Source organism: Capsicum annuum, chromosome 8, assembly GCF_002878395.1.
Source record: "Capsicum annuum cultivar UCD-10X-F1 chromosome 8, UCD10Xv1.1, whole genome shotgun sequence".
In the NCBI taxonomy this organism is placed as follows: domain Eukaryota; kingdom Viridiplantae; phylum Streptophyta; class Magnoliopsida; order Solanales; family Solanaceae; genus Capsicum; species Capsicum annuum.
Genome location: NC_061118.1, coordinates 102,523,381 through 102,595,469, shown reverse-complemented (window position 1 = coordinate 102,595,469; position 72,089 = coordinate 102,523,381).

The window sequence follows — 72,089 nt, the reverse complement described above, 5'->3', positions numbered from 1 at the left end:
GGCACATGAATAGAAACTTTCCAGTGGCTAAGGTTGCTTCTGGGGCAAAAAAAGTTCCCATTGCCTCTTCTTCAGCTCCAGTGCAAAAGGGTGCGCCATCTGGCTTTAGCACTGGTTGGAATTGACTCTACGATCTCACTACTTGTCAGGAGTCAGAGGCATCACCTGATGTCGTTACTATTATATCAAAACTCTTTTATCATGATGTATACTATACTATTTACTTGATTTGAGGTCCACTCTTTATTATGTGACCTATTTGTGGCCGTACATTTTAGCTTTGGTCCTGAGTGTATTTTGGACCTTTTTTTAGTTTCTACCCTGGTAGGTGACTCTGTAGTTGCAAAGAGAGTCTATTGCGGTTGTGTGGTATCTGTGGGTGGTTAAGAGAATTTGGTGGATCTATTTGAGTTAGACATGGTTGATTTTGATGTCATATTGAGAATGGATTGGTTGCACTCATGCTATGGTTCTCTAGACTGTCAGATCGTAAGGTCATCTTTAAATTTCTAAAAGAGTCAGTTATTAAATGGGAAGGTGGTTCACTATCTCCTAAGGGAAAGTTCATATCAAATCTTAGAGCTCAGAAATTAAATTCTAAGGGTTGTATCTATCATCTAGTATAGGTTAACGATTCTAACTCGGAGAGTCATTCTTTACATTTATCCTAGTGGTGAATGAAATTCCTGAGGTCTTCCTTGATAACCTTTTTGGTGTTCCTCCCTATAGGGAGATTGATTTTGTGATTGATATTTTTTTGGACACTTATCCTATTTCTATTCTCTCATATATAATGTCTCCAGCGGAGTTGAAGGAGCTTAAAGAGAAACTAAAACATCTTTTAGACAAGGGTTTCATCCATCCTAATATGTCTCCATAGGGTGGACCAATTTTATTCGTGTGTAAGAAGGATGTTTCCTTATTATATGTATTGATTATCGACAAATAAATAAGGTGACGATAAAAAATAAGTACATTCTTCTAAGGATAGATTATTTGTTTGATCAACTTCAGTGTTCTAAGTTCTTCTTCAAGATTAATCTTCTATCTGGGTATAATCAGCTAAAGATTAGGGAGGCAGATATCCCTAAGACTTCCTTCCATACCTGGTATGGGCATTTTGAGTTTCTGGTTATGTTCTTTGGGTTGACCAATGCCATATGACATTCATGGATTTGATGAATAGAGTCTTCCATTAGTTTTTAGATTTGTTCATTATTGTGTTCATAGATGATATTTTGGCATACTCTAAGAGTGAGATATTGCGAATCACCTATGCATTATGTCATAGACCCTGAAAGATCAGCAGTTGTATGCTAAATTTTTGAAATATGAATTCTAGTTGAATGTTGTCACTTACCTGGGCCATGTCATTTCTAATGAAGGGATCATGGTGGATCAACAAAAATTTGCAGTGGTTAAGAAGTGGCCTAGACCCACGACTTTAATTGATATTCTAAACTTTTTGGGTTTAGCTAGTTACTATAGGAGATTTGTGGAAAGTTCTTTGACTATAGATGCCTTGTTGACCATGTTAACTCAGAAGAAGATAAATTTCTCATGGTCTAATGCATATGAGGGTATCTTTAAGAAGCTAAAGGATAATCTGACTTCGGCATCGGTCTTGACTTTATGTGAAGGCACGGATGGGTTTGTGGTCTATTGTGATGCATCCCAGGTGGGGATTATTTGCATTTTAATGCAACATGGTAAGGTAATACCCTATGCATCAAGAGAATTGAAGGTGCTTGAGAAGAATTATTCGAATAATGACTTGGAATTACTGGTTGTGTTATTCACATTGAAAATCTGGCATCACTGTCCTTATGGAGGGCATGTGGATATCTTTCTGATAATTAGAGCCTGCAATATGTGTTTACTCAGAAAGAGCTGAATCTTATGTAAAGGAGATGGCTTGAGCTGCTCATAGATTATGACATGAGTCTTCACTACCATCCATGTAAAGCTAACTAGTTGCTGAAGCTTTTAGCAGGTTATCCATGGAGAGTATAACTCATGTAGATAAGGGAAAGAGGAAATTGGTGAATAATGTTCACCCTTTGTCTATCCTTAGAGTTTGCCTCTTTGAATTGAGGATGGTGTTTTGTTTAGGAGGTGGTAAAGTCATCCCTGGTGGCTGAGGTTAAATAGATCCATGTGTTGGATCCTATCTTGATAAGTATCAAGGGTGATGTAGATGGGCAGCAAGTAATGGATTTTGAGATTAGTGGTAATGGTACCTTACGGTACCAAGGGAGACTATGTATTCTAGATATGGATGGATTGAGAGAGAGGATCTTTGCTGAGGCGCATGCATCGCGCTATACTATTCATCCTGGATCGACGAAAATGTATCATGAACTTAAGGAAATGTATTGGTGGAAGAATATTAAGTGTGATGTGGCTATTTTTTGGCTAAGTACATGGTGTGCTAGAAAGTAAAAGTTTAGCATATAAAGCCCGATCAGTAGTATTAAGAAATTGAATTGCCTATGTGGAAGTGGGAAGCGATAAACATGGATTTCATTAACGGACTTTCTGAATATAGGAATCAGTTTGATTCTGTTTGGGTCATCATGGATAGGAAGACAAAGTCTTCTCACTTTTTGCCAATGAGGATAAATTTTTTGATAAAGGATTATGCGAGGTTCTACCTTCATGATATTGTGAAGTTGGATGGGGTCCCTGTTTCTATCATCTCTAATCATGGTACACAATTTTCATCGCATTTTTAGTAGTTTTTTCAGAAAGGTTTGCAGACTAAAGTGTGTCTTGGTACAAATTTCCACATGCAGTTGGATGGGCATGTAGAAAGGATTATTCAGACTTTGGAAGATATGCTTCGTGCTTGCGGGATTGACTATGGCCGTAGTTGGGTTGAGCATTTGCCTCTTATAGAGTTTGCATATATTAACAGCTACCACTCTAGCATTGGGAAGGCAAAACCATACAAGTCATATGGCCAGGTCACGTGTAGCATTAAAGAGTCGTATAGTGGACCATGTGTGGGTGTCCAACTCACTGCCTTGGTGACTACACAATGGTATGAGTCATATGTTGTGGTCATGAGTCAAGGAGTTGACTCGTAACAACCTGCGGTCTTTATATATTATAAGTTGGGGGCACTTTATAATTTCTAACTTAAAACCCTTAGACCCCACATCCTTATAACATATTTTGGTTATTTATCCCACATTTTACAAGATTAAACATCCTCTTTACTCTCTCAAAATCCTCTACAATAAAATTGGATGGGGTTTCTCCAAAGTGATCATTTAAGGGCCTAAGGATCAATTTCTCTTCGTGAATCATTATAATTTAGGCAAGTGACTCTTCTCTCATTGTTAGTTTACTAAAAGCATAATTTTAAAGCATTGTACATGAATCATAAAAGGTGGTTATGAAACCAGAGGTTGAGGGGTTTGAATGCATATCATTGAATATTGTTTCCTATAATTTAATTTGTGACTATGCATGTTTTAATTATGGTTTTGTGCTTGTGGGTTCGTGGGAATGGTGATATAGTTGAGAGGTCATGTTTGAACCCTAATTTCTATGATTTTGGCTTGGATAATGTCATGGCCTCAACCTGTATGTGAAATTGCCAATAAGAATGATTTTGACGTATAGTTTGATTATTCTTGGTTTCTTACATTGCATAAATAGTAAATTCAACATGAATTTATTTTGGTTGGTTTCATATGGTTTTGGAAAGGCCTTGGTGGCCATGGTTTGATTATAAATGGTTTTGGTTTAATTGGAAATGGTAAAGTCTAATTTAGTATAATTATTTATATGTGTAATACCCCTGAACTTTTCCTTATGCTTAATTTCGTCTCTAGAAGGCTAAAAAATGACTTCCTAAGCGTGTAATGTTTAAACCGTATAGAATTTCCCTAGTTTTAACTTTTTATCATGTGAGAAATTTAATTATCTTTCCAACGAAATAAGATCCACCAAAACCTGATAACCGAGCAAGAAGTTATGGCTAATTTAAGTCCTAGTCGTAAAACACCTTCACTTTAGTTCTTGGCGAATCGCGGAGGGGGTCTATTTAGCAATTATCAAATTCCAGTAGCCTAGCGCGATTATGGCGCATTGTGCTGAAGTTCCAGGTCCCAACCAATGAGAAAATGCAATGGTTCTGCATTGCGGTGACCCCAAGAATCCCATTTGTCAATTTCTAGTGAGCCACCACGATAGTGGCGTGTTGCGGTGGCCCATAAAATTGGGTTTTCTAGTTCAATTTTTTCAGATTCATTCAGGAGTTCAAAAGGGAACCTTGAACTTTTTCCAAGCCTCTTAAATTGTATAAACACCAAATTGAAGTCATTTACAAGCATTCTATTAGGTTTTCCTCAAGTTTTCTCTCAACATAAACCCTAAGTACCCGAAACCTCTTCCAATAATCTCAAGAATCCACCACAGTTTTCACAAATTGAGTTAGGATTCAAGGTTCCCAAGTCAAGGGCTTTAAGAACCCTCATCCAAAAGTGTGATAAAGAGTCTCAAGCAAGCTTATTCATAACAGTTAATAATTCGAGGTATGTGGGGTTTGAACAAGAACACTTCTTCCATTCTTGTGCCCAAAGTTTTGATTTTTCTTAAAAGATTTTAATGTTTCAAGATGAATTATGCCTAAATTGCTATATTTCAAGTATATGAGATTATGGATTTGTTCAAGTCTTGAATTATTTGATACTACACCTATTTTATTATTTGAATTGAGAATTAATGTTATGAATTACATATTCCTTCCATGATTGATGTTTGGAATGCTTTTAAGGTTGAAGTCATGATTTACCCTCTATTTTGAATTGAGATTTCTTGAATATGTATACATGTTTTAAGGTCCAAGTATGAATTTTGACATATTCTATAGTATTTAAAGAATGGTATTGATATCTCCATATCTTTGAAGTTTCAAAGCTTGCTAAAGATAGTCTACCAAAGTTTAAAGAAAAGAGTTGATTTTGATCCTAAGTTAAGAAAGGAATCTACATCTTGTGATTTAAGTTAAAGGGAAGCATATTGGCTCCCATTTCATAATGTTGAATTGTATATGGTGGACTTTTCCTAAAAGTTCTGAGCCTAGTATGGGAGTAGTACTTCACACCGAGTTGGGCTTGATTCTGAGTTCTCATGCCCCAGAACTATGAGCCACCATAGGATTTGATTTACCCGAAGTGGGTTAAGCTAGTGATCACTAAAATTTAAGGTTCTACTTTGATGGTAAGGATAGAACAGCTCTCCCCAATGTGGGAAAGACGTTGGAGTCCATGTGGCTCACATAGTTTATGTCGGTTATAAATATCTCGCCAAGTAGTCCCTACTATACTTAAACTAAAAGTACATGTATTTCGAAAGCTGATTCTAATATTTCGAAGGTTCTCAAGTTCTATAATCTTTAAGTATCAAAGAAGCTCCTTGTTTTCCATAAGATTAAACTGTATGGTCTGAAGGTTGTCGTTTTAAGACTTTATCTAGTTCGCAATATTGAGTATAAAGAAAAAGTATAGATTTAGAATAAAGTTAAATGACTCACAGGATTTATATAGTATGTTTTCTATTCATGTCTTATGAGGAACTTATTCAAGCTACGTGAGTCACTTATGATAGCATGCATGTTTTCTATAAAGATTGATGATATGGATTATTTAATTGCGTACAACCCCATATACTCAGTACATTCCCAAGTGCTGATCTACATATAAGTTTGTGTGCTACATTGTCTCATAATGTAGGTTCAGGTGCTCAGTCCCAGCAACGTCAGGGATCCCGAGTACCTTTATCTATATCTCCACTGTGGTGAGTCCTCATGGTTTGAGGGACTATCTCCAGACACTTCAGTATTTTTAGTAGTTTTTCTACTATTTTCAATTCAGTTCAAGTCAGTTGGGGATCTATCCCAATGGTTCTCTAGTTTGTTGAGTAGTAGAGGCTTTGTCAGACTAGATGGTCAGTATGTTTAGATTTGCAGTATTTTATTACTTTTATAGTACTCATTTGGATTTTTTTTAGACATGATATGACATGATTCCTTATTTTGCTCTCATTATCTTAAAGTAAGATTTATACTAAGTAGCAGGCTCAAAGGGTTAGCTTGGGGCTACTTGTAACCTTAACCACCATGTGATGCTCCGGGATAAGAGTTTAGGGCGTTACAAACTTGGTATCATAGCCTAAGGTTTAAGGAGTCTTAGGGAGTCTGACAAGCTACGTTAAGTAGAGTCTTGATTATTGGTGTGTAGCACGCTACATCTATTAGCAAGACGCTACAACATATTTTAGGAAAAAATTATTTCTTTCTTTCAGATTCTATCATGCCTATAGTTGTCTCTCCCATCTGTTGATTCATGCTCTGTTATTTCAGAAAATGCCTCCCTGAAAAGTTAATGCCTACAGAAACAATAATAAGAAACCCCAGCCTTTTGATCCCTTGAATGAGATTGTGTCTCATGCTGAGTTTCAGGTGGAATTTAAGGTGTTAGGCTAAGCAGTTAGCACAAATGTTCAGGTGAATAACCACGCCACATTTTTTCCTCAGCAAGGAGGTAATTTGGCTGCTGTTAGGATTCATGATGTCTTGAGGATAAACCCTCCAGAGTCCTATGGGTTAAAGACAGGTGAGGACCCATAGTTATATCTTAAGGAGATAAGGAAGATCACCTAAGTGATGCATGTCTCAGAGGAAGAAAGTGTTGAGTTGGCATCTTACAGGTTGAAGGACATTGCTTATGACTGGGTTGTTGCATAGAAAAAGAATAAAGGGGAAGATGCAGCTCCTACTACTTGGCAAGTATTCCAAGATGTATTATTGGACCAGTTCTTGCCGCTTGAGATAAGGGAATCAAAGATAGAGAAATTCATAAACCTAAGGTAAGGCTCCATGACTGTTAAGGAGTATTGCCTTAAGTTCAACCAGTTGGCCAAATATGCTCCTGATTTTATTTCTGACACCCAAGCTAGTACAAGTAAGTTCATGACTGGAGTATCTAGACTGGTGTTGAAAGAGTGTAGGACTGCTATGCTCGACAGAGACATGAATCTCGCTAGGCTGACGATTCATGCCCAGTAAATAGAGGCAGATAAGATACAAGAAACAAATAGAGTGAGGGGAACAAGAGGGCTAGATTCGAGCAGCATGAGTATGGTCAGGCTAGGTCCCGTGGAGGGAACTGTCCACAATTTCAAAGTCGTTCGTCTATTCGAGCACCTTCATCAGCTAGTGCTCCCGCACCCAGAAATAGGCAAGATCAAGATAACAGGCCTTCTATGTCAAGTCCCAAAATAGAGTAAGTAACAGGCCTAATTATCCTCCCTATGCTAAGTATGGTAGGAACCATCCTGGCGAGTGTTTGGACAAACAGAGGGGTTGCTTTGGATTTGGCAAGTTGGGCCACAGACTTAGAAAGTGTTCGCATGCTAGGTAGGGGAACAAAAATGTGTGACCTTAGACTTGGGCTAATAGTGCCCCAGCTCCTTTAGCCCGTCCAGCTCTTCCTCAGGGTGCTTCTTCCAGTACTGCTGGCGGTCAGTGCCAGAACAGATTCTATGCCCTACCTTCTCTCCAAGAGTAGGAGGATTCTCCCGACGTTGTTAGTAGTATGCTCTTCATCTTTAACTTTGATGTTCATGTGTTGTTTGACCCCAGGTTAAGTTTCTTTTATGTGAATCCACTTGTAGCTGTGAGTTTTGAAATGAGTCCCAAAAATATTATTGAGCCTTTCCTAGTTTCTACTTCGGTAGGGGAGTCAATTTTTGTTTAACAAGTGTCTAAAAATATCCCATTACTGTTCTTCATAGAGTCATACTTGCTGATGTGATAGACTTAGGCATGGTGAATTTTGACCTTATTCTGGGTATGGATTGGCTTTCATTCCTACTACGCATCTATAGACTGTCGTACCCATGTGGTTAAGTTTCAATTTCTGGATGGACAAGTCTTCGAGTGGTCCGGGAGTTCAGTATCTCCTAATAGTCATTTTATATCCTATCTTAAAGCTAGAAAGCTACTATCCAAAGGTTGTATTTATCATCTAGTTTGAGTTAAGGACACTAGGCCTGAGGCTCCAACCATTTAGTCAGCCAACATTGTTAATGAGTTTCCTCATATTTTTCTAGAAGATCTCCCATGGGTACCTCCCGATAGATAGATAGAATTTGGGATTGACCTTCTTCCCGGTACTCAGCCTATTTCTATTCCTCCCTACCGTATGGCACCTGCAGAGCTTAAGGAGTTGAAAGAGAAACTCAAAGATCTTCTAGATAAAGGTTTTATATGGCTTATTGTGTCACCTTAGGGCACATCTATTCTATTCGTGTGAAAGAAAGATGGTTCTTTGCGTATGTGCATTAACTATCGTCATCTTAATAAGGTCACTGTCAAGAATAATTATCCTATTCCAAGAATTGATGACTTGTTTGATCAGTTGCAAGGTGAGAGTTATTTCTCAAAGATAGACCTTAGATCCGAATATCATCAACGTAAGGTAAGGGAGTGTGATGTCCCAAAGACATCCTTCCGAACCCATTATGGTCACTTTGAGTTTCTAGTTATGTCTTTCAGGCTAATCAATGCTCCAGTGGCTTTCACGGACCTCATGAATCGAGTATTTAAATAGTGTCTTAATATATTTGTCATTGTTTTCATAGATGATATTCTGGTGTATTCCCGTAGCGAGGAAGACCATGCATATCATCTTAGATTTTTCATGCAAACTCTTAGAGATCATCAGTTGTTTCCAAATTCAGCAAGTGTAAATTTTGTCTAAGGTTAGTAGCTTTTCTGGGTCATATTATTTCAGCCAAAGTTATTAGAGTTGATCCCCAAAAGATAGAAGTGGTAAGAAATTGGCCTAAACCTATCACTCCATCTGACACTAGGAGTTTCTTAGGTCTAGCTGGCTATTGCCACTATTTTCTTGATGGTTTCTCTTCTATTGTGTCTCCTATGACCCGATTGATCCAAAAAAAAGTTAAGTTCCTTTAGTCAGATTCCTATGAGAAGAGTTTTCAGTAGTTGAAGACTCGACTCACCTCAGCCCCTATGTTGACTTTGCCTGATGGTACGGATGGTTTTGTGGTGTATTGTGATGCCTCTAGAGTTGGTTTGGGTCTTGTGTTGATACAGACAGGTAAGGTTATAGCCTATACTTCTAGACAATTGAAGCCACATGAAAAGAACTACCTAACCCATGATCTTGAATTAGCTACTGTGGTTTTTCTTTTGAAAATTTGGAGACACTTTCTGTATAGGGTTCATGTTAATGTGTTTACGGATCACAAAATCCTACAATACATGTTTTTTCTGAGGGAGTTAAATCTTGGGTAGAGAAGATGGTTACAACTACTAAAAAATTATGATATGAATGTGTTGTATCACCCAGGCAAGGCTAATGTAGTGGAATATGCCCTTAACAGGTTATCTATGGGCACTGTTGCTTATGTAAAGAAGGGTAAGAAAGAGCTAGCTCATGATGTGCAATGTTTGGCTAGATTGGGTGTTAGGTTGCTTGATGCTGCTAGGGGATCATTTTGGTGCGAAGTAGTTTCGAATCCTCTTTAGTTTCAGAAATAAAGGAGAAGCAAGACTTAGATGCTAGTTTGGTCCGACTAAAATAGTCGGTTAAGGACCAAAAGGTAAAGGTTTTCTCCTAAGAGGGAGATGGGGTGTTGAGGTTGCAGGGTAGATTGTGTGTTCCTTTTGTTGATGATCTGAAGCATAGAATTATGGTTGAAGCGCATGGTGGGCGATATTCTATTCATCCTAGTGCTACCAAGATGTACCGCAATTCATAAGAAATTTATTGGTGGAGTGGCATGAAGAAGGATATAGCAAAGTTTGTGGTGAAGTGTATGACGTACCAATAAGTTAAGGTAGAGCACCAGAGACCTGGTGGTGTAATGCAAGAATGTGGTATACCCACTTAGAAGTGGGAAGAGGTGAATATGGATTTCGTGACTGGTTTACCTCTTTCGTGTTGTCATCATGATTCTATTTGGGTTGTTGTAGACAGGCTGACTAAGTCAATGCATTTCTTGCCCGGACATACATCCTATACAGCTGAGGATTATGCTATATTGTATATTCGGGAGTTGGTCAGGTTGGATGGAGTTCCTTTGTATATCTTCTCAAATAGGGGTACTTAGTTTACTTCTCAATTTTGGAGGGAGTTCCAGAAGGGTCTTGGTACCCAAGTTTATTTGAGTTCCACTTTTCATCCGCAGATAGATAGTTAGGCTGAGAGGACCATCCAAACTTTGGAGGATTTGTTGAGATAATTTCCTATTGACTTTAAAGGTATTTGGGATGAGTATTTACCATTGATTGAGTTTTCGTATAAAAATAGTTACCATGCTAGAACAAGATGGCACCATATGGTAGAAGATATAGATTACCCATAGGTTGGTTTGAAATAGGTGAGGCTACTTTGATTAGACCTAATGCAGTATTTGAGGCTATGGAGAAGGTGAAGTTGATTAGAGAAAGGTTGAAGACAACCTAGAGTCATCAAAAGTCATATGCAGATGTGAGAAGAAGAGACCTTGAGTTTGAAGTTAATGACTTGGTGTATCTGAAAATCTCACCCATGAAAGGGGTGAAGGTTCGGCAAGAAGGGGAAGCTTAGTCCCTAGTATGTTGGCCCCTATAGAATCCTAAGTCGGGTGGGGAGAGTAGCCTATGAGCTTAAGTTTCCCACAGAGTTGTCAGCTGTGCATCCTATCTTTTATTCTCCTTGCTTAAGAAGCAAATTGGTGATTCCGCTGTTGTGGATCCTTCAGAGAGCCCAGATATCCCAACTATCCTTTCGTTTGAAGAGATTATAGCTGAGATTCTAGACAACCAACCCGTAGACTGATGAACAAAAAGGTTTCCTTGGTCAAAGGTTTATGGTAACACCAGTCAGTCAAGGGTGCTACTTGGGAAGTCGAGTTAGATATGAGATCCAAGTACCCGCACCTATTCTCCACAAGTTCAGATCAAGCCAAAGGTATCATTCTTCCTTAATTCTGCCCCTTTATAATCAAAGTTACAGTTATATAGTTATTCTTAATATAAGTTCATGCATTCTCCAAAGAATTCAAGAGTTTAGAATAATAGAGATTCTGTTTACCAAGTTGCTTTAGCTATGCATACTCAGTTTCCTGCATACACTTAGCTTGATAAGCGTCATTCGATGATGAATGTTCCCAAGGGGGAGATATTGTAATACCCCCAAAGTTTTCCTTAAGCTTAATTTCATCTCTAGAAGGCTAAGGAATGACTTCCTAAGTGTGAAACATTTAAACCATATAGAATTTCCCTAATTTCAACATTTTATCATATGAAAAATTTAATTAGCTTTCCAATGATATGAGATCCGCCCAAATTTGATAATCTAGCAAGAAGTTATGGCTAGTTTAAGTCCTAGAAATAAAACACCACCACTTAAGTGCTTGGCGTGTCGTGGAGGGGGTCTATTTAGCAATTGTCAAATTCCAGTAGCATAGCGTTATTATGGCGCGTCGCACTGAAGTTCTAGGTCCCAACCAGTGGGACAATGTGATGGTTCCGCATCACGGTGACCCCACGAATCCCATTTGTCAATTTCCAGTGAGCCACAACGATAGTGGCGCATCGCGGTGGCCCATAAAATCGGGTTTTCTAGTTCAATTTTTCTAGCTTCATTCAAGAGTTAAAAAGGGCACTTTGGACTTTTCCAAGCCTCTTAAACAGTACAAACACCAAATTGAATTCATTTACAAGCATTCTATTAGTTTTTTCTCAAGTTTTCACTCAACAAAAACCCTAAGTACCTAGAACCTCTACCAAAAATATTAAGAATCCACTGTAGTTTTCACAAATTGAGTTGGGATTGAACGTTTCCAAGTGAAGCGCTTCAAGAACCCTCATCCAAAAGTATGAGAAAGAGTCTCAAGCAAGCTTATTCATCAAAGTTTATAATTCGAGGTATGTGGGGTTTGAACAAGAGCACTTCTTCAATTCTTGTGCCCAAAGTTTTGGTTTTTCTTAAAAGATTTTAATGTTTCAAGATGAATTATGCCTAAATTGCTATATTTCAAGTATATGATATTATGGATTTGTTCAAGTCTTGAATTATATGATACTACACCTATTTTATGATTTGAATTGAGAATTAATGTTATTAATTGCATATTCCTTCCATGATTGATGTTTGGAATACTTTTAAGGTTGAAGTCATGACTTACCCTCTATTTTGAATTGAGATTTCTTAAATATGTATACATGTTTTTAGGTCCAAGAATGAATTTTGATAAATTCTATAGTATTTCAAGAATAGTATTGATATCTCCATATCATTGAAGTTTGAAAGCTTATTAAAGATAGTCTACCAAAGTTTAAAGAAGAGAGTTGATTTTGATCCTAAGTTAAGAAAGGAATCCACATCTTGTGATTTAAGTTAAAGGGAAGCATATTGGCTCCCATTTCATAATGTTGAATTGTATAAGGTGGACTTGAGATATCTCTTTATGAGACATTGTATGGTAGGCGTTGTCACTCTCAAGTTTATTGGTTTTAGGTTCTCAGATTACACCTTGAGGAGCGGACTTACTTTATGAGTTGTTGGATAGAGTTCAAGATATTCATGAGAGACTTTAAGCAACTAAGAATTGGCAGAAGTGCTATGTGGATCGTAGACTTTGTTCCTTGAGATTTAGTGTTGCTGATCGAGTATTACTTAATTTGTCGCCCATGAAGGGCGTGATGAACTTTAGGAAGAGGGGCAAGCTTAACCCCAGGTATATAGGACCTTTTGAGATTTTTGGGACTATTAGAGATGTGGCTTATGATCTAGAATTACCCCTTAATTTTTAAGTTGTTCATCTAGTTTTTCATGTTTCTATGCTTTGGGATTACATTTCAGATGAGTCTCATATAATTTGTTGGGATCCAGTCTGGATAAGCGGTTGTCTTTTGCTGAGGATCCCATCTCTATTCTAGCCAGAGATATTAGACAGTAACATTCTAAAGATATCCTAGTCGTTAAAGTCAAGTAAAGACATTGAACTAAAGATGAGGATACTTAGGACGTTGAGTCTAATATACATGGTAGTTATCCACATCTTTTTGCCAACTCAACTATTTCTCTCTTCTTTAGTTCGAGGACAAACTAAATTCTTTATGGCGAATGATGTAATGACCTAATTTTGGTGATTTTGGTGAATTATTCATTTTTGTGTGATTTTATTATTTTAGCCCTCCACATGATTTCTTTGTTTATATATGGGGTGTGGGGATGATTTCCACAGTTCTTAATAAATTTTAAAGTAATTTGCGCGAGTTTGTGATTTTTGGTGGTTAAAAATGCTTATTAGTTGACTTTGGTCAACATTTGTTGATCTATCCATTAAATGGAAAAACAGACTTCTCCAGCATATTCAAAAGGTCAATTTTAGGTTGGTAACATATATAATAAGGTTTTATGACTTTTATATCTCATTTCAACCCTCTATTTGTAAAGTTGTGAAATTGGGTTTTGGGGGTAAACTTTGTGAAAATGACTTGTTTTAAAAAATTTAATATTTCCATTGAGTTTGGAACATCTAATTTAGTCTAGTATCATAGCTCTTTTACTTTCTCTAGATTTTGAATGAATCCCGAGGGGTCCGTGGATACTTGGAATTCTCCAAACCTCTAGCTGATGCACCACTCGGCTAGTGCACCTACTTAGGATACCTTTTAGTTGATGAATTAACCTAGAAGCTAGCTGGGGGTATTGCTCAAGTGACTTCTCAATCGCTTAGGTTACTATCTCTTAAGCGACATCTAAATCACTTCGGCAAGATGATTATCACATAAGCAAAACCTAGTTGCTTAAGTGACACGATGATTGCTTAAAGCGATGCCTAGGTGGGTTATATCCCATTATTCATGATTTTTACCATTTTTGAGGCTTGAATCTTGGAATTTTGAGCTTTTGGGAAATTCTTCAATTTTTAAGCATTGGTAAGCTTCAAATCCCTATTTTAATTATTCTTTTTTCAGTTCATATAAAATAAACGTTGTTAAAACACAAATTTAAAAGTGGAAATTGGAGATTATGGCCCTGAAGGCCTAAGTTATTAATTTCTCAATTTAAATCTAGATTTTAACTCAGTTTCACTTGGATTTTCTTGTACGAGTTCTTTAATCATGGGAAATATATTTTTGGACTAAAATTCTTGTCCTACCATTCTTTTTCAGAAAACTATTTTGAGTGTCCATTTTAACCCCGATTGATATATGGGCAATATAGATATCATTAACTTCCTTTTATTACATAGATTTAATATTTCTGTATTTGAGTTGATACCAGGCTGTTCATAAGGAGAAAGTTCATTGGTAAAGGTTGTTTTGACTAGTTTTTTGCATTTCAGGTAGGTTATGGCTTAACTTCCTTCAAAATGTGTTGGGTAGTTAATTTTGTAGTAAAATCAAGTTATGGGTGTGGGAACTAATCTTGGAAATGGATTTATTAGTGTGTTGTGCCCGTGTGGGGGGCTATGTTATTGCTATTTTGTGGTTTTTAGAAATTACTTGTTATGTATGACCGTGTGGGGTCTTATATGATGATGTTCTCCTTGTATATTTATATATTAACTGTATCTTGTTGACGAAAAATCCTAAAATTGAATTTATGTGGTGTTAATGGCATATTGTGTTTATTTTACACTTTTAGCATATGTATAATATTGGATAAAGTGAATTTTGGCTCATGTGAATTGGTCTATTAGTGGGATTATGGAAGTTCTTATTCTGGTTGGTTGTGAGAATTACATCCTTATATCATACACAATTTTGAACTATTAGTAGCACCATGGAAATACTTGAAGCATTAGATTTTTCTGAGAGAAATATGGCATCTTTAATATCCCTCTATCGGTTTATATGCTAGAGAGGAGTTATGGACATTGGTATTGGATATTTTATTATATATGGACTGACGAACCCCCATGGGTCCTACCTCGGTAGCATAACTCAATAAGTTTATTGGAAGTTGTACGACAACCTTGTGCATTATATCATCATCATCATCATCGTAATTGCATTTTTACACTTTGTATACATTTTGTGTTGTATTTACATTTTTATGTGATATCTATCTATTTGCACCACTTTGATGTGTTTGATTTGATGACTATTCATTATTTTCCTTTCTCATACTTGTATTTCGTATATGTGTATATTGTAGAACTGTTAGTAGAGACAGTGTTTGCAACTATTTGGGATAATTTTTAATTGCAGGTAACATGCCCATAGTGTGTAATTTATATGCTTTATTTTCTACTTTGCCCAGTCATTCTATGATAACTACTGTGTACAAGTTGACCATACTCACCCCAATTGTACTCTTTTGGTAGAGATCTAGGTACAAGTGCACCACACGGTAGCTAATTCAGGCGGTATCTTAAGTATATTTATGATTGCAATAGATATATGCTTACAAAGTTGACCTATAGTGGTTGATTTATGATTTCGAAGTTGTCCTACTACCTCTTCTTATCTAGTTCATGTCTCATTTTGTATTTAAATAAAAATTATGATCCTTTTGGACTATTAGATATGTATCTTTGACATCCAAGATGTATATATTAGTTCTTACACTGTGACACTATGATATGGAGAGATTTATGGTATTATCGTTATTTAATTTCTTCCTTAATTATTAATATGTTGTTTGACTTCATTCTAAAAGTCTTGCTTTGGGTTTTGGTATTGATTTCACATTTCATATCAGTCTGGGTGTCCTTTATTTTTGGGTCATGACAAATTAGTATTAGAGCAATAAGGTTCATTGGTCTCATTAGTGTACGAATAAGGTGTCTAGTAGTGTCTCATGGTTTAGTATATAGACGTCCATATCTATCTTTTCGGGGCTATAAGATATCTTTAGGAAACATCCCTTTTTTGTTCTATATTATGAGAATTCTTTTCTACCTTATGTTCTAAATCAAATTTCACTCTTTTCTATGCAGATTATGAGGAATAGATCCTGTGATGTTAGAGATATAGAGCTATCATCCCAGGAGAGAGCTCAGTCTAAAGGGTGGGTTTTAGTAGATGAGCTCAAGGTAGTGGATGGGCATGAGTATCTTCCCCATCCATAGGTAGTACTAGTGGGCTCTCCCATAAGCCTAGAGTTGAGCATACTAGAGATGTAGGGCCTACTCCAGTTTGATAGAGTTCTTGTACCCCGATCTTGGATGGGTTATTGATTCGCTTGTTGAATCATTTTAAAGGTTCTTCTTTTAGTGTACCTTGTGTTCTTATGGCTCTAAGTATTGGGCTTCTTTATGTGCTGTTATCTGAGTATGCTCTTCCGAGATCAAAAGTTCAACCTTTATTTGTGTTACCTTCCTAGGTAGGATCTCAGCCAACCGAATTCACTATGACTCCTATTGTTTTGAGTATATATATGTCTTTTGAGGATTAGAAGATGTTTGAGAGATTCTCTCATTTTGGTCCTCCTAGGTTTATTGGTGTTGTAGGTGAGGATGTATGCGAGTTTTTGATTGATTAATGTGATAAGGTGCATAACTATGGATTGCTTGAGTCGTATGGGATTACTTACACTACATAATAGTTGAGAGATGCATCTAGGTATTAGTGGAGGTCAATTGTCAGTTGTAGACCTCTTGGTTTGCCAGATATGACTTATAATTTGTTTCCTAAGGCCTTTTCTGATAAGATTGTGTCTTACAGTTTTTGAAATAAGATGACAAATGAGTTTTATCACATATAGAAAGACTCCATGACTGTTCCATATTCTGAGTCATGATTCCATGTCGTGTCTAGATATTCTTATGCTAGTATTGCCATCGAGCCTAAGAAGATTTATAAGTTGTTGAAGGGGTTAGATGTTTCACTTCAACTTTCCACTTTCGATATGGTTGTGTCAAGGGCATCATTTCAATGTATAGTGGGATCATGCTAAGATAATTGAGTCTATTCTTTACACGTCTTAGGGAGCCTCAAAGAGGTTGCTCTGTCAGTGTGAGTTCAGAGGTCATACTATTCTCAGTTGGCCTATGATACCTAATGTATACAAGTGGACTGTACTCACCTATATACACTTTTGGTAAATATCTGGGTATGAGTGCGCCACACCATAGTTGATTCAAGCGGTATCTGGAATATATTTGATATAGTGATTGATCTATGGTTTTAGAGTTTACCTACTACCTCTCCATATCTAGTTCATGACTTGTTTTATATTCATAGACAAATTATGATCCTTTTGGACTATCAATTGTGTATTTTGAACATTTGAGATATGTTTAGTAGTTAGTACATAATGACATGAGTTTTTGGGAAGATTGATGGTATTATTGTTATTTACTTTCCACATTTATTACTAATATGTGGTTCAACTTTGTTCTTGAAGCCTTGCCTTGAGTTTTGGTTTTTTTTTTTTCACTTCATATCACTTTGGTTATAGGCTTACTTTTAAAGGCTTACTGCAATAAGGACCATCATGACTCTTTATTTTTGGATCGTGACAGGAAGACATATGGGTAAAAACCTTTTCTATTCGATTATAGATAAGTTAAATGAATTTTCAGTAACCCAAGGTGATCCAGTCCCTTCAATGATTTTTTTGTTGTTCAAAACCTAGTAATTTAAAAGGTGGTCTTGATATTTAATTCTAAAGGATGGTTCTAGTGATAACCTATTCAAAAGAACCAGGCTCCATACAAGTTCTTTTCTACAGAATATTCAAGGTCTGTTAGATTTCTTGCTTATACAAGACTTCGAAGGCTAAGCCTCATTTATAATTGAGGCAATGATAGAACTGATCTTTTAAGAAACATAAAAGGCTTCTTTTATTCATATATAATTCTTACTAGATATAATTAAAAGAAAAAAGTTTCTCTCTCCAACAAAGAAAACCTCACTCCCTAATAGATGCGATAACAGTAAAAAAGACCATGAAGATGCATATTTAAGGATCTAATGATCAATATGAAACACCAATCTGTCTTTCCATCTCATATTTTTAATGATTTTGATTATAAACTATAAATTACTTCTTCCACACTAAACTATCATTGATTTCATCATTATATTAGTGTCTTGATAACAAAATTGTTGTTAATCTAAAGTTAAGAAATCATACAAAATTTATTTTTTAGAAAATGATTTGTTTCTTACTTGATTGTTAAACTAATTTAGAATTAGAATTATCATTTTAACATTAGAGGCTCGGGATTGACTTTAGAATTGACTTTATGGGATCAAGAGCTCCATATTATAATATGGATGTTTAGAGACTCGCTTAGGAATATATATATATATATATCCTATATTAGATCAAATTAGGTATCCAACTTTTCAAGCTATATTTTAAGTCGTATATGATTAAGATAGTGCATTTTGTTTCAGATTAGGGGTAATAGGCAATGGGGGTCTAAAATAATTGAGACAGAGAGCCTATATGTGAGTACAAATGTTATTGTTTTATATGAGTATTGGCCTACTTAAGATTATTTCATTTTGTTAGAGTATGATTTATATAACTTTTGACTTGTTTGAATTTTGTATCATCTAGTCAATAGATATCACTCCCCCTAATGTATTTGAAGTTAGATTATGATAATAGTTGTACGTTGGATTGATATCCCATTTTAGATAAATTAGGAGATTTAAAGCAAATATGAAATGCTTTTGGAATTGATAAGATACTTGTCTTTAAATGTGTATTTGTTGTTTCATATTAGTGTTGCACACCTAAACAATATGTAAAACTTTCTTAAATATTGTAGTGACATTCCGCTATAATTAGCATGCCTTTATAATATTTTATATCGATCAAATTGCTAATTATATATGGATCTGAGTGCACACCTATCTAATATTTTATATTGTTTGAAGTGGCATATTCACTCGGTATAGAGGCCTCACGAGTCTCCCTATTTGTGACTTTTATTCGACAATGATAGTAGGTGTATACATAACATTTGAATTGTATTGATTTTTTTTCATTATCATGTATTTTGTTGCTCATGAATGTGCTGAAAATTGGCTTGGTGATCTAACTTAGTCTGAGTTTATTGTTGTGTTAATTGTATGGTTGTTGACTTTATCAACTTGTTTGTGTCTTATAGAAATAAGTTTATATAGGTGGCTGAAAGAGTAAGGTAGTCTCAGCCATAACTATTAACATTAAGGCCATTCAATGATAGTGCTGAGTTACACATGTTTTCATGCTCACCCTCACATTTTCTGCACCATATTGTGCAAGTATTAAGTTGGATGTACTTAGTAGTATATCATTGTGATTAGTGGTGATTTTTCCACCTATATGTATCTCGTTTCTTATGATTTTTTTGTTGCTAATTCATAATATTAGGCTAATTACCCTTTGAATGCTTATAATCTCAGATACTTTGGGTGAGTTTTAAAAAATAAGGCTCAACAATAAAAAAGAGGGGCTTGTAATGATGCATGAATAAAAAATTGGTCACCTACCATGTAGATGAGGCAACAGATGGACAAAAACATGAGATAAAAGCCTACCTACGCCCTAACGTATAGTAGAATATGCCTACCTACGTTGCCATCTACGCCAGTATGTGACTAGTGAGGTGGCATTTTTGTAATTACCTTAAATGCAATTTTTTGATCTAAAAAAGAGATTTTTCTAATCTAAAAGCTCATTGGTGTATTTTTCAGCATTGGAGGCTAGAATTCTTGACTCAATACCTTTGGAATGATGATTTGGAACATTTGTAGTGAATATTTCTTAATTTGTCTTTATTTCATTGCCTTGTATTCAATATTGTGATGTGGATAGATTAATTCTTGAATATTGTTGTAGGACATAATTTAATGTTTATGTTTTGCATATGTGTTTTGATTTAATTTCATGCTTTGATACGATTGATTACTCTTGAGTTATAAATAGGCATGCCTTTCAGATTTCTACTATAATTGAGCATCAAAAAGGAGATTCGATTGTGCATTGCCTATTTACTTCCATTAGTGATTGAAAGAACTAACTGAAATAGGGAAATATTAATTTAGTGTTATTTGGGACGTATGGTCTGTCGAATGTAATATGTTGCTAGACATAGTCAAATCCTAGTGTAGCCATGGGTTGAACATAGTTGAGTTGACACTTGTCTATTATTGAAGGAATTTTGCCAAAAAATATTTGTCAATATGTCGAAAGATGTGACAGATGATTAAGGTTCCAAGTCTAACTTGTTAGTCCATGAATTGATCATAAACACTTGATTTAATCACTTTAGATCATTGCTAGAATTAATTCTCCGTTAACATTTCCCTTATTTGATCTTGTTTGTTAAAGCCATTGATCAACTTATTCATATATTAATTGGTTCTATCTGCATTTCATTTTTATAAGTCAAAATTCCAAAATGCTTGTATCTTTGTTTCAATTTTTGCGAGTTACTTTGACTCCTTATTTCTCGATCTCTAGTCACATTGTTCCTCATGAATTCGTCCCAACACTAATTTTGGTAATTATATTAACAGTGTCCGCATATACTTTGAAGGTATAATTTGAGCTTTATCACCTTGTTGCTAATTGTTAATTTGAGATTTGGAGGTAGTTGCACGTCAAATCTACAAATTTTTTTATCTCTTCTACCTTTGTATTTTATCAATATCTTTTGCTCATTATCAGGCACTGTAGTAGTTATTATCTTAATTTTAGATTTCTTAGAGGCTTGTACCTATGATTATATGTTTGGAATTTTTATTTGTGTTTCCAAATTTCATCCTAATTTTTCTAAAAGAAGTTATTTAACAGTTACATTTAGTTTGAGTATTTGGATCCCGTAAACATAGATCACTCTTTTTCTTAAAATTTTCTATCTTTTCCTCCTTTTGGGCCATTTTGACTTAAACATACATAACAACATTCTAACACTAAAACATATAAAAATGAAAGTAAGATTATGGGAATTTTATAGTTAAAGACATCGAATAGCGAACATATTTACAATGAATAAATAAGACAAACAGACCATGGAGAAGATAAAATACTTAATACTCACAGAAAAATGATATGCCACACATGTAGATACCATAGCCTTATATGTATTGTCAATTGTAATTATCATTGGAATGCTCTGTTGAGATCATAAACTGACTACTAATAATGTAATGTAGGGTTTGGATGGGAAATATATGTATTCTTAGGAAATCGTGACTATGTTTTCTTTTAATACCAGATTTCTATGTACTTCTACCCATATTCTTTTCATCGATTTTTTCTTTCCATTAACTCGGGTAAAGTTTATTTTTTTCATATTTTCTCGTCTTTGTTTTTTAGATTTGTTTTGCTTTTTTTTTGTTTTTCCCACAGAAGGTCAAGGTCTAAATATAAATGCTTCCACAACTCAAAGCTAGACATAAAACCTACATTTTCACTATTTTCTCTCTTCACCACATACATCGGCTTTTAAGGACTCTTATTACTTTCAACTTCAAGGAAAAATAGGTTAAAAAGCAAAACTAATTCTATACCAATGATATGAGTTGTTGGTTATGACTAGCTACAATGGTTTAACAACTTAAAATGGGACTCTATTAACAATATTATCATTTGGAAGGATTATTTATGCTAAATTTATTTTTGGTCCTAATTGAAGATCTAAGTTAAGCACTAAACTAAGATTTGAATATCTTGTATGACTAATAAGAAATTTCTCGATTGCGTGCATTAACTAATAAAATACCAAAAATTCTCTCACATGATGGCACTGGACTACATCAAGCTTTTTATTCTAACTCCAAATTATTAATTTAAGCATTTAGTAAAAAAAATTCAAAATCGTAAAAAGAGATGTACATCTCAGTAGTTGATGTGTTTTTATGGGTGGATTTTATTTTTTAGTTAAAATAAGCAGGTCATATAAACTTTGTATTAGTCTATTTTTGACTGTCAAGGGTTGGGTTACCTATAAATAGAATTGAGATAGGTGCCATCATAGTCCTGATTTTAGGATTGTAAAACCTTAATATCAATGTATGGTTCATTGGTCTCATACGTGCAAAACAAGTCTAGTAGCATCTTATGGGTGTCTGCAAAGACTTTTATTATTAATCTTTGAGAGGCCATAGTACTTTAAAATATTTTTGTTTTTCTCTCTTATCCTGTGTACTATAATACATTGGTTACTAAGACCCTTTGTTTTATTCTCTCACGAATAGGGAAGACATATGCTACTATTTATATTTATTAGGAACCTGTTCTACTACCTGCACCTGTTGCTTGAGTTGTGGCCCATGGGTAAGAAAGAGGCTATGGTAGAGATAGAGGTTAGGGTGTAGCATAATCTAGCTGGGGAGAATAGGTAGATAGCAGGGACTTAGATATATAAGTACCTGAGATTGAGTATGTTATAGATAGTAAATAGGTTTTGGGATAGTATGTATGTTGAGATCAAGAACCACACTATTATGGGCCTACTCAAGTGCATCAATACATCCTAGTTCATCTGCTTGTTTTGTTAAAGTATATTAATTAGATTGATGTCTAACTTGGTACTCTAGACGATTCTCAAACTAAGACAGGTGGACAAATTTCTTATCGACATTTGGTTAGTTTTCAAGGACAAAAGTGTTAGCCAACTTTAGTATTAACAACTATAAGTTTTACAGGTATGTCCTTTTAGGTGTGGGAGTGATCTTAGTTATAAAACTTGTTACATATATAAAGAGTAAAAGATTTTGGAAGAAGGAGCCACATCAATTCAAGGGTGGACATGAGAGGATGCATATGAGTTTCTTTAGTTTTCATGAGTGGTTGTTAAATGTGAGATTAGTTGAGTCCCACAAAGTTGATTACATACTACTTAAGATGAAGGGTCTAGCAAAGTAATGGTGGTGATCATATTTTTATTCTACACAAACATGGTCTTTTCTTTTAATAGAGAGCAATTTACTTATGATTTAAATGGGATGCAGTTTATGTCGGAGAAAATGGACAAAATAATCTTCAATTGTCCAATGACATTAGTATATTCATTGGGAGGCTATACATATCAATGGAAAAAAATTAAATTGCAAGAGATTAATATCGTGAAGAAGTTGATCAATTAAGACAACTCCCTCAAACAAGGATCTGGATCCTCACAGAGTGAGGTCACTTTGACTGTTGAAACTTTCTACTCGAATCTTGCCAAAAACATTTAAAGATTCTACAACTCAATATTTGAGAAAGTTATTAACATTATAAAATATTTCTCATCATATTATTGATCTTTTCCATTTTTCGTGACTCTAAAATCTATTTTTTTAAGGAAATATTTGTCCTTTTTATACTAATTTATTTTTCCATGTAATAAGGAATGTTTGAGCCCCTGTAACTATGTGCTCTCCATGTTATCTGTTTTTGTAAATGTCATGATCCGATTCACAAGATGTGATGGCACCTACTAAGACCCTTCAGTAGGTAAGCCAACACTGTAGCCCGGAGCTAAGGCAGTGGGTTACTATTGTAGAAATTCCTGACAAGGGCCACAACAAATGAACACAATTATAAAAAACAATGTTCCATAAAAGACAATTAACTAAGGATAACAATTCTCACGGCCTAGTAATATTAGTACAAGAGCATCTATGTACAACAATAGAAAATACAACTCAAGTCTAAATAGTATTATACATTCATCTTGAATACAAAAGTCTGAATAAATATAGGAGGGAAATGGGTGACTCAAAACTTCAAGAGCTCACCTTGTCTCTGAATGATCAACACTGCATGATCTCAACTCAGTAGCGGTAACTAGTACTCGGGTCTGCACCAAAAAGATATATAAGTGTCATGTGAGTACCAATACAATGGGTACTCAGTAGGCATCATCAGCCGGTTGAGCTAAATTATGATATAAAGAAGATATACAGAAAGACAATATCAATAAGTCATGGTACAGAATCGAACCTAAATAGTCTTCATCATTATTGCACAAAATAACTAAAAAACTAGAACAATAATACATCTCATATCAATACTTACCAAAATTTTCATATAAAATGAGTAATTCATCCAAAAGTGTAAAGTGACATATATACAATTACAGCCATAAAAAAACCAAGTTCAATGCTCATACATCTATTAGATCAGAAAGTAAAAGAACCTAATACGACATCTCATACCACTAAGGTGTACACCCAAAAGAACATAAATTAAAGTACCCATCATGGTGTCCCATACCACTAGAGAGTAGATGAAAGGATCAAATTATCAAAGTGTATCGTCATATAACCAACTTCTCAATTTCCACGGTTTTAAGAATTCCCATCAAAGTTCATTTACAAGGAATCATAATACTCATCAATTACCGCAATTGAAACAACATATACCAAGATAATCATAGCCACAATCATATATCAATTTAGATATCTATGATATCAATACACTGTATTTAATCATCATTAACTAACCAACACTTATCATTATTAGGCTACTAATCCACTAGTCTTTATAGGATCTCCTGTTATGTCCTAATCAATTCTTGAAATAAACCTCAGCCATGAGTTAGAACTAACTATTATTTACTAGATAAACGATATCCACACATAGTCAAGATGTAATACTAATCCATAGACTCCATTATACCAAAGCTTATTTTCTAGTTATCATAGGCACACTAGTCATCATATATGAAAAGGCTACATATGATCAATTGCACATACAAATCTATCAACAAAAAACTCATACTATCTAGACTATAAATCCACATCTACCCTCATTTAGCAACCCATCTACTTTATACTTTAGTCAATAATACCATTAATCATCGCCAATACTAACCTATTGTGACCATTGACCACATAATAACTACAATTGCTAATTATCATATTCCAACTATCGAGGCCCATTATCTAGCATTCTCGACCTTTATTCATCAACTAAAATAGTCATATAGTAGTCAACTAATTACCGCACAATAAATTTGACTAGGAAATATTCCTTAGTTAATGCCTTTATTCCAGCTAAACATACCCACTAGGTGAATTCTTATTTTAACAGAAGATTCCACTTGCCAATTAGCCTTAACTCTTTATTCAGAGTATTCTATTTCTACTTACCACTTAACACTAGTGAGAACTACACCACTAAATAAGTGATTAGGATTTAATAATTATACCTGACATCCTATGGATAACGTCTTATCTTCATAGCACACAAAGATGTAATCATATAAAGGCATAATCAAACATAAACACATATACACATGTTTACTATACATAACATCAACATATCCTCCAGATGTACTAGGCATCATAATATCATCGATATATTTTTCAAACATACTAGACATCATCATAACATCAATATATCCTCTTGATATACCGGGCATCATAATATCATCAAAGTATTCTCTGGGCTTATCGAGCATCATCATAACATCTATATATCCTCTAGATATATTGGGCATCATAATATCATCAATATATCCTCTAGACTTACCGGGCATCATCATAACTTCAATATATTCTTTGGATTTACCAGACATCATAATATTATTAATATATTCTTCGGACTTATCAAGCATCAGCATATCATCAATATATCCTCTGGACTTGTCGGATATCATAATATCATTAATATATCCTCCAGACCTGTTGGGCATCATAAAAAAACATTTACCATAGCATCAATATTCATCATAACATCACTATAGATATGTATGCGTGTGTGTATTCAAATCATTGACAAATACGAGCCCACAAACAATAGACTGTAAGGGAAGTAATAAAGCACATATCATAGTATCTCACCATTTATTATGAATACATTATAATAGTAGGTGCATTAACAAAATAAGTCTAAATTAAAAATTTGTGTAAAATAACCTTTGTTGACATCTAGCTCAGTGATAATGTGATGTATTAAAGCTCTTAGGGAAGTTAGTCACTATTCAATCCAAAATAGCACCTACATGATTCTTATCCTACATTACAAACCATTAAAGTCCTACTTCATCTTACGCCTTATAATAATTATATTAGTGGAGTATTACACTAAGGGAAAACTTATTCGTCATCCGATATACATATGAATTCTTTGAGAGACTGAGCAAAAATTTTATCCTTACCTAGAAATTATGTAATAAACTGCAAATAGTGAGTAATGTGGGGGTATCTTTTATTTTGAGTGGTGCATGTTTAATGACTTATGGATAATTTATGTGATTTCTTGATTGGGGAATTAGCATGAGTTTGTTAATTTTGGAGAGACTATTCTTTTTGGTAGGAGGTTTCGAGTGGATATTCATAGTTCTACTCGACATGCTGAAAAACAAGACTTGTTGATCATATGTGTTTTGTGATCATAACATAAGTGTATTTTCATAATTAGTGGTAATGGAGCATCGAGTGGTGATCATAAAGTTGGAATTTGTTTGAGGACGAATAAAGCTTTAAGTGTGGGATGGTGATCATGAGTGTATTTATACACCTATGTACTAGGTTTTACCTATATTTGAGCTATGTTTTGAAAGCGAGGTATTGTAAAATATATGTTTTATCTTACCCTTGATGTAAATGAGCTAACCAGTATGATTAGTACTATTTAGGGGAAAATATGGCATATGGTCACATAGGAAGAACATGGAGTGAAAAGGATGTAAGATAGAAGCAAAATGGAATAACTAAAGGCTACAATAAGGTGCCCCGTGCTGCGGCCCATAGGTTCTGTAGTAGGCCCCTCACTGCGACCCCCAAGGTACGTACTAGGCTCTGAGCTGCGACCCCTGGGGCATGCATTGGGTTGTACAATATGATCCTGTTCTCTGACAAAATATGTTATTTTTAAAGTTAGTCTAGGGCTTGGGGTAATTTCACTGTTCAATTATAAACACCCAATCCCAATTTTTCTGGGTTTGTTACACATTATTTGGAGTAAAGAAGAGAAGCTAAGCTTATTCCATTAGGGTTCATCTTTACAAAATCTAACGCTATTTAATCTTGGGCATGAATACTTTGATTTCATGGCTAAATCCTTGGTGTAATCTAAATTTTATGCAATGAGTTGTAAAATTGAGAGTGTGCCTTGAAACATAACATTCTTTAACAAAGAAGATGTTGTTAGGAAAAGAGAATAGTGAAAAAAAATTAGAGTTCTTTACCCCTAATTTATAAATTGATGTCGTAACAGGATTTATCTCTTTAAAATAAGTAGAATTATCATTTGATCAGTTTAAGTTTGAAAAAAATTAAAGTTTATCTATCCTTGAAGGTTGAAAAACAATTGGATGAAAATTTTATCTATAATCACAAATATAAGTATGAACTTACATAACCTCAAGTGAGAAAGAATTGAAATACAAAGGTGAACATAACCCTAGCTTACTATTTCTCTGTTGTTCACATGTTTATTGAAGATATTAGTTTTTAGTAAACTGCTATTACACAATTAATATTTCAACCAAACCCCCTACTTTGTGTAACTTTTGATTAAAATTCTATTAATATGTATATAACTTAATTAGCACCTTATTCACAGTGTGATTCGACCACAACCTTTGTTGGGTTATATATTTGGCAATGGCCACTTACACTTTTTTTGGGGAGTTTTTGTTTATGTGTATCAGTATCGAAGGCACAATTAACTCAACACCATACAAATAGTCAAGACAAATAAATGAAACAACCATAGTTACCAAACTCATAATCAATTATAATAACACATTTATAACACTTCACTTTACATGGAACACAAACTCATATTTATGTATGTTTACACTTAGGCAATTTCAGCAACAAGTTGCATCACAATATATGATTATAACTAAACATTCAATGCACATGAATGAACGTACTAAGCAAGATGTTCACAACATCTCCTTGTTTTCTCAATTTCATCAATATCATCAACATCATGAACATCATGATTGTATTGTCATCATCATCATCATCAATATCAACAGCAACATCATGAACATCATGATTTAAATATCATCATAATCAATATGCATGAATAATAAAATATAGTCAATAATCACAAGTAGTACTTAAAAGTAGTCACAAATACTTAATTCCCATATAACCATAGAATAAAGCAAGTCTAATTGCTACAATAGATCATAACCTACCTCAATTCCTTGCTCAAAATCACTTCTAGGACATGAGCTTCCCTCTTCTTTCTCATTCACCTTGCTTTTATTCCATAATAACAAGGTTACTCATCCAATTCAATCATTTAATATATTTTTAACTACTAGGGATAAATAATTAATAATTTTAACAATGAAATTTCCCTCGTTCATCATCTTAGGATTTTTAACCTGTTAAACCTAAAAAATGCTACTTTATTTAGCCTGAAAACTATGCTTCTACTCTACTTTGTGTCTTCTTGCATCCTAGAACGATTATCTAGTGATTTTATACTCATTCCCAACAATTTGTAATGAGTTCATGAATAAGGTAAAAACCTTAATTTTCATCATAAACAAGTTTGTAATGATTTTCTATGACTGTAAGAAGTAATTGTAGTATAGAATATAAGGAACTTAACTCCAAAGGTGAAAATTTTCTAAAACATTATAGAAAATTGACTTCCCTTGAGGCTTGGTTCATTTCTTTAGAAATTGGGAAATGAAAATGTCTTTTTAGTTTAAAAATTTTAAAAACACTGCATATTACCATTTTAGCAGTTAAGTTACCACAACAATAGTTTGCGACAATTGCATTCTACTGCTACAATGGTACTTTTTTTGCTACATGATACCATTGCATTGGTTTCTTTTTTACTATAGTGATCCCTGGACAAAATCTTGGGGTCTCTTCCTAGTTATGTATATTTTACAACACATTCCTTAAAATATGGCATCGCAAACCAACCCATTAACGATAAACTCCATAATCATAGTTCTATAACCCTATTATGTGGGTCAAAAGTTGCTAAGAATTCATAAACTCGTCATCTATCTAAAAATAAAGTAAAAAAACACCGCCTATTCTAAAATTAATACCATATTTTCTAAGGATAGTACACCCTTAAAAATTATTCAACACTAGGATGGCCCTGAATTTGTTACAAATTGTCTAATGAAAGGCCTGACAAAAATTTTACCTTTTTTTTAAATGTAACAATTATCTAGGTCTTTATACACCCAATTTATAAATGAGGGGGACATTAAAAAAAGGATCTACCTCAAAAGGATGCAAAAAAGAAGGGGTGAGTATAATCTACTCATACTCAGTAAGAATCATAGACCGACTGAGATTAAGCAAAAAACTATATCAAATAAAGAATACTAAGGTAATTATCTAAGGACAAAAGTCCTAAATGTTCCATATCAAACAATATCATAGATATCTCAAAAGCAACTTCAATTTAGTATAATATGCAATGCAATGTAATAATAAAGAATGAAATTGCAATATTTGATGCCTAGTATACAAGCTCTAAGAATTTATCCCTTCTGGGATAAAACCATAGGGGAGTCACGAGGTCCATGTAAAAATCAACTCTCATTAATTGAAATATACATAAGAAATTGAAAAAAAAAGTAAATCAATCTCTTCTTTAAAATCAATGCATTTATTGCTTCCATTAACCATGAGATGTATGAATATGCAAGAACACCAAAATAAAGTGTAATTTGATCTAATAAATTATTACAACATCTTAGAATCATATTTTACAAATTCAGTACTCAAAATCAACATGTTTTTCCAACAGATACCCTATTTTACAAGCAAAGTCTGAAGAAAGTTAAGTGATAACTTATTTCGAAGATGTACCACAAGTCCCTAAAAATATACAAACTATCCTTCTATTTTTGAAGGGACGTTAGAACGATCCTAATTAATAAAAAAAGGGTCTACACATAAACATGTGTCTAAAGATACCAATATTTCTATGGTCCCAAACTAGGTCTAAAAAGTCAACCTCAAGACTTCAAAGGAAAAACTGAAATTTTATTGGATATTAGTTTATACATAACATAAGAAAATAAAATGTGAATTCATTTACAAGGGAGTTAAAATCGAGCTTGAAATAATAAAAATATCAATTCTTAATGTTATCAGGAAAACTCCAAAGTTCAAGTTGAAAAATAAAGTTTCAAAGGTGAAATAACAGAAAAAATAAAAAAAGAAATGATGATATATAGGATTAGGAACTTACCTAAGTTGAAATTTAGGAAATCTCCTTTTTATTCTCTCCCTAAAATAAGTTTTAAAGCTTCAAAAATTGATTTATAGGTTTTATGGAAGAAAGAGCTATTTGTATATTATATTGGAATAAAACTTTATTGCAATCATAGGACTACCATTGCGATGATGAATTGAATCTGCATAAAACCTTCATAATCTTCAAAGTTCATTATAAAATACAAAGACAAAATAAGTCGTGATTAGACCTTGCTCAAATACCTTTCGTGATCATATACCCTCCATTGTAATCATTATGTCTAGGCTTCCCAACCCTTAGCAATCGTGGGAGAGATTTTATGAATGCAAAATAGGAAATGAGTATACCAAAAAAATTGCTGACAGAAAAAATAAATGCTCAAAACATCTTGATCAAACACTGAATATTAATTTGAGACCTCACAAAAATAAACCAACTATGCTACTAGACTGAATTTAATATTGTAGACCTAATTGAACCATTGGAATTACCAATAGTAGTGATTAAAAATATAATGTTGACTAAAGAATATATATTAAACTCTCTAACCTCTCTTCTAAATGCATAAATATCATGAAAAGACTTGGGACCTAAATTATTTGCGCTACTATCCTAAAACAGATGTTTTTAGAGCTGATGGAAATGATGAAATTCTTATATGACGCTTAAAGCATGAAATGTTTTCTAAAGTCAACTCTACTAACTAAAAGGATAATCCATCAAGAATAAATTGTATAAAACCTAACCAAATTCCTGTAGAACTGAGCACCAACTTCCACAATTCATAAATGTCATAAACCTACTATAGAAAGGGTAAAATAGTCTAAATGCACAAATTTTTAAAGTTACTATGTAGGTTGTTACATCATCCACCAATAAAACATATGTTTGTCATTTAATTTAAAGGAAAGGAAGGCACCTGTACTATCAAAAAATTAGATATATTTACTATAAACGTCAGACTTTGTCTCTCACGTAGCCTTCTCTATTAGATGATAATTCCACCAAACCTTCACTGAATCAGCACTCATAGAACTCAACCTATTTTTATGGATATACAACATAGCTAATACATTGAAGGATCTCAAACTAACCTATAAATTTGAGATCCCACCGGATTATATGAGAAAAATCCAAATTATATCGCTTCAACGTTGAAACATGGAACATGGAATGCATAACTTAAAGGTTCAAATATTAAAAAAAATATAGGCCACATTCTTAATACATTGAAGGATGTCAAATTGACCTATAAATTTTAGACTTTGACATTCTTCCCATATCTCATCATACCCGGCATAGATTACGTCATAAACTAAACAAGCTCACCCTGTATGAGCTCAAAATAATGAACCCAATAGTGTTCATAACTCTTTCACCTTCTATGGGCTGCCATGAGCCGATCCTAAATCTTTCTCACCCTATCTATCAAATCCCTCAATAAATTAGTACCCTATTTCCTATCATCAAAGGAATCAAACCATAAAACTTGGCATCTACTTCTCCAACTATAAAACACCTCAAACGATACCATTTGAGGTTGAAAGGTTGTACCATTCTCAAACCTAAGACCTATCTCATGTTGCAACATACCATAAAAGTGAGAAATGAACAAAGTACGCTTGTATAAAATAATAGAAATAGGTACACCATGTAACCAAACTATCTCTCAAATGTATTTGTTAAGTAACTCTCTACACTAAATTTTGTCTTCACTTGTATAAAATAATCTTATTGGTTAGCTTATCACCAATAATCCAAATAGAGTGAAATCTACCTAAAGTAAAAAGTACACTAACCAAAAACACTATAGCATTACTATGATGACCCTTCAGGTTATTTCCTGTATTTCTATTTATTTTTGCCATTAGAGCTTTCCTATAGATTCCCCAGGTTATTTGTGACTTTATGGGACTGACAGTCTGATTATAGAGCAATTTATTTGGTATTTAGAGTCAATTCCCTATTTTGAAGTCTTAGCACCGAGCAAAAAATCAATAAAATGACCTAGTATTCTAATTTTGACTATTCCAACAGCTCCTAAATGTCAATTTTAGGTTGGGTAGACTCTTAGTTTGGGTCTCGAGACCCATGAGCTTATTTTGACCTATTAGTTGGAAAATTAAGAAAATGGAAAACGGGTGTAGGACCAGCTTTTGTCGAAATGAACAAGAATGGAAATTTTAATTTCTTGAGTTTAGCACATTTAATTTGATAGAAGGGCATAGTTCATTTGTGCGTATGAGATTTTTGATGAATCTTAAGGGATTGGCGGAAACTTAGAAAATTCCAAGTCTCAAATGCAATTGGTAAACTCGCTGATAGTGATGCTAGGGGTCGAGATCATGATACCCTTGACAGGAACCAAGTTTTGTGATCGCAGTGCCATGTTTTGATGGTGACTCCCTCGATAGACCAACAGATGTCGTTATCATAAGGATCAAGTCATCATTGTTGTATCCGAACACTTAGCAAGGGTATAAATATTCCCCTTTTAGCCTGTTTTCCCATTATTCATCCATTCTCTAGAAACTAAAACCCTAAAGAGTGGATTAGATTAGGATTAGAGTTTGTGGGTGATTTGTAGAGCTTGGAAAATAATTATTATGCAATTTTCCTTTGAATTTGAGGAAGCTTCCTTCTTATTCATGATGGATTTTCTCATTTCTTATTCAAATCTCTCAAACTAAGTGGCTTTATTTTAGCACTAATGTAGCTCTGACTTTACACATTTTAAAGGCAATTACTCCTTAGTATGAGGGAATGTTGGCTTATCTTTGGAAATGCAATTTCTATAAATGGGACCCACCTGGAATTTTGGGTGATTATTGGACCCGAAGCACAATGGTGCAATATTGGTATCATAGTTCTTGTATTGATGATTAGAATATTTTTTTGATAGCTTGGCATCTTGCAAAAGCTTCTAGTTCGACGTTTGTGTATTCTAGGCTTCACCCTTCATATAGATTGATCTAGTTCATAGTATGTTTATGATTCATGTTAGATTTTAAAAGGGCTTTAGGTGTTGGTAATGTTATTGACCATACCTGGGTTAGTTGGACTTTTTAGGCTATTCAAAAACCATAATTAAGACATAAGACTTAGTTGTTCATGCTTTAGGTAACCATTTTAATTTAGGTTTGATTGTGGCTTAGTTAAGCTCAAAATGTCCTCAACCGACACTTTCAAGAAAGGATCACTCACACAATTTTTAGCATAGACACATGGAAAATAGGGTATATAGAAGCCAAACTTGCTGGTAACTCTAACTCATAAGCGATATTCCCAACTCTTCTTACAATTTGGTACAAACCAATGTAACTGAGACTAAGCTTCCCCTTCAAGAACACACAATCACTAACTTCACACTCCAACCTCCTTCGCCTCACATCTGTGTAAGACTTTTGGCAACATGTAGTAGTCTTATACATTTCTCTAATAACTTTAACCTTCTCGATCGCTTGGTGAACAATGTCAGGACAACACAACCTAGTCTCACAAACCTCAACCTACCTAATAAGAGACCTACATCTTCGATCATAAATAGCCTCAAAAGAGGCTAAAGGAATGCTAGAATGATAATTGTTATAGTAAGAAAACTTAATAAGAGGTAAATGGTCAACCCAAGTATCCTTAAAGTCAATCACATAAGCAATTATCATATTCTCTAAAGTATGAATAGTCTGCTTCACTTGTTCATACATTTGAGCATGAAAACTAGTTCTAAGGTTTACCTGATTACCTAAATAATTTTGAAACAATGCCATAAGTGAGAAGAAAACTGCGTACATAAGTCTGAAATGATGGACACAGGTGCTCCATGCAACTTGACTATCCCCAGAATGAAAAACTTGGTATAATCCTCTCTTGAGTAGTTAGTCCTTACAGTTAAGAGGAGAAAAGACTTAGTCACTCTATCCATAATGACCCAAATAGAATCATACTGATTGCATGACCGTGAAAGACCCATAATGAAACCCATATTGATCACCTCTTACTTCCACATGGGCAACTCTATTTAATGATACATACCACCAGGCATCAAGTATTCAACATTTACTTGCTGACAAACCATATATTTAGCCGTAAAATTCACCATATCCCTCTTCATATTGTTATGCCTATAGATTTCCTTCAAGTCATAGTACATCATATCTAAACCCGAATGAACTATATATCTAGCCTCATGAGCCTCAGTAAAAATCTTTTTTTGCAGTCCATAACCATCCAGAACATAAAACCTTCCTTGATACCTCAAGATGCCTTCTATCTCAATCTCGAAAGTAATAAATTTGGGCTAACCCACATCATCCTTAATCTACATAAGTATGGGATCTAAAATTTGCTTCTCTTTTACCTAAGCACCTAGAGATTATTTTACCACCTCCTGAATAATTACTTTTCCATCCTCAGAGTCCAAAAGAAGAACTCTTATGTTATTCAACTAGTGATATCCTTTACTAATCCCCTATTCTCCTCCTCAGCATGAGATAGGCTCACCTTGGAAAATTTGCTAAGAGCATCAGCAACAACATTAGCTTAAACTGAATGGTAGTAAAGGATTATGCCATAATCCTTAAGCAATTTAAGTCATTGACTCTGCCTGAGATTTAGGTCCTTTTGAGTAAACACATACTGCAAGCTTATACGATTTGAGTAAATATCTACATACACCCCATGCAGATTGAGGTACCAGATTTTCAAAGAAAAGACCCCTGCCACCAACTCTAGATTATGAGTTGGATAATTGCTCTCATGAACTTTAAGTTGCCTGAATCATAAGCCTCAACCGTACCATGTTGTATCAAAACACAATCCCATCCCACGTGGACACATCAAAATACATACAAAAAACCCATGAGTACCCTTATGTAGGGTCCAAATTGGTACAGAAGTCAACTTATTTTTTAACTTCTAAAAAATACCCTCAAAACCATCAGACTATACAAACGTAACCCTTTTGAGTCAACCTTATCAATGGAGCAACAATAGATGAGAAATTTTCCATAATCCTCCTATAATACCCAGCCAAGCCCAAGAAGATCCTAATATCGATTGCAGTCATAGGTCTTGGCTATTTCTTAACTAGCTAAAATTTTTGTAAGTCCACCTTGATTCCATCACTAGAAAGAAAGAATATAATAAAGGTCATAGCACTAGCCAAAATTCACATTTAGAAAATTTTGAATTCAATCTCTAGACCTTAAGAGTCTACAACACAATTCGTAGGTGATTGACATGATCCTCCTCACTCTTAGGGGTCGTTTGGTAGAGTGTATAAGATAATACTGAATAGGTTGTATCACTAATAGTGGAATTAGTAATGCAGGGATTAGTAATACTGGGTTTAGTAATAATGGGATTATTTTTTACACAGTGTTTGGTTTGATATATTGAAAACAATATGAATTGTTATATTTTAAAAAGAATATTATTTTTTTACAAAATACCCTCGACATATTATAACTTTTCTGTATTTTCTTTAGAAAATTATTTTTTAAAAATATAAAAAATTAGCAATGTAACTAGTTATTTACTTTGGAATTTTAAGATTTAATCATTCACTTGCACAAATTATATTTTTGTTTTATCTTTTCTTTATTTGTTCATCATTTGTTTGTTGTTCCCACTTTGTGTTATTCTTAAGTTGGAGAAAAATATGTGTAGCTTTTTAATGAGACAATATAATCATTATTAACATAAATTTGTGTTCCGTATAGTGTTAAAGCTAAGTACAAAAATTATTTTTATTTATGAATATCTTTTTAAAAAAATTAAATCTTGTATACAATCATGTAATTTATTTTCGGATTTTGACCAATAAGTATTTTAAGTTAATGGAGTGGCTTTTTTATGACTAAAATTATTTGGAGGGATATTATTATCCTAGCAAATTAAAAAGAAGTAAATCACATTGAATAAATTTAAAAATATTTAGAAAAGAAATTAAAGAAATTTTACGGCATTTTTGTCCTTACACATGTTTATCCTTGGAGTGTAATCCATGGATTTCTAATCCCACCAAATTGGGCGTATTAGTTTTACACCCTATAATACGATGTAGGGTGTGTAAAAAATCAATGTATTAGTCATACATTGCTCCAAAGTTGCTACCAAACAATGTATTGAATAATCCCACCATTTAATCCATGGATTAAGAAAATAATCCATCCTACCAAATAGGTCCTTAGAGTATACCAAGATGTCATCAATGAAAAGTATAACAAACAAATGCAGGAACTATCTAGACATCCAATTCGTAAGATCCATAAAAGATGCCAGAGCATTAGCCAACCCAAATGACATAACCCTTAACTTATAATGACAAACATGGGATCAAAAAGAAGTCTTGTGAATTTCAACCTCCTAAAGTTTCAACTGATTATAGCCTAAACTAATAAAAATCTTAGAGAAACACCCAGCACCCTAAAGCTGACTGAATAGGTCCTCAATGCTACGAAGAGGGTACTTATTCTTCACTATAACCTTATTCAACTTACGAGAGTCTATACACATCCAAAGAGACCCATCTTTTTTCTACACAAAAAGTGCAAGAGCACCCTATGAAGTAATACTAGGATGAGTGAAACCCTTATTAAGGAGATCTCATAATTGTTTCTTTAGATTCTTTAACTCAACCGGAGCCATCCTATAAGGGGGAATGGAAATGGGATAGTTATCATATAGAAGATCAATCCCAAAATCTATTTTTCTATCGGAAAGATTTCTACGAAAGTCGTCAAGAAACACTTCAGGAAATTCACTAACTAAAGTGACATATTGCAAAGAAGGGCATTCAAAATCACAATCCTTAACTTGAACAAGATAATATAGATACCATTTGGAAATAAACTTCCAGGATTTAACATAGGAAATAAACCTCCTTTTGGACACTAAATAAACCTTTCCCGTTTAATCACTGATTTATAAGGGAATCGGAAACTAACCTTTAGAGTCCTACAATCTAAAGAAGCAAAGCACAAACAGATCTAATCCATACCTAAAATTACATCAAGTTCACCATATCATGTTATTTCAAGTCCACTAATGTCCCCTTATGAAATATGCATACCACACAATCCCTATAGATTTTTCTAGCAACAATAGAATTACCCAGCTGAGTATAGAAAGATAATGGTTCTAAAATATTTGAAGAACCAAAACCAAAGTATACTTCCAAATAAGAGATCATGTTGGATAGGGTAGAGCCCTAATCAAGAAAATAATAAACATCACAAGAGAAGAGTTATAACATACCAGTAACAATATCTAGTAATGCCTTAGACTCCTAATGACTAGTAAGTGTATACAAATGATTCTGTCTAGTTTCAGTACCCGAAGAAAAGCCTTTATGAGCCAGAACTGAAGAAGTGGCTACCAAAATATTATTGGCTCTAGTGGCAACTTTAGCTATAGGATAATTTCTATAGAGATGACCAGAAAGATAATAATTAAAACAAAAGTTCCTCCCCTTTTCACAATAACCATAGTAAAGCTATCAATAAAATCGATAAGGAGGATAAGGTGGTGTTGACTAAGCTCCACTGTCTTGAGACTGGGCACCGTATATCCTAGGACCTCTGCTAGTTTGAAAGAGATGATTACTAAAAGGCTTAGGATAAGGTGCACTAGCTGTTAAATAAGACTGCCCCTAATTCTTCTTCTTAGTCTACTTCCTACCATCTCTTCCACTGTTTTGCTGACTTGCACCTGCTTTGACACAAAAAATTCTTGTTCTACTCTTTCCAATAGCTACCATCTTGCCTTTCTCATCCTCTACCTGTTGCATATAAACTACAAACCTTGAGATCTCCATATCATTGTTCAATATTATAGCATTTCACTCTAATACAAAATCATAGAACAAACCAAAAGCAAACTTCCTCATTTTGTATCTCATGTAGACACTAACTCCAAAGAATAATGGTACGACTGCTAAAATTTTAGAGTATACACTTTCACATTTATCTTTCCTTACTTTAAGTTCACAAACTCTTTGGCATTAGATTTACTAAACACCTAAGAAAATAAATGATCAAGAAAAGAACTTGAAAAGTTATCCCACACAGTCGACTCTACATCATCACACATCATTACTTCTTACTCCTCATAACACTGAGAAGCTACATCTTTCAATTAATAGACAACAAACTCTACACCCTTAGAATAAGTAGCATGCATCACACTGTGAATCTTTAGCATCTCATATATAAACCCTGAGGATCCTCCTCAACCTTAGAGTCTTTGTAGGTTGTGGGATTCAAAGTCATACACTGGAAAACCTGAGTAACCTTAGATGAATGAGTAACAGAAGTAACATGATTAGGATGACGAGACTATGATGCCACCATCTAAGTAAGCATATGAATATACTAATGAAACTCTAAATTAGTGATATCTCCCTAACGTGGTCATTCATAAGTATCACTATCCTAAAAACCCTGAGAAATATAGGTAAGGACCAGTGGAACCGATGTGGAGTAGTACAATCATGAGAAGGTTTACACTCCATAAATAGGGTGAGTTCCCTCCATATTTTCCTCAAGTGGGAAAAAGATTCTAGCAAAGTTTCAACTATGGTAAGATCTTCGGGGAGGAATGATGTAAAATACGAGTAAGCTAGCAGATAGAGAAGTTTCATGACCCCCTACTCTATAGCCCATAATAGAACACTAGAAAGGGAATCATTCCTAAATGTTTTATATCATGCCCTTATAAGTGTGGCATGATACACACCCATAAAAGGGACTTTATTTGACACGACTTTATGGACACCCAATGATCCTGAACTTGGCTCTGATACTAATCTTGTCACAAGTCAAATCTAGGCCTTGTAGTGATGTGTATCTCAATTCAACCATTAGCTGGAGACCACCCACTTAGCCTAATATTCAAAATATAATAAAGTAATATAATAGAAGATAATAAAATAGAAAAAAGAATAGATAGTCAAACGTAAACTCTGTAAATCAAACTAATATCTAACCCACACTTGTCCATAAAATATTTTAAAATAAATAATGCCAAATCGGTCGGCACATATCCTCAACCATGACCAAAGGAATCCAAAATGAAACACTAAGAAATAAAGAAAATAGATAAAATGACCGAGCCTTCTAAAGACAGAGGCTCACCAATTTACATCAACTCAATAGATATTCCGAACCACCTAATATTGATTTGGCACAATAGAACACCCTTTGGACCCTACATCATAAAATTATGTAGAGTCCAGGGATGTTGAATAGGATAAGCACTGGCATGTAACACCGGGAAATTGATTAAATTATATCAATGTCAAAACCAACAAAAAATCATATTCATCATATTTATATACATATATACATGATGCCGGGATAGGGAAAGGGTCATGAATGTGGTAGTATAAACCATTAACCTAAACTATGTAGCTTACTCCGCCCTAAAGGCACCTACAGGCTATATGGGTTCAGCTCCCCTATTGAAAAAGCTGCAATGCATGTTAGCCGAACCAACTAAGGAATTTAAGAAATGGATAAAGACACCAAAGCTCTAGCCATTCTAAAATATAGTGTGTGAATCAAGCACATGGTCATATAGACCCTCACGCCGGCAAACGTGGTTTCCAAAGTTAGTCCCCTCGAGACTAAAGCTTCACAATGAGCTACAAAATTAACGATAAGATCAAATTAAAATAGTTTTCATATAAACCCAAGCATTAAACTAGGAGTCATCACATAAATTATTCTTGCAAGCTAATCCAACTAGGCCAAACCAATCCATGTAACCATTAGACTCTAAAGTTTAAATTTTAAATCAAAACCATGACCATTAAGGGCCTTTCAAAAATTTTTAAACCAATTATCCATTAATGTAATGCAATAGGTTCAAAAATAAATTGAATTATGCAAATATCCATGTTCAAAAGCAAATTTACAAAGTGGGTTAGGGTTAATGCCTTTACTAAGATAAAAAGTCATCCATTTGGGGAAACCCATATTATCCATTACAATTTCAATAAAAATGAACCCATTCAGTTGTAATAACCATAATTTAAATCATAAATCATCAGTTTAAAACATGGAAAAAGTAACTCGAGTAATACCTATCAAAATACTGTAATACCCCAAGAATTTCAACAAATAGTAGAACCGTGTTGTAATCTTGTTAGAAATAAATTTAGTGAGTTAGTAGCTACATGATCTAGATTGATGAGCACTAGGGCCTCAAAAGTGTCCTAGCTATTAGACAAATCAAAATATTTCTTACCGATTGAATTCTTGTGATGGATATTAGTATTGTCAACTTCAAATGAGAATATCTCTCGTTATACTATGAATTTCAGATATCATGACCCACAAAAAGATAGATAGTTGAATTATCTTTCCAACTATACCAATTTTGCCAAAATCCGTTATCGGAGCAAAGAGTTATGTCCATTTTACTCCAGCGTATCAGCCTGGAAATTTTATGACGACTTGTCACAAGCCTGATGGCTTGTAATGTCGTCACCATAAGAAGAAATTTGAAAAATCCAATATTTTGTGATGACATTTTTTGATGACTTGTCATAAGACTGACGGCTTGTAACAAATGTCGTCACCATAAGGAGAAAGTCACAAAATTCAACATTTTGTGACGACATTTTATGACGACTTGTCATAAGTTTGAGAGCTTGTCACAAAATATAGTCAAACTTAAGTCAAAAATCATAAAATCCATCAATTTGTGATGACATTTAGTGACGACTTGTCACAAGTCTGACGACTTGTCACGAATGTTGTCAGCTATTTTTTTTAGCAATTTAATGATGATTTTGCAAGGGTATTTTGGTCTTTTTCCTGTACTTCCCATGACTTATAACCCTCATAGAATATTTTATTCTATTTCTCTTTAGTTAAACATCTCAAAATTATCTGCACATCTTCAACCACAAGGTAAGGGTTTCAACATAAAAACTTAATTATCTAGAGATTCAACCGTGAGAATTTAAAAATTCTTGCATATTTGAATTCCCCGTTAAGAGGGATAGGAGGGACACCCAATATTTCGTGAATAACCTTCTGAAATTTTTAAAGTCATCCAAAAGCTCAAAGTTTAAGGTATGTGGTTTTGAACAAGAACACATAAAGTATTTCGCAAATTCATGGAGAATTCCTATCATGTTATTATATTGTAAGTTTTATGAAACTATGTCTTGCCCAAGCTTTGAGTTGTAATATTATTATGCATATTAATGTTTTAAATTGTCAATTTATGGTTTGAATTGCATAATTCAACGTCTATATCATGTTTTGAGAATTTCAAGTCCTATTTTTGTGAATTGAACCTTATGGTTAAAGCATGAGTTTGATAATAAGATGTTAGAGATTTTTAAAGAATATTATTATAAGTTAAGACAGAAATCCACATTCTTGAGTTTGAAGTAACGGGGATGCATTTTGGCTCACATTATATATATAGAGAGAGATTGTTGAATTGTTTTAAAGTGGATTTTCTAAAGTTCTGAGCTAAGTAAGGGAGTAGTATTTAGCATCGAGTTGGGATTGATTCCGAGGTCTCATGCCCCAGAACTACGTGCCCCCATAGGTTCTTGATATACCCCAAGTGGATTAAGATAGTGATCACTAAAGTTAATGTTTTATCCGATGGAAAGGATAGAACAGCTCTCCCCAACGTGGGTAAGATGTTGGACTACATGTAACTCACATGGTTTATGTTGGTTAAGAGAAACTCCCTAAGTTCCTAAAGTTTTCTAAGTCCTAAAGTCTTCCAAGTTTCAAAGAGTTTTAGTCTTAAAGTTACAACGTTTTGAAAGTATAAGTGTTTTTGAAAGCTATGGTCCTAATAATTTCAGGTGTCATGATAATTTGAGGTTTTAAGTTAAAGCATGATGATTTATGGGTCTTGTGGCATATATTTATTTCAAGCTATGTGAGTATGTTTTACACCATGCAGGTTTTCTAAAAAAGCTTATGATATTGAGTATTTTTATTTCATATTCCCCCATATGCTAAGTACACTCCAAAAGTACTGACCCACATATTTTATGTATGTGCCATATCTTCTCGTAATGTAGGTTCAGGTGCTCAGTATCAACCTCACCAATGATCTTTTCGAGCACTCCTATCTACATATCAGCCATGGTGAGTCCTCATGTTTCGGGGATCGATTATTCTCAGACTTCCAATTTTATTTAGTAGTTTTTTAATTCTTGTCAGTTGAGTATGAGTCATTTGGGGACCTTTCCCAATGGCTCTCTAGTTTAGAGTAGTAGAGGTTTGTCAGACTAGTCATCATATTATCAACACTTCAAGATTTTCCTTGAGTTGTGTTTGTTCAGATCAAGTATTTCATTCATATTTCTCATTTTATGATGTCATAGTGTTGAGTTCATGATTTTTATCTTTAAGTTAGCTAATATATGAAGTATAAGGCTTAAAGGGTTGCCTTGGGGCTACTTGTATCCTTAAACACTATGTGACGTTCCGGGACCTGATTGCGGGGTATTTCAAACTTGGTATCAGAGCCTAAGGTTTAAAGAGTCCTAGGGAGTCTGACAAGACATGTTAAGTAGAGTCTTGATCATTGGTTTATAGCATGCCACATCTATGAGAAAGTGGCTATAAAATATTTTAGGAATAAGTCATTTCTTTATCTCAAGTCCATCATGCTCAAGTTATCTCTCTTAGCTATTAATTCGTGCTCTCTTATTTCAGAATATGCCTCCCCGCTGAGCTCGAATAAATAACAACAATCAACAACCTCAGCCCACTGATCTTCTGAATAAAAATATGACCCACACTGAATTCAGAGCAGCTTTCCAGGAACTGGCCCAAGCTGTCACTATCCAGGCCAATCAGGCCGCAGCTCCTCAGTAGTAGATAGGTGACTAAGCTGCTGCTAGAATTTATGACTTTAGGCAGATGAGTCTGCCAGAGTTTTATAGGTCAAAGGCAGAGGAAGACCCACAGTTATATCTTGAGAAGATAAGGAAGATCACACAGGTAATGCGTGTGTCTGAAGAAGAGTGTATGGATTTAGCATCCTACAGGTTGAAGGAGAATGCATATGACTGGGTGGTTTCTTAGAGGAAGGGTAGAGGGTAGGATGACGCTCATATTACCTGGCAGATATTCCAAGATGCATTCTTAGATAGGTTCTTTCCTTTAGAGTTAAGAGTGGAAAAGATTGAAGAGTTTATGAACTTGAGACAGGGCTCCATGACTGTTAAGGAGTACTGCTTAAAGTTCAATCAGCTAGCAAAATATGTGCTTGACTTGATCTCCGACACTCAAACTGGTATGAGAAAGTTTGTGACAGGTGTGTTAGGCTTAGTACTGAAAGAATGCCGCATTGCTATGTTGAACAAGGAGATGGATTTATCTAGGCAAATGATCTATGTGCAATAAATAGAGAAGAATAAGATAAGGGAAAGAGATAAAGCGAGAGGTAACAAGAGATCCAGGTCTGAACAACACGAGTATAATCAGGCTAGATCCCAAGAAGGGAACTACCCTCAGTTCCAGAGTCATTCTTCTATGCTAGTACCCTAATCCTCTAGTTCCCTAATGCCTAGAGGTAGGCTAGATTAGGGAAACAGGTTTTTTGTGTCTAGGTCTTAGTAGAGTGTGAGCAACAAGCTCAACTTTTCTCCTTGTGCCAAGTATGGTAGGACCCATTCGGGTGAGTGTTTGGCTGAACAACGTGGTTGTTTTGGGTGTGAAAAAATAGGCCATAGTCTTAGAGAGTGCCCACATGCCAGGTAAGGAATCAGAGATATCAAGCCCAGACCCAGGCCATAAGTGTATCAGTTTTCGCAACCCGTCCAGCTCCTTCTCAGGGCGCTTCTTCTAGTATTGCTGGCGGTTAGTGCAAAAATAGGTTCTATTCCCTACCTTTCTGTCATGAGCAGGAGAAATCTCCCGATGTTGTTACTATTATGCTCCGTGTATTTCATTTTGATGTATATATGTTATTAGACCCTGGGTCAAGTTTTTCTTATATGACCCCACTTGTTACTATAAAGTTTTATAATAGTCCCAAAAGTATTTCTGAGCCTATTCTAAATTCTACCCAGTAGGGGAGTTTGTTGTTGCTAAGCAAGAATACAAGAATTGTCTTATTACAGTCCTTCATAGAGCCACACTTGCTGATTTGATAGAGTTAGAGATGGTTGATTTTGATGTTATCCTGGGTATGAACTGGCTTCACTCCTGCTATGCTTCTGTAGATTGTCATACTCATGTAGTCAAATTTCAGTTTCCTGATGAACCAGTTTTCAGGTGGTCAGGGAGTTCAGTACCTCCCAAGAGTCATTTTATTTCTTATCTCAAAGCCAGGAAACTTTTATCTAAGGGTTGCTTTTATAACTTGGTTAGAGTTCAGGACATTAAGTCTGAAACCCTAAGTATCCATTCAGTCAACATATCAATGAGTTTTCTAATGTCTTTCTGGAAGATCTCCCAGGGGTACCTTGCGATAGAGAGATAGAATTCGGGATCAATTTTTTCCTAACACTCAGCCTATTTCCATTTCTCCCTATCGTATGGCACCTACAGATCTTAAGAAGTTGAAAGAACAACTTAAATATCTCTTAGACAAAGGTTTTATATATCTCCTTGGGGGCATACCTGTCCTTTTTGTACAACAGAAAAATGGTTCTTTGCGTATATGCGTTGACTATCGTCAGCTTAATAAGGTCATAGTCAAGAACAAGTACCCTCTTCCAAGAATATATGATTTGTTTGATCAGTTGCAAGGTGTGATTTATTTCTCCAAGATAGACCTTAGATCCGGCTATCACAAACTTAAAGTAGGGGGTGTGATATCCCAAAGACAGCTTTTTGAACCCGCTATGGTCATTTTAAGTTTTTTGCCATGTCTTTCGGGCTAACTAATATCCCAGCAGCTTTCATGGACCTCATGAATCGAGTGTTTAAGCCATATCTTGATATGTTCGTCATTGTGTTTATCGATAAAATCCTTATGTATTCTAGAAGTAAGGGTGATCACGCAGACCATCTTAGAATCATCTTGAAAACTCTTACAGATTATAAGTTTTTTGCCAAATTCAGTAAGTGTGAGTTTTGACTAAGGTCCATAGCATTTTTGGGTCATATTATTTTAGTTAAAGGTATTAGAGTTGATCCCTAAAAGATAGAGGTTGTAAGAAATTAACTTAGGCCTATCTATCCGTCTGATATTATAAGTTTCTTAGGTCTAGCTGGCTATTACTGCCGTTTTGTTGAAGGGTTTTCTTCCATTGCATCTTCCATGACTCGATTGACCCAAAAGAAAGTTAAGTTCCTCTGGTCCAATTCCTATGAGAAGAGTTTTCAGGAGTTGAAGACTCGACTCACTTTTGCCTCTGTGTTGACTTTTCCTGATGATGTAGGTGGTTTTGTGGTATACTATGATGCTTCGAGAGTTGGTTTGGGTTGTGTATTGATGCATAGGGGTAAAGTTATAGCCTATGCTTCTAGACAGTTGAAACCTTATTAGAAGAATTACCCAACCCATGACTTAGAGTTGGCTGCTGTAGTGTTTGCTCTGAAAATCCGGAGATATTATTTGTATGGTATGAATGTCGATGTTTTTACTGATCACAAAAGCCTTCAGTATGTGTTAACTCAGAAGGAGTTGAATCTGAGGTAGCGGAGGTGGTTAGAATTGTTAAAAGACTATGATATAAGCATTTTGTATCATCCAGGCAAGGCCAATGTTATGGCAGATGCCCTTAGCAGGATGTCTATGGGTAGTATTTCGCATGTGGAGGAAGGTAAGAAAGAGTTGGCTCATGATGTGCATCATTTGGCTAGACTGAGTGTTAAGTTGCTTGATTCCACTGAGGGAAATATTTTGGTGCAGAGTAGTTTCGAATCCTCTTTGGTTTTGGAAGTGAAGGAGAAGCAATACTTAGTTGGTAGCTTGGTCAGACTGAAGGAGTCAGTCAAGGACCAAAAGGTAAAGGTTTTCTCTCCAGGGGGAGATAGGGTATTGAGATTGCAGGGTAGATTATGTGTTCCTGATGCTGGTGATCTGAGGCAGAGAATTATTGCTGAAGTGCATGGTGCGCGGTATTTTATTGATCTTGGCACTACCAAGATGTACCGTGACTTGTGGGAAATCTATTGGTGGTGTGGTATGAAGAAGGATATAGCTGATTTTGTGGTGAAGTGTGCAACATGTCAACAGGTTAAGGTTGAGCACCAAAGACCTGGTAGTGTGATGCAAGAGTTTAGTATCCTAACTTAGAAGTGGGAAGAGATAAATATGGATTTTATGGTTGGCTTACCTCTTTTTCGATGCCATCATGATTCCATCTGGGTTTTTGTCGACAATCTGACTAAGTTAGCATATTTCTTGCTTTTGCACACATTTTATACAACTGAGGACTATGCTACATTTTATATTTGGGAGTTGGTCAGGTTGCATGGAGTTACCTTGTCAATCATTTTGGATAGGAGTACTCAGTTCACTTCTTAGTTTTGGAGTGTTTTAGAAGGGTCTTGATACCTAAGTTCATATGAGTACTGCTTTTCATCCGCAGATAGATGGTCAGGCTGAGAGGACTATCCAACCTTTGGAGGACATGTTGAGGGTGTGTGCCCTTGATTTAAAAGGTAGTTGGGATGAGCATTTACCGTTGATAGAGTTTTCTTACAACAATAGTTACCATGCTAGTATCAAGATGGCACCATTCAAGGCATTATATGGAAGGAGATGTGGATCACCAATAGGTTGGTTCGAAGTGGGTGAAGCTACTTTGGTTGGACCTGATGCAGTATTTGAGGCTATGGCAAAGGTAAAGTTGATTAGAGAAAGGTTAAAGACAGCTCAGAGTCATCAAAAGTCATATTCAGATATGAGATGAAAAGACCTTGAGTTCGAAGTTAATGATTTGGTGTATATGAAAATTTCTCCCATGAAAGGGGTGAAAAGATTTGGGAAGAAAGGGAAACTTACTCCCTGTTACGTTGGCCCTTACAGAATTCTCAGTCGTGTTGGGAACGTAGCCTATGTAGTTGAGCTGCCTGCAGAGTTGTTAGCTATTCATCCTATTTTCCGTATTTCCATATGTAGGAAGTATATTGGTGATTCTATCGTTGTTTATTCTTCAGGTATCTTAGATGTTCAGAATAATCTTTCATTTGATGAGATTCCAGTTGAGATCCTAGATTTACAAGTCTGTAGACTATGGAACAAAGAAGTTCCATTGGTCAAGGTTTTTTGGCAGAACCGATCAGTTGAGGGTAATACCTGGGAAGCCGAAGCAGATATGCGATCACAGTATCCACACCTCTTCTTCACAAGTTCAGAGCAAGCCGAAGGTCTTACTTTTTCTTAATTCAGCCCCCATCTAACCAAAGATTCAGCTATATAGCTATTTTGTTACAAATTTTTGCACTCTCAGGAATACTTGAAAGTTTAGAATGTCATAGATTCCATTCAGAGAATTATTCCAAGTATGCATCCTCAGTTTCTTTGCATTCCCAGCTTAACTAGTGACATTTGAGGATGAATGTTTCCACGGGGAGATATTGTAATACCTCGAGAATTTCAACTAATAGTAGAAGCCTGTTTCAATCTCGTTAGAAATAAAGTTGGTGATTTGGTAGCTACATGATCTAGCTTGATTAGTATTAGGGCCTCAAAAGTGTCCTAACTATTAGACGAATCAAAACATTCCTTGCCAATTGAATTCTTGAGATGGATATTGGTATGGTAAAATTCAAATGATCATATCTCTCATTATACTATGAATTTCTAAGCTCATGACCCACAAAAAGATAGATAATTGAATTAGCTTTACAACGATACCAATTTCGCCAAAATCTGTTATCGGAGCAAAGAGTTATGCCCATTTTACTCCAGCATATCAGCCTAGAAATTTAATGACGACATTTTGTGATGACTTGTCACAAGCCTGATGACTTGTCACAAATATCTTCACCATAAGTAGAAAGTCACAAAATCCAACATTTTGTGACGACATCAAGTGATGAATTGTCACAAGACTGACGGCTTGTAACAAATGTCGTCACCATAAGTAGAAAGTCACAAAATCTAACATTTTGTGATGGCATTTTGTGAAGACTTGTCACAAGTTTGACGGCTTGTCACAAAATGTCGTCAACCTTAAGCTGAAAATCATAAAATCCACTCTTTTGTAATGATATTTCGTGACGACTTGTCACAAGTCTGATGACTTGTCACGAATGTCGTCATCTATTTTTTTCAGCAATTTAATGACGTTTTTGCAAGGGTATTTTCATCTTTTTCCCGTACTTCTCACAAGTTATAACCCTCAGAGAACGTATTTTTGTCTATTTCTCTTTAGTTAAACATCTCAAAATTCTCTGAACACCTTCAACCACAAGGTAAGGGTTCCAACATAAAAACCTAATTATCTAGAGATTCAACCGTGAGAATTCAATAATTCTTGCATATTTGAATTCCCCATTAAGAGGGCTACGAGGGACACCCAATATTTCGTGAATAACCTTCCAAAATTTTTAAAGTCATCCAAAAGCTCAAAGTTTAAGGTATGTGGTTTTGAACAAGAACACCCTTTTGTTCTTGTGCCCAAAAGTTACATATTTTCGTAAAGTATTTCGTAAATTCGTGGAGAATTCCTATCATGTTATTATATTGTAAGTTTTATGAAACTATGTCTTACCCAAGCTTTGAGTTGTAATATTATTATGCATATTAATGTTTTAAATTGTCAATTTATGGTTTAAGTTGCATAATTCAATTTCTATATCACGTTTTGAGAATTTCAAGTCCTATTGTTGTGAATTGAACCGTATGGTTAAAGCATGAATTTGAGAACGAGATGTTGGCGATGTTTAAATAATATCAAGAAGTGAGTTTTGATTGTAAGTTAAGATAGAAATCCACATTCCTGAGTTTGAAGTAAAGGGGATGCATTTTGGCTCCCATTATATATATATATATATATGTATATATATATATATATTATTAAATTGTTTTAATTGAGCTAAGTAAGGGAGTAGTATTTAGCACCGAGTTGGTCTTGATTCCGAGGTCTCATGCCCTATAACTACGTGCCCCCGTAGGTTCTTGATATACCCCAAGTGGGTTAAGATAGTGATCACTAAAGTTAAGGTTTCATCCAATGTCAAGGATAGAACAGCTCTCCCCAACATGGGTAAGACGTTGGACTCCATGTAGCTCACATGGTTTATATCAGTTAAGAGAAACTCCCTAAGTTCCTAAAGTTCTCTAAGTCCTAAATTCTTCCATGTTTCAAAGAGTTTTAGTCTTAAAGTTACAAAGTTTTGAAAGTTTAAGTATTTTTGAAAGTTATGGTCCTAATAATTTTAGATGTCATGATAATTTGAGGTTTTAAGTAAAATCATGATGTTTTATGAGTCTTGTGGTATATATTTATTTCAAGCTATGTATGTTTTACACCATGCAGGTTTTCAATAAAAGCTTATGATATTGAGTATTTTAATTGCACACTCCCCCATATACTCAGTATAATCCCAAAGTACTGACCCACATATTTTGTATTTGTGTCATATATTCTCGTAATATAGGTTCAGGTGCTCAGTCTCAGCCTCACTAGTGATCCTTTTGAGCACTCCTATCTACATATCTGCCGTGGTGAGTCCTCATGTTTTGGGGACCGATAATTCTCAGACTTCCAGTTTTATTTAGTATCTGTTTAATTCCTTTCTGTTGAGTATGATTTAGTTAGGGACCTGTCCCAATGGCTCTCTAGTTTGGAGTAGTAGAGGTTTGTCAAACTAGTCATCAGATTATTAGTACTTCGAGATTTTCTTTGAGTTGTAGTTTGTTCAGACCAAGTATTTCTTTCATATTTCTCATTTTATGATGTCACAGTGTTGATTTCATGCTTTTTATTTTTAAGTCAGATAATATATGAAGTAGAAGGCTCAAAGGGTTAGCTTGGGGCTACTTGTAGCCTTAAGCACCGTGTGACATTCCGGGACCCGATTGTGGGGCGTTACAAATACCTTAACCCAATTTCAAACCCAGTAATTTAAACCACATGTATAATGATAAAATAAATGCTATACTGTAAAATTAATGTTAGGTATTCAGATACATGCCTAAAATCCAAAATAAATTGAAGTAAATACAAAGTTTAGAGCCCAGATAATGGACTCTCAATAAAAACCTTGAATATTCTTGGGTTTTGAATTTAAGAGAAAAAGAGAATGATTTGATAATTAAAAATTAAAGGTAATGGTGTTATTCTATGTTAAAAGGTCATACAAGGGGCAAAAGACGTAAAGCCCATCATCCTAAGTGATTAAAACAAAACCTGGACGAATTTAACATAACAAAGTGGTTTGCCAATATCATGGAGGGTAGCCTCTGTGACATACGATTATCATGGAGGCTAACCTCCATGGTACTTTAATATCATAGACCTTAACTGCCTTGAGGTCCCAAAATGACCCCGAAAACCTTTTTAAAATTCTAAAACCTTCCCAAAACACCCTTTTAATACCCCCTAAACCTAATTTAACTCAAAAAGTGATGTTACGAAATCTTGAGGGTTAATAATAAAATCATCAAAATTTTATAAGGTCTTACAGTAGCTACCACATTAATGATTTAGAGTTTACGATGATGATTTTTGCGCTTATGATATAGAGGCATTATCTTTATGGTATGCATTATGAGACATTTACTAATCATTATATTCTTCAGCATTTTATGACCTAGAGAGAGATTAATTTTAGGTAGCCTATATGGATTGAGTTTCTTAAGTACTATGATATCTCTGTTATATCATCTGATCAAGAAAAATATGGTACCAGATGCCTTGAGATAAAAGGTAGTGACTATAGGTAGTTTGGCTTGCATTTTAGTTTCTTAAAGTTCTTTGGCATGGGACATCAAATCCTTAGACAACTTGATGATATGTCTTCACTGTTTGAGTAGATTCGAGATTGTGAGTTTAAGGATAATTAACTTTCCATCCTTTAAGATCAAGTGTTGAGTGGTGAGTCTAAGATGGCTACCATAGATTCTAAGGGCATCTTGAGATTTGATAGATGTATTTGTGTTCTAATGATCGATAATTTGATTGAATTGATTTTACATAAGGCTCATAGTTGTATCTACTCCATTCATCCAGATACAACTAAGATGTATAGAGGTTTTAGGCAGCATTATTAGAAGAGTGGCATGTAAAGAGATGTGGTAAACTTTATAGCTCATTGTCTTTGTTGTCAACAGGTAAAGGACAAAAATCAACAACCTGGTGGATTGATTTAGAGGTTGCTCATTCTCAACTGTAAGTCATAGAGTATTACCACAAAATTTTAGTCGTTTAACCATACCTCCAGTAGATCTAATGAAATTTAGGTCATTATGGATCAATTGACCAAGTCAGACCATTTTATTTCTATTCAGATGTCCTTCAGTGTTGAGAGGTTAGCCCATATCTATATGCATGACATAGTTCATTTACATTGTTGTATCTATATTTATCATTACAGACTGGTGTTTCATGTTCACTTTTATCTTTTGTAGAGATTTTCAAAAAGAGATGGGAACTCATATAGATATTAGTATAACTTTTAATTATCAAAATGATATCCAGTCAGAGAAAATTATTTAGGTCCTCGAGGATATGCTCTGAGCATGTGTTATGAACTTTGGAGGTTAGTGGGTGAAACACTTAGCCTTGATAGATTTATCTTATACTAACAATTATCATTTTTCTAATAAGATGGTATATTTTGAGGCTTTTTATGGAAGGTGATTCTGTTGCTCTATTGGATAGTTTGAGAATTCACAGGTTAGACCACATGTTACTGACTTGCTTTAAGAGTCGCTGGATAGAGTCAAGGTTATTGCAATGACCTGATTTGATGAACCGGAATTCTACACAGTGCTCATCACCTCGAAAGACCATAAGCTAACCCATGACTGATATTTGTACCTAGATACTGCATAAGATAATATAATAATACAGAAATATGCATTGAAAGGACATAAGGTTTAATCATGAAAAAAACTGAATAACGTAACATCTGTGTGGGGTAATAGAATACCCAAAACAAAACTGAAGTCTAAAATATGATAGTCTGTATCTAGTCTACATCTGGTCTGAAAGCCTCTACTGTCAGTAGAATCTGAATAAAGAGTTGATAGGACATGTCCCCAGCTAACTCCAACTAATAAGCTAATCAATGAGATACTAGAAAATCATTATGTCCTCGAAGGATGAAGGCTCACTTCTACTCTGACTGCTAAATCTGGAATCTACTGCTGATCTGAAACTCGTGTCTCTGAACCTATAGTGTATAATAAAAAAAATCACCATAGCGCGAATGCATCAGTACATATATACCGAGTATACATGTGAGGTAGGCTAAATGAAAGGGTTCACATGTATCCTAATGCTAGCTGACTGTCTACTATGAACGTGAGAATGCATACATAATTATGTAACTGTAACTGATAATATGATATCGTGATTACTAAATATGAATACTGATAACATGACATGACTAATAACATGAATGACTGTATCTGAGAATAATTGATAACGTGGGTGATTGTAGCTGACAGTCCTGAATCTGATGGAACTATCTAAGTTTTGTACTGTATCTGAGTTGACTATGTCTGACAATCCTGAAATCTGAAGAACTATCTGAGTTCTATTACTGAGACTGATTGACTGTATCTGACAGTCCTAATTCTATAACATAAAACTATGGTAAGTAGTATCTAACCGACATGCCTCAAAGGTGCTATAATAGCTTAGCTGGGGTTCAATCTATGCTATGATTGGAAGGGTGTCAATACCGCATCACTGGTAAGGACAACATATGAGTAACCCTCATATAACAGGTAACTCTAGCGAGAATGGTGGGAACCCTCACATAACAGTTTAAGCCATCTCATCTACCCTCATATAGCAGGCTACAATGTCTCAACCTATGTTGGCTATATAGTTCTCGAACATAAGTATTGCTTATAAAAATCACACCCTCGTATAAAATGTGAGTCCCCATCCTTGGGTTCACTCGGTGCTAATTCCTACTGCCATCTAAATGGACACTGAATATGATTTACTAAACTGAACTGAGCATGGACTGAGTTGCTGAATTTTCATGGCTGACGAAATACTACTGATATCTTATAACTGACTGAATCACAATATCATGGAGGATTTTACTGAGTAATAAGACTATATGAAGTCTAAGAGTTCATAGCTTGACTGAGAGCATCGTGAAAACATGACATGGCTCAAGGCACACAGCTAATATTTCGGGTACAAGTACCCCCAGGACTCGATAGAAGGAAACTGAGATGACTTGATATTCTTGAATACTTGATAATCACCACAATATGTTTATTGAAGCATTTCATCAAACGTCTAATAGGCATAAGCTTGTACATTTATGGATATTTTCATGATATCATGCTAGTTAGGAAACTCTCCTTCATCTAGGCATTTTATCGAACATATGGGAGGCATAGTACATTTAAACATCATGGTATAGCAATTAAACATCATGGTTTACTTCCAATTTCATCATAAAAGGTTTTAGTCATGAGATTTCATAAATATTTATCCATACTAATCAACCCACATGGAATTTATCATCAAATCATGGAATAGAAATTAATTTCTTATTTATCAACATGAAAGAGAACATACAAAGCATGAACACATAAAGAAACCCATAACTTGTAGTTGAAAAGGGATTCTTGGACTTCATGGATGAAAGGATCCCATGAATGAACACTATGCATACCTTAGTTTGTGATTTTGTGAAGATTGATGGTTAAACCTTCTTGAAATTGGACCTTCTATGAAAACCCTAGCTTGAGTTCTTGAGAGTATTTGCGAAAAACATCAATATTTTGGATGAATAAGGGCTAAATCCCATGTTTGGAAGCTTATATAGGGGGTGAAAAATTGACCCTTTTATCCCTGGACATGTAATTTAATTTTCAGTAAAATTTCCTAAATTGGGCCCTTGGCGCGACAAGGCGTTATCGCGCCGTGTCACTGGAAATTGACAATTGGGAAACTACACGATGGCACAATGCAGAGCAGTCATGTTACCACCTTGTCTATGACCTAGAAGTTTGGTGAGACACTCCAGTATCGTGGAGCAACACTATAATTTGACAATTGCCATTTGAGCTATCTCCGCGACGCGCTGAAGGCTCAGGTCAAACATTGTCTTACTAAAAAGGCTCTAACTCTTCGCTCGGGTGTCGGATTTGGGTGAATTATATATAGATGGAAAGCTTATTCAATTTTCCATGTGATAAGAGGTGAAAATTATGGAAGTACGATGTGTATAATAATGAATTATTATTTCAAAGTAAGTTATAACATCCTTGAGATGATTTTTAAGCTAAGAAAATGCACGGGTATTATAGTTATTTAGGATAGGTTGAGAATGACTCTGAGTAGGCAGAAGGCTTAGATAGACCGTATACTTCATGACTTGTTATTTATAGTTAGTGATTGGTTATTCCTTTATGTGTCACCCATGATGGGTGTGATGAGATTTGCGAGGGTGGGCAAGCTCCACCCTAGATATATTAGACCATTTGAGATTCGTGGCATAGTGGATGAGGAGTCTATTAGTTAGCCTTAATTCAATATTTTTATGTTGTCCATCTTGTTTTTAATGGTCTTACGATATGGTGATACGTTCCTAATCCATATCATGTCCTTAGATAGGACTCAGTCGAGTTGGATGAGCTTTGGACCTTCGTGGAGGAGTCTATGCTAATTTTAACTAGTGATGTCAGTGATTGCATAGTAGGGAGATTCTTATAGTTAAGATTTAGTGGATGAACCACCCAATAAATAAAGCTACTTGGGAGATCAAGAGAGAGATGAGAACCCAGTATCCTTACTAATTTAAAACCTCAGGTACATCCCAATCCTTGACATTTATGGACAAAAGTCCTTTTAGTAATAGATATTGTGATGAGCCTTTAGATTATTTCTTGTATTTTTGCTTAATTTTACCATTATATCTTTCATAGAACTTCCCAGACATTTGTGACTTGCTAGAATTAATAGTTTGGTTACCAGGCAGTACATTTAATTTTTAGAAATAATACCCTATTTTGAAGTCTTCACTAGTTTAAAATTTCCAAGAGTGAAGACTTCAACCAAACGACCTTGTATGCAAATTTTGACTATTCCAACAGCTTTAAATTTATAATTTAAGTTGGGTGGACTCTTGTTTTGTGTCCTGAAGTACTCGATCTTATTTCAACTTATTGGTAAAAATTAAAGAAAATGAAAAATGGCATAGGACCCACCTTTTGTTGAAACAACTTTGAATGGAAATTTTTGTTGGGCCATTGAGTGAAAAAGATTTAATTTGATAGATTAGCATATACCATTTGTGTATACATAATTTCAGATGAATCTTAAGGTATTGGCGAAGCTGCAACTGGTGCACTTGCTGATAGTGATGTTAGGGGTTGCGATTGTGATACCCTTGGTAGGCACTAAGTGGCACGATTGTGGGGCCATTTCGTGATAGCAACTTCCTTTTTAGATTAGCAGATATCACGATTATGAAGTTCAAGTTGCGATTCCGAAACTCGAATACCTCAGAAGGGTATACATATTCCTATTTTAGCCTTTTATACCCATTCCTCATCAATTCTCAAGAGACTAAAACCCTAAAGAGTGTATCAGCTTAGAATTTGAGCTTGTGGCTAATTTTGGGGAGCTTGGATAACAATTACCTTAGTCTAGTCCAGGGTAGAATTGCCTTAAAATAGAATTTAGGGTTTAGAGGTGGGACCTTCTGGCCTATCTTAGGCCAAGACTTGAGACAATTTTTTTGAACTTTATACACTTGTGATGTACCTTGAAATGCTTAATATAAGGCTTGATGAAGCTAGAGATATAATGGGCATAATGGTTTGATATAAAAAGTTGATGCTAAATATGTTAAAATGTGGTGGTGGTGACTATGCTTATGTTCTTCATGTCTTTATTTATATACATATATATTTATATATGTCATTTCAATTTTGAAGAATGGTTATGATACTATTGATATATATACCAGTTTGAGTCCAAATAATAGTTATGATATTAAGGATTAAAATATCTATTCATGTCTAAAATATGATTATGATATTAATTGAGTCGACATAATAATTATGATAGTGATGATATATTTGCCAATTCGAGTTCGTGTATTGATTATACTTACCGATTGGAGTCGAAATATACATTATGATATATATATATATATATGAAATTGGTTTAGAATGTGTTATTAGGGTGGGTTGTTGATAATATGGTTACTGGTTCATCCGAAGATGGAAAATGGTATAGTGTGACATAAAATTGATGGATTCTAAATTTAACATGAGAGTTGGTCAATAAAGGTGGTTCATATATGCTCTACTTGACTGTACTCTCCAGGCTTATAGGGGACTACATTGGGCTTTTTACTTTTCCACACTTATTGGTTTTATGGAGGCCAATTTTTAAGTTCTAATCGCATATGTTTGATTCTTTATGTTATGTTATTATTTCGGTCATCTACTAATTTTTGCACAGTTATAGTGGAGTTGTTCAGGTTTTCCTCTACCTTTACTTTGTTATGCTATCATTCATTTTATCATATTCATATCATGATTTAGCTCAGTCAGCCGATTATGCCTACTGAGTACCTATGGTTTTGGTACTCATACTACGCTTCTGTACCTTTTTGGTGCTGATATATGTACTAGTTTTGACCATAGATTCATCAATAGTGTTGGTTAGATTCTGGAGATCTGGTGAGCTTTTGGAGTCAGAGTTGCCCGTCTCCTTCTTTTTTTTTTATGACTAGTCTTTTGCTTTGAGACAGATTGTATAGACTGTTTTTGAACTTGAGTTGTATTTATAGTAGCTCTTGTACTGGCGCAAGTACGTGGTGGGATGCTTATCTATGTTATGGTTACCTTTTAGACTATTTCCATTACTTTGCTTATTTATAAGTCGCAATTGTCTATTTTTCTCCTATTTTAGGCATTTCCCACCAAGTTAACCTATTGTCTTTAGCTTCGATTTATTTTTCAGCTTACCTACTAGAGGGATAAAGTAGGTGCCATTAGGACGCAAAAATTGGGTTGTGACAAATATGTTCCTTCTACTACTTAGTATGCACATCCTCTGAATCACACCACATACTCCCTAATTTGCATACTTCACCTTCTAAAATTTCGAATAAATGGGTATCAATGCCACAATGTCTTTCTTCATCCCAAATCATTGATAGTGTTGGATCAGGATCGGTATATTTTGGATGCACCTAAATGAATAAAATACCATGATTAGTATGGATATTAAAGATCAATCTAGTAATATGACAAACTGTAGAACTACAAACCTAACCCTTAATCCTCAAAGCACCCTTCAGATAAAGGAACTCTTCCTTAGCCCCGCAACTCAAGACCTTATGTCGAATCACCCTTAACATATCATCTTCCAGGCTGAACACAATTGAGAGCTTACATATGTTCAGATATTTCAAGTTGAACAAACTTATTGGCCAAAGAATAGATGTATAAGGCCAAAGGTCGCTCCTTAGCTACAAGAATTTCCAAAGTTCCCTACCTCAAAGCCTTTCCACTCGACGCATCTACCACCATATTTTCCTACCTCGAATGATAAAAATAAATCATACTGCTTAAGAACTTCCAACCAGCTACATTATCTCAAATTTAGATCCTTCTAGTTTTTTATGTACTGTTGTCTATGATGATAGATAAAAATATCACAAGGTCTCACACAAGTCATGTCGCCACAATGTTAAAACCAATACTGCCGCCAAAAACTCTATGTCATGAGTGAGGTATCTCTTCTCATTAGTCTTCTATTTCATGGAGGCATAAGCAATGCATTTCTTTTTCTGTATCATAACACCACCTCGACCATCTCCAAAAGTCTCACATTATATTGTAAATCCTTTAGCTCCCACAGGCAAGGTCAAGATAGGAACTAAAGTGAACAAGGTCTTGAGCTTTTGGAATCTCTGCTCAAACTTGTTTGACAATTGAAATACAATATTCTTCTTTTTCAATAAAGTAAATAAAGATGTAATAGTAGAGAATCCCCTACATAAATCATTTGTAGTAGCCATCCAACCAAACAAAACTCTAAAACTAGGTGGGAGAGGTAACCTTCAACCTATCCTGAACCACCTCAACCTTGTCTAGAGTGACCATGATACCATCCTTAGTCACGTTATGCCCTAAAAAAAACACCAAAATCAATGAAAATTCATGAATTCTAAAATTGGCATGCAAATTTTTATCCATCAAACTCTGATGCACGAACCTCAAAGGCCTCATGTGACACCTTACTCTTTGAATACACTAAGATGTTTTCAATAAATATTGTTGCAATAGAATCTAGGTATGAATGAAATACTACATCAATTAACTCCATGAATGCTTTTAGGGAATTAGTCAACACAAAGAACATTTCCAGAAAATCATAATGTCCATATCATGTATGGAAAGTAATCTTAGGGACATTAGAGTCCCTAATAATGATAACACAATCCCAAATAAAGTACTGAATCCCCTAAAAGTTGAACGTACAAGTCAAAAATTTATGACAGAGGATATTTATTCATGATGGTTACCAAATTCATCTACAAATAATCAACACACATATGCATAGATCTATTTTTTCATAATGAACAACCTAGGAGCACACCAAGGTGAAACACTAGTCTGAATGAACCTCTTTCACCACAAAATTTGAAGCCAGTCTTTTAATTTCCTAAACATTGTTGGAGCTATCTCATAAGAAGGGATAAATATGATCTTAGTACTTGGATCTAAGATAATAGAAAAATTAATATCTTACGCTGGAGAAACAAGCAAAAGATTGAAAAAGAGCACCTCCATAATCTATCTAGCAACTTGTACTAACTCGAAATTTTAAGTTTTAGCACTTTTATCTCAAACATTATCCAAGTAAGAGAGAAATCCTATATTTTCCATATGTTTAGCCTAATGAAATGATATGACCCCTTTAGGGTACCAACCCAGAGTACCCTACCACACTAACCTTAATATACACAGCATAACAAAAGTAATTCTCATGGCATTACAATCACAAACAACATGATATGCGTTCCAATCTATATCTAAGAAAAGAAAAAAATCTACCATATTAAGAATAATCAAGTCCACCCAAGTCCCACACCTACAAAGTGTCACAATATGACCCAATCAACCACAAAAGAATTACCTACTAGTGTAGGACACAAATAGGAATAACAAGGGACTCACGCATCATATCAATACATTATGATAAATTTACAGACATATAAAGAAAAAATAGATCTAAAACTAAATAATATTGAAGGAGGTCAATGGAAAACTAGGTTGATACTTGTGATAACTACATTAGAGGAATCTGCCTTATTTTTTACTCGAGAATTCATAACACTTTTCATGTTCACCCTTGAAAGGATGAATTATATGCACATTACTATGAGTCACTTGGGTTTCATTTTTAGCACCCGATAAATTAACTATGCCATTTTGTGCACCTCCTCTTCTTGTAGTGTCGGTGCCAAGTAAGTCTGTATTTGAGAACGTTAATATAGTTGTTCTTGTCAACACCTAGGGATCTCCTATCATAGTGCCTAAACTCTAAAAATAAATGCCTATTGACTATAGTAGCCTGATGGGATGGCCTAGTGCCTAAACTCTAAAAATAAATGTCTATTGACTATAGTAGGCTGATGGGATGGCCTAAATGAAATTAAACAATCATCATATCTTAGAAACAAAGATGAGACATCTGATCATTTACCCTAAAGTTTAAGAACTTTAATAAATAATATTATTACCCTACAATTAATCATGAACATTTATTTTGTGCAAAAAATTAGAACCTATACAAGAGGCATACCTAAATCGAGATAAATATCTACTAAATCTACCCTATTTGCGAGGCCATATAGTGATACTCCCTTACAAATCATGAAAAATAACGTATATCTTACTAGGTGTTCCACTCCCAAGGAATGATCTATAAAAGAGTATAAACGAATCCCAAGCCATATATAAGCAAAAACCCTTTCTTATTTAGGCATGACTTACCTCATAACTAATTTTGATTTGTAAAGAAGAAACCATAACTGGGAAAGTGTGTAATTACTCTTGGAATCTTAATTTCTTGGTGATTTTGTGAAGAATAAATGTTTTGGATAATCCTCATGGTATACTTCTCTTTACTCTCTTCATAAGTAGCTAAGTAATTTAGTCTTGGTATTATGTTGAACTAAAGTGTAATTGTGTATGGGTGTTGTTGTGTTTGCATAATCTTTAGTTATTGACTATGTATTCCACCATTGCTTGAACTTATTAGTTGGAATTTGATAGGTTAAAATTCCAAATCTCCAAATAGGTTTGATGAGTGAAAACCCTAAAGTCTAGAAACCCTTTGTCATCCTTGAAAGAGGAACTAAGGTGAACTTGAGGTAACCCATAACATACTTGAAAGAGGGTTATAGGGGGACAAAGTAATGATGAACAATTGAGTCTATGTTTTACTATCTTTTGCAATCTTAGAAATAAGTGTGATGGGAATGTAAGCCATGTCAAGAGCATCATTCTAGAAATATTGATGCTTGATTAAGTTTTTGGGTGATTACGAATTGCACACTTGTTAGTTGCTCGAAAGATACAATGGGTGAAATCCTTGTAGTTTTATTGAAATATTGACCACAATAACTTTTGACCTATCCTATCCTTTGATCAATAACTAAAACTCATGCCAAACCATCAGTTACCCATACACATTACCTTTAGGTAGACATAATCCCAAGATCCTCTCTATTCTCAATCTTAAATCAAAAGTTTTATATCTGTGCTTTGTTAGTTGATGAACCATCTCCAAATAAAAATCCCCCTATTTTATTTTACATGCCTTGTTTATTACCATTCCAGGTAAACTTGTGGTAACTAGGACACCCATAAGTTTTGAAGCCTATAATTTTCTCCTTGTTGATTTGACCCTACTCTAGTTGGGCTATTTGACAATGACCACCTCACCCCTCAATCATTGGAGTAAGTTTAGTATTTTCAAAATAGCGCCATTGTCGAGGAGTGAAATATAGATTTCAATTATGCGGTGTGATTCTCACTTTGGAATTCTTGGACTGATATAATTTACTTTATTTGTTGTTTCTAATTATTCCTTTAGACGATCAGAGAGTTGACGGAACAATGAGTAATAGCGCAAGAAAGATGGACCCCTTTGATGCCCCTCTAGATGATAAAGGCCTATTAAATAAAGTAGGTCAAACAAGTGAGATCCATATCACACCAACTAATGGGAATAGAGTCTTCTATGTGACTAATTTTATGCTTCATATGTTTCAAATGAAAGGAATGTACAGAGGTCATTCCTTTAAGGACCCAAATGTTCATTTAAAGAATTTTATGGAAGTATATGCACTGTTCAATATAGCACACATTACTTAAGAGTCCATTCGGATTTGCCTATTCTCATTCTCATTAACGGGAGAGGCGGTTTCATGGCTCCAGTCACTTTCACCCAGCTCAATTACATATTGGGATAAGCTTACTAAGGTGTTTCTTGATAGTTATTTCCCACCATCAAAAGAGGATTCAAAAAGCAGGATGACATTGTATTGTAAATTTTTGGCAAATAAATGGAGAACCGTTGTTTGAAGCTTGGGAGAGGTTTAACGATAAGATCGCTCAATGCCCAATTCATGAAGTCCCATAGAAAATGCTTCTTGAGATCTTTTACCGTGACCTTGATCCATTGAACAAAATAGTGGTAGATAATATAATGGGTAGTTCCCTAATGAAGTTTCACCACTACACGAACTTTCTATTGATTAGAGAAGTATCTAAGAAAAATTGGGGTTGGCATACCCAAGAAACCAAAGCTCCCAAGATTCCTTCTACCACTTTCATTTTCGATAATAAACAAAGAAAGAGGAATGAAGAAAAAGGAGGAGAACATGGAAAAAATGGTAACCCAACTCAAACTCTTGACAGAGCATGTTATGGGTGCACCCGTGAAAGTGGTCAACACTGTAGCATGTTGGATGAGGAAATCCGCTGTTTGGCTAACTACTCGAGGGGTTCCTGCCCCACCTATCAAATAAAAAGTGGGAATTAAGGTTAAATGGACCGTGAGAGGTATAAATATTGAAGGGATCGGGAACGTGACTATAACTATTATGTTCCTCCTCATGATTAGGCCAAAGCCATAGATTCAAATATCATTGACCACGAAAAGTTCAAGATCGAGGATGTGTTGGAAGGGATCTTGATCAAAGTGGATGTTTCGGAAAAAATAGTCCATGAATTGAAGGGATATTTTTTCCAACTCTCTCAAACAGTGCTGTCTCACTCTACCTTTATTAAAAAATTGGAGATACAAGTTGGGAAAATCTTCACACAATTAAATATGATGCCTAGAGGTGGACTTCCAAGTGACATAATTGCTAACCCAAAGAATAACGTGCAAGTCCTAGCAATTATCACAAGGAGTGGGAAAATACTTTATGAACCCATAAGGGGAAACATGAGCAAAAATTTGCCCAAAGCTAAGACCAGAGAGGTGCAGCCTTAAGGAAGAGAAGCAAATGATAAAGAAGTGGTTGAAGTTGAAAAGCCACAAGATGAAGCAAGACCAACCATCCAAGTTCCTCCCCTATTTCATCAATGATTTCATAAAAAGAAAAAAATGACAAATTGAGGAAGTTCATGGAAAAACTTAGCAACCTATCAATAAATATCCTGTTGCCTGAAGCTATCCAAGAGATATCAAGATAAGCTAAGTTGATGAAAAAGTTGATGTCCAAGAATAAACTTGTTGAAGGTGATACCATTAAGGTCACTCATGTGTGTAGCGCTATCATGGATAGCAAGGTCACAGGAAAGAAAGATGAACCTAGAGCATTCACCATTCCTTGCATAATTGGGATGCATGAATTTGCGAAAGCTCTATATAACATTGGTGTGAGCATCAATATAATGCATTTTGTCATCTACAAAAATATAGGATTGAATACCGCTACACCGACTTCAATGCGACTTCTCATAGCAGACTGGTCCATCAAAAGGATAGTGGGAATTTTGTTTGATTTCCTTGCCAAAGTGGATAGGTTTATACTCTGGCGGATTTTGTCATATTGGATTGTTAAATGGACAAAGAGGTACAATTCATCCTTGGCCTCCCTTTCTTGGCCATCGGGAGAGCTAATACTAATCTAGAGATAGGGGAGATGAAGTTTAGGGTGCAACAGGATGAGGTCTCTTTCAAAATTTACAAGTCAAGTAAGGAAAACACAGAGTTGTGAGTAGTATTCATGGTGGATGTTGAAAATGAGAAGAGGAATGAGGAGGAGCTTGAAGATTTACATTGAGAAGAAAGGAAGGATGACGTCGTACTATAACAATAACTAAGGCACTAGGTGGTAGGCAACCCACACATGCCATGAGGGTTGCTTGTATCCTTTTTGTTATGTTTTTGTAGGCTAGATGTTATCTTTTGCATATGAATAATTCATGCATTTGTGACACTACAGAGTGCATTAGAAAAATGAATGTGTCAAAATTGAGTAAAATGATAAATTGGGGAAAATAGGATACCAGAATTGCTCTCAATTACCACGATTGAGGTCTCCAAGTGGGATCACAATCACGCGGACGGATCGTGGTTCTTTGACTGCGGTCATGGCCACTTAAGTCATTTAACCCTTAGTTTCCCTCATTTTCCTCACACTCTCTTTCAAGATTATACTCTTAATTTGGGATAATTTCTGGTCAAGTTTGTGCTCTCTCAAACATTATCCTTGCATCCCTCCCGTATCAGAACTTTGGTAAGTGTCATAAATCTATGCTTTTATTTATGAGAATAGGCCTTTAAATGCATAATTAAGAGTGGGCCTAAAGTTTTGATTGTTATGCTTTCCATGTTGTCTTATTTGATATTGGTGAGAAGTTGGCTGCTTGAACAAGGTGTGCATACAAGTGGGAACTCTTGAGTACCTAAGTAAGTTTGGAAATTACAGACAAATAAAATGTGCACACCAAGTGTTTGATAATTTACCCAAATGAACTTTCAGTAATGATATTTGTTTTTTAAAGGGCACTTCAATCCATATATTAGCTTTTTTCAAATGATTTTCATATGCACCCATATTGTAGAACATGCTAGTAGCCTAAAATTTGAAGAAATCTTAATATGAAAAGCTAACAATAGAATTGTCCTTAGGTATCGCGACTGTGGTTATAGACCGCGATCAGTGCTGAGTCACGATCATGGCAACGAAGGAAAGTTTTCATCTATGAAAAAAATCTTGCGCTTCTATTTTTTAGTCAGGTAATACCAAACACCTAGTCCAATGAACCCTAGTGATCAATATAGCACAAATTTCATTGTTAAAAATGTCATCGAAAGAGACAATATGTGCTTAGTGCTTTCAGGATGCCTTCATGCAGAAGTATGATCATATCCAATTCATGGAACTAGAATGCCACACTCATTACTACAGTGATCTTCCAAGGATGAATCTGCTCCCAAAGATAGGAATTTGCTTGGAAAATATGATGGAGAAACTACCGGCACTTCATGACAAAATTGAAGCCATAAGGTGGTAGTGCTTTACCCCAAATCCATGCATTGAAAATGAGCAATGGGTCTGTGAATTTTATGGAAATATCAGTAAAGTCTCTTTTTCGAACCTACTCAATGTAACTGTCGAGATTTGAGAAAAGCTGGTGAAAGTAAGAGAGAAATAAATCAACGATATTTATAGGCTCAAGCGTGCTAACATGAGTGAATTAAAAGCGAAGGGGTGTAAATCGAGGAGTTAGCTGGCACAATGTCTATGCACCGAAAAGAAAGTCTCATGGACCAAGACTAAAAGAAATATTTTTTTGAACGACTTCACTTTTAAGGCTCGAATATGGTTGTACATTATCTGTAGCTGAGTTTCTCCTTACACCCTCATGAAAATAGTCCCCAAATTGCATTCTAGGATGGTTGCGTGTATTCTAGACATCATCTTTCTAGATGTTGGTCAATTCATGGTTAATAAAATAGATTATTTCAATAAACAAGGGGTACACATATATTTTTCCCCTCCTTGATTATAGAGCTTTGCAAAAAAGCGGGGGTGGAAGAATATACTTGTGATACATAGGTGCACCCTAATTCTCCCATTTACCCCTTAGGATTAGAGGTGAGGGGTACACCTGGCAAAAAGAAAGATTGACTTGGAAAAGCCGGCATACAGTGAGCCTGAGTCTCATAGTCCAACAACCATGGGACCTCTTGAGGAGATTGGAGTCAATATTGCAACCATCAAAGAATATGTGTCTAGTTTTACCCAAGGAATGGGAGAGCCTTTGTAATACCCCAATTTTCTGAACAGAGATGCTACATGGTGCTCATGACCCTGAAGGACTACAAGCTAACCCGTGACTAATATCTGTACCTGTATACTGCATAATATGCATAAAATGTGGAAACATGAACATAAAAGGCCAAAATATTCAAACTAAATAAATGTCTGATAACAAAATGTCTGAAAAAGGTATAACAATACCAAAACAAGTCATAAATACTGAAAATAATAAGATCTGCATATCTAATCTGACATCTAGTCTGAAAGCCTCTAACTGAACTAAATAAGGAGTTAAAGGAACATGTCTCCAACTAACTCCATCTAGTAACTAAATAGTAAATATAGCAATAATAATATCGTCCTCAAATGAGAAGGACTCACTGTAAACTCTGAACACTGAAATGTTGTTGCTGATCTGAAGCTCGTGCCTCTGAGCCTATGTTGTAACATAAGAGAAAGCAACATAGCATAAATGCGTCAGTACGTCAGAATGTACTGAGTATACGAGTGAGGTAGGCTAAATGCAAAGGGTTATATGCATGAACAATACTAATTAATATGAACGTGAGAATACATACATGCATACATAACTGTAACTGAACTCGTGGCGATACTGACTACTGAGTCTGAATACTAACAACATGAGTGTACTGATATAGAGATACTGAATAGATGAACAACTATTTTTGATAGTTTGAATTATGAAGAACTGGTCTGATTACTGTCTAACATTCCTAAAACTGAGTACTGATAGTATAAGTTCTGAGAACTAGTAATAATGATAACATGAGTGATTGTATCTGACAATCTTGAATCTGATGGAACTATCTGAGTTCTTTACTGAGACTGGGTGACTGAGCTGATAGTCCTGAAATCTATAACTGAAACTGTGGGAAGTAATTGTTTAACCAACATGCCCCAATAACCCATATAACTAAGTTGGGCTCTAGTAGCTTCCCCAACTAGAGGGGGTGTCAATACCACACCACTGGTAAGGACAGATATGAGTGACCCTTATCTGGCAGGTACTCAAATGAGAATGATAGGAACCCTAAACTGACAGGTTAAGCCACCTTATATACCCTCATATAACAGGTTGTGATGTCTCAACCTACGCTGGCTACGTAGTTCTAGAACATAAGGACGACTTTTAAGAATCACACCCTGAATTGGTAGGTGAGTTCCCATCCTTGGGTTTAATCGGAGCTAACTTCTACTCCCATCTGAAGGACACTAATTCAATAACTAAGCTGAAATGAATAACTAAACTAAACTAATTTGCTGAACTGATACTGATTAACTAGACTAATACTAGCGGTATTGTTTAGCAGAGCTAAACTAAGTTTACTAAGTTCTTTTAACTGACGAAACTTATTGTGTTCACTAAGAGTACTGGAATTACTGAAATTTCTAGGAATACTGTTGTTACTGAGATTTCTGAGATCACTGACTACTGAGATTACTGAACTAGTGAGACTGCTGAGATTGCTGAGTTTTCCTGAATCACATGACTGACTAAATTCTATAGATCATGGCTCGGCTTAGATTATCGTGATAACATGACATGGCTCTAGGTACACAGCTATATTTTTAGGGTACAAGTACCCCCAGGACTAGATGGAAGGAAACTAACACAACTTGACTTTCTTGAGTACATGACCATCAATAACAATCCATAATATATGAGTGAGGGATTTCATGAAGTACATGGTCATCATAATATCTAACATGAATAGGAATGCTTATGATCAAGTCATGAATGTCATATTCTAATACATTGGCATTCCGACAAAATATATTGTTCATAGAGATAGCATGGAAACCATTTAAGCATAAGGGAATGGAAAACACGTAACATTTAGTTCATATTGTAATAATTTGGGGATAACTCATGTGGTACTTCAAAATCATGATTTTGTTCATAGCATGGAAGGCATATAGACACACTATGAATCCATTCCCCTATCGTTATGTACATTCCATACCACAACCATGACACATAACAACAACATGGAATTCATGTGAAATCATAAAGCATAGAGCATGGAATTCATATCAAATTATAATGGTTGACATTAGCTTGCCATTCAAATACTATTGAGTCATGGAAACATGGTGTATCACAAACTAAGCATTTTATCAAATACATTGCATGCACTTTTTAAGGCATAGGTGTATTCACAAATTTACAGCACCTTAATCAACCCAAATTCATGGGTTCCAACTACATGATCACAATCTTCATTAAATTTCATAAAATTTCCCCTCTATAGCACAAACCACAAACAATAATATGAATATAACCATATCACCACAAAACATTCACGATTTAGTTATCAAATATTGATTCTTGAACTCCACGGATGAAAAGAATCCGTGGATGAACACTACACATACCTTAAAGCTTGATCTTGAAAGAGATCTAATATTTTTGAAGGTTCCTGAATAAATCCTTAGTCTTTCCCTTGATGTTTCTTGACTAGGGTTTAACACCTTTGGGAAAGAATGTTCTTGTTCCTGAGGAGATGATCTTAAGAGGAACTCTAGTCTTGTGGTTGAAAGTGTAAGAGAGGGTTTTTGAGATGCTTAACTGAAGAAAAATGGGAAAAAGTATGCCTCTTTAGGGTTATAAGTCATGGGAAGTGAAGGAAAAAGACCAAAATACCCTTATAAAATAAATTCCAATTGCTGAAAATAATAGCTGACGACATTTGTGACTAGGCATAAAAACTGTGGTAAGCCATCAAAAATGTCGTCACACAGAAGCTGGATTCTGGCTAAGGCTGACGACATTTGTGAAATGGCATGAAAAATATGGTAAGCCATCAAAAATTTCATCACAAAGAAGCTGGATATTACCTAAAGCTGACAACATTTGTGACATGGCGTCAAAAATGTGGTAAGCTACCACGAATGTCGTCACTTAGGAACCGGTTTCTGCCTAAGGCTGACGACCTTCTTTATAAGACATCATAAATGTGGTAAGCTATCACAAATGTCATAACTTAGGAGCTGGTTTCTGCCTAAGGCTAACGACCTTCGTGATAGGGCATCATAAATGTGGTAAGCTACCACGAATGTCATCACACTGTTTCCAGCCTGACATGCTATAGTAAAATAGGAATTACTCTTTGCTCCAATATCGGATTTAGGCAAAATTAGTATTGTTGGAAATATAATTAAATTATATATCTATTGATAGGTCATGAGCTCAAAAATTCCTAGTATAATTAGAGATATGCTCGTTTGAAGCTGACTATACCAATATCCTTCTCAAGAATTCAATCGGTAAGGAATGTTTTGATTCGTCTGATAGCTTGGAGTTATTTGAATCCTTAATATACATCTAACTTAATCATAAAACTATAAAATAACCATGATGTACTATGCATGAGCTTGGTACATGGCTCTAATATTGGTTTGGATTTTTTAGGGTATTACAATATCTCCCCCTTGGAAACATTCGTTCTCGAATAATGACTACATAAGAGGTGAAAAAAGATAAAATAACGCATATATAACATAAATAACTGATCATGATTTCATGGATGACATGACTAAAAACTAAGCATATCATACTGTACATGTATATCGGATGTATAGGTAGCTAATTTATGAATGTAGGACTGAGTGTTTCGATAAACTGAGTTTCTCAAACTAAGAATGCATATATGATGCATGATTATATTAATGACATGATATTTGAATGCATGACTGAAAGTACTGGTAAGCTGATCACGCATATCTGATGTGGGAATACATAACTGAACTAACTCATGTACATGTAATGGTAAAGATACCAAGTTTGAACTGAAAACTGAACATGGAACTAAATACCAAGTTTGGTACTGAAATCTAAACATGAGAATGAGTAAGTTCAAAGAAGACTACTACCATGAACTGAAAATGACATGTTTAAATCATGGAAGTTTGGGGGCTATAATGTATCACCCCCTTGGGACACTATGTCCCTTAAAGGTTGCTGGACTGACCTTGCTGAGATATTAAGAAAGTTGAGGTGATGCACAAGGCACCTAGGTATGAAATCGTGATTGATTATCTGATATCTAAAATTGAAGCATGATACACGCATGCATAGACATACAGAATTATCTTATTAACTGAGTAACTGGTAACTGAACGCTAGGTATGCTAGAATGAATTGCACTTAATCTGAGTAGCTGGGTAGAGTCCATAAAGTATTATGCATATAATAAGGGACTGACTGGGTAACATGAGGTAACTGATCATGGATTTCATGAAAGCTATATTGTCTAAAAATGTAGGACCAAACGTATTATGTGATTTGGAAACATTCCATAGACTGAGGCATTGAAATACCAATAACTGAGTAGCTGATAACTGTATGCTATGGTCAAGCAAATCTAAAATTGAACTAAATTTCTGAGCTGAATACTGGTCTAAAGATGACACTATAACTTAAGACTGTAATGGGGATACATACTAGATCTAAATGCTAGGTCCTGATAACTGAATACTGAAACTGAGGTTTAAGCTGATACTGAAGTGATTAATTCTGAGACTGAACACTAATTACTGAGTACTGAACTGCAACTAAGATAGCAACTGAGTTGTGATAGTTACACAATGAAGGCTGACATAAGTCAAGGATCTGAATATACATTCACACTTTGAATTTTCCCAATTTCTAAGTACTACCTCTCACTAGCTCCTTGCTTGCATACTAACAGGATATTTAAGACTATCTTCATATCTACACCCTCATATAAAACATGCATGCAATAATCTTCTCTTAACATGAAACTTTAATTCTCTCTTATCTTAGCAATTTCTCAACACTACACCATTCTCATAAAGAGGGCTCGCTGAAGGGTTAAATCAGGAGAACCTGAAACATGAATGGATACTGACTGAACTTGACACGTGACTAAAACCTAAGAAATAGAATATCAATAACATGGATTTACCAAAAAGGTCTGAACTAAGTATATACATGATACAGTATGAATTTATGTGATCAGTGAGGGCGTAGCATGAGTCATGGAAACTGAGTATACTATAAAGCATGATATGCGTACATGAATCATGAGCTATATGACCTGATTCTAGAATTTTTGAGTTCATGGAACATGATTTGTAACACTGAGTGATCTAGAACTGAACTTCCTATACTGGGAACTGAAAGCACATAGAATTCTATAGAATACGTGTGAAAATAAGCTATATCCATGGAATCTGAGACATGAAGCATACATAGGCATTATGCCAACTGAAGTACAAAGCTTTAGGAATAGATAAAGATGGGTCGGGAATCATCATTCCTAACTTCTTTTCTAAACATACTGGCACTACTACTGGAATCTGAGAGCCTGACTTGGGTACTTGATCTACCATCTCCCCCTTGGCTTTAAGCCATCATCATTAGCTTATGAATGGTAAACTAATCTCTGAACTGAACTGTAATTATCATCACATACGTACACTCTGATCAACACAGGCTCGCCTTACTAAACACATCATCTGCCTCTGTTTCCTCACATACTACTAATATCAAATTTACACCTTCATGCTTAATTTCGAGTCAATAAACTTAAATTTCCAACTCACACTGTTCCAGCCTACTGATTCATTCTGGAACAACTATCCCTATGAATACATAGTCTATTCAATCTAGATATCGTTATCCCAACTCTACTACTGCTAAACTCCTGGGTTCATGCTTCTAACTCTAATCATATGCTATTATAGGATTTTGAGAAGTGATCTGCTGGCATATCTAAATCTGGGTTTGATAACAAGTTCTCATGATCATGAATGAGATTCGTACAACTTTGGGACATAACTGAACTGATGGGATACTGTTGAGTATAAGGGAAATCCCATAGCTATCTGTAGGTACTATTTGAGAATGCCCTATCTGTAGGACTTGAGGTTCACTACTTTTGTTGCCTTGAAAGTAAGGTAAAGTTGACATGACTAAAGCATGATAAGAATATACATGAGTTTTCTTAGAAAACCTTTCTATAGCACGATCCGAGACATGAAAGAAGGGAAACTATTCCTAAAACATCTCATAGCCTCCTACACATAAGTGTGGTGCACAACACACGTATGTACAAGACTCTACTAGATGCGGCTTTCAGACTTCTTAGGACTCTATTGAACCTTAGGCTCTGATACCAAGTTTGTAACACCTCGGTTTTCTGAACTGGAATGCTAGACGGTGCTCATAACCCCGAAGGACCATAAGCTAACCCATGACTGATATCTACAACTGTATACTGCATAATATACATAAAATATAGAAACATAAATATAAAAGGCGATAAGGTTTGAACTTAATAAATGCCTGATAACAAAATATCTGAAAAAGGTATAACAATACCAAAACAAGTCATAAATACTGAAAATAATGAGATCTAAATATCTAATCTGACATCTAGTCTGAAAGCCTCTAGCTGAACTGAATAAGGAGTTGAAGGAACATGTCTTCAACTAACTCCATCTAGTAACTGAATAGTAAATATAGCAATAATTATAGCGTCCTAGAATGAGAAGCACTTACTGCAAACTCTGAACACTG